This window comes from Podarcis bocagei (assembly GCF_964188305.1).
Source record: "Podarcis bocagei genome assembly, chromosome: 18".
NCBI classification, from domain to species: domain Eukaryota; kingdom Metazoa; phylum Chordata; class Lepidosauria; order Squamata; family Lacertidae; genus Podarcis; species Podarcis bocagei.
Window position 1 is genome coordinate 11,886,615 of NC_138144.1, and position 69,649 is coordinate 11,956,263.

The following is a 69,649-nucleotide window of genomic DNA, read 5'->3' on the forward strand; positions in this document are numbered from 1 at the left end:
TTTCGGCAGCTGACTGATTACAGCCCATTAGCATATGTCAGCCCAGGAGCACCTCTTTATTAAGATCAATTGTCCAAATTATGGAGGAACCAACCACAAATTATGTTGGATATGGAGGGACACACTCCCAGGTCACACCCGCTGTGCATTTCAAGTTGGCAGACACGGGCTTGAGCAGCACAGCGGGATGCAGTGAGCTCCTCAGAACCCACTAGGGAACACTGCCAGGATTTTTGCCTCATAAATCCTGGCTTTCCCCTGCCTGAACGGAGGGCAGCGAGGAGCCACCACCATTGAGTTCATGACATGACCGGAAAGCATCATTGATTTATATTTATTTATTGCATGCATATGTCTATTATTATTGCATTTGCCTTTATAGCGCACCTTTCCTTCTCTAAGGAGCTCAAGGGTGACCCACATGGTTCTCTCCCTCCTCATTTAATCACCACAACAACCCAGTGAGGTTGGTTGGGCTGAAAGGCAGTGATCGGTCCCCAAGATCACATCCATCAGGAAGGATTCTGTCCTCTTGGGGAAAGTCACGTTATTCTTTTCTTAATTTTATTAAGTATTATGCCCCTAAATGCATCTCTAGAAAGCAGCTATGGACAAAACTGGCTGCTACAAAGATCGATCGTCGTCTCCTTCATCTGATTATCAGCCTCCATACAAACACCTTCCTGAGAATCAGGCTAGACAATAAAGGCCTAGTCTCCAACCGTGTTACCACCAATAGAGGGGTAAGACATGGTTGTCTATTGGCCCCAGCATTGTTTAATTTTTACATTAACTCACTGGTGACTCACATGGCCAATGATGCTTTCCACCACCCACCCCCCCAAATTAGCAGGCCGATCTCTGAATGTTCTTCTGTATGCGGATGACGCCGCACTTCTTGCCAGATCCCCTATTGGACTGAGGAGAATGTTGCAAGCTCTACATGAATACTGTGATCAGCATGAGCTCCAACCCAACTATGCTAAGACCAAGATCATGGTCTTCTCTGCCCGACCGAGACTCCATCGATGGTCGATGAACGGGATCCCCTTAGAGCAGGTCAACTGCTTTAAATATCTGGGACAAGTAATACGGTCAAATAGGTCTTTTCTGGCCCATAGAGACTATATAACAACTAACGCATCTAAAGCAGCCATCCAGATTAGATCCCTATATGCTAAGAATCAGGCTCAATCAGTGAAGATAGCGTTGAGACTCTTTCAAATGAAAGTCCTCCCCCTTCTTTTGGTGGGCAGCTCTTTAGGCTCCCATAGGGATTTTTTGAAATTGGATTCTATCCAAACGCGATTCCTTAGAGCCATCCTTAGGATTCCCCCCTCGGTAGCGGGTGCGGTTATGAGATTAGAGGTTGGCTGGCAAGCTCTACGGCATGTGGCCTTGAAGACGAAGCTCTGGCTATGGCTCAAGCTTTGTTTTAAACCAGTGGGTATTGCCCCCTTGATATTGAGGGACGATTTCCAATCATCGTGGGAAAGGGAGGTCACTAACGAGGTTCAATCGTGCGGATTGTCTCACCTTTACTTTGAGTCTATGACGTACAATCAAGCTAGAGCTGTGATCTCCCGGAGACTGAGTGACATTGCCAGACAAGAGGACATAGCCCAGGTAAAACCAGGGATGTTCCTAGGGGACCAGATTTATCGGACCATACCAGCCCCCTACCTTGCAGAAATTCACTATGTGGAATACCGTAGACTTCTTACAGCGGCTAGATTAAATGTCCTTGACTCTGCGATATTGTGGGGAAGGTACAGGGGAGTACCATACGCCCAGAGAACCTGTCATTGTGCCATGGGTGTGGTTGAGTCCACCGAACACATTCTCTTGACTTGCCCTTCTTATGCAGAGCTTAGACATAATTTTATAGACCCTCTTCTATGTCAAACTAGCTTCCTATCCGGAGAAAACCAGGTTTTACACTTGCTGAATAACGGCACTAGAGCTATACCTTCCTTGGTGGCCAAATTTCTTTTTTTAGCTTTTAAGCGTCGCAAGACTATAATTGACTGTATTGACATGGGGCTATCTGTTTAGCCCATTTTAGTGTTGGCTAAGTTCTAAAAATTTTCCTGGAGCTTTTAACTGAGTATTGACAAATGTACTTTTTTTTCTGACTGACGGTAGAATTAAAGGTTGATGATGATGATGATGATGATGATGCCCCTAAATGCCTCTGGCTTAATGTAAGATCCACCACATGTGATAAAATGACCCCTCACTGGCCTTACATTTCCAATACTTATTTGATACATTTTTGTAAATTTGAGCCAGCTTCTTTGGGGGTAAATGCCATCTATAAAGGGACACGGATGGTGCTGTCAGTTAAACCGCAGAGCCTAGGACTTGCCGATCAGAAGGTCGGCGGTTTGAATCCCCGCGAAGGGGTGAGCTCCCGTTGCTCGGTCCCTGCTCCTGCCAACCTAGCAGTTTGAAAGCACGTCAAAGTGCAAGTAGATAAATAGGTACTGCTCCGGCGGGAAGGTAAACGCCGTTTCTGTGCACTGCTCTGGTTCACCAGAAGCGGCTTAGTCATGCTGGCCACATGACCCGGAAGCTGTACGCCAGCTCCCTCGGCCAATAAAGCGAAATGAGCGCTGCAACCCCAGAGTTGGTCACAACTGGACCTAATGGTCAGGGGTCCCTTTACCTTTACCATCTATAAAGCATCTTGTAATAGTTTTTTTTAAGCCATGACACGCTATAAATTTCCTTCCTATTTTCCCAAGCTTTTCCTAGGCAGCCATATCTGTATTATATACTTAGCTAACTTAACCATTGTTATTTTAAAATTTTCATCCTTCATTTCCCATGCTAGCAGCAACTTTTACATTTCAGAAATTCATTTCTCATCCTTTTCACCTAAACCTGTCTCAAAGTTGGAACTTTGCTCAGCAAATCCATTCTTTAAATCCCTTTTATTGATTTCATTTAACTGAGGATATTGGAACCACCAGGTTTTGCACTTCATCAAACTTTTTAAGCTTATGTTCATTCCTCCCTTCCAAACTGACTCCGAAAATCACCCTTCAAAGGCTACGACTGAAAACATTTGTGCTAATCTGGGCAAACTCATTCTTGTGTGACCCACTTCTATTATTCATCAGCCACCCAGAAATAATAATAATAATAATAATATTAATAATAATAATAATAATAATAATAATAATAATAATTTTATTTTCACCCGCCTATCTGACTGGGTGGAAACCAAATGCTGGATTGTTCCAGCTTAATGGAGTCAGTTTGGGGAAAGTTTTACAAAAAAATAATCCAAAAAAGCAAAAGAAAACCCCAAAATGATTTCTCGCCCACGTATCTCTTCCCATATGTTTTCAGTGTGGGATTAAGCGCTCTTCCCCATAGGATTTTTCCAGGGGAGTCCCCAGGACAGTTTTCTGCATGTTCCTTCCTTCTTCAGTCTTCAGATTGGCACCTCAGGAGGTGGAGACAACTCTCACCTCACCTTGATGTCTCTCCAAGTAAAGGCCTCCTTCTTATCCTTTTTCACACACTCTCTCTTTGTTTCCACAAAGCTAAGGATGCAAAAGCAAACAGGGACTTTTGTCTGGAGATGTTGGCTTTCGCAGCCAACGCCCAAACGCCACCCCAGGGCGAAACCTGCAGGCAAAATGGGTAACTGGGTCAGGGCAAAGGGGTTCTTGCACCTGTGGAGCAGCTGGCAAGAGCCTCATCCTGCTTCATCCTGAGGCCACAGCAACCAATACGCTGACAGCAAGCGGGCAACTCTCCAGAAGAAAATACCGCCCCCCCAAAAAAAACCCCAGCGAGAAATTCAGTGTCTATTTTCCGGCTTTGCTGCATATGTTCATCTGGAAGGCAAATGAGCTTCTGCTCCCACAAGGAGAGTATGGCGTCTGGGCAGTGGCATAGCAGGGGTTGCCAGAACCTGGAGAAAGGAAATTATTCATAGAATCCTAGAATGGTGGATCTGGAAGGGACCCCGAGGGTCATCTAGTCCAAGCCCTGCAATGCAGGAATCCTGTCCACAGCCATCCCTGAGGTGGGCTTGAATCACCAAGCTTTTAATTAACAGCTAGATGCCCTTTCCGCCAGCTCTGATGTGTGTTTCATTCCAAAATGCAGAGAGAGAGTCCCAGCTGTCAGGAGACTGTCTTCTAAGCAGCCCTTTGATTTTTATTTATTAGATTTATTAGATTCCAATTGAGTGGCATACAAAGGGCGAAAAGGTTAAGTCGGTAATGATATAATGGGCAAAGGACTTTGGACATAAAATACAGGTGGTAGATTGGGAAAGGTTATGGAAATCAGATTCGGCTTGCAGTGTGAAGCTGCACAATCTTTATACCCAATTACTTGGTCGTAAGCTCCATTGACTACAGTGGGACTGAAAAATGGGATAGATATAAGATATATGTTCAAAAATATAGTAAAGGTTTGCTATCTATGCTAGCATTCAATTGACATTGGAGAGAAATTGAGTTGAGAAACAAGATTAAGGTTACATATAGATATAGGAATGTATTAGATAAAATGTAAAGAAATATACAATAATAAGAGTACATTCATTTGTAAAAAAAAGAATATACAACGAGACTGACAGGAAGTTCGTAGTGCTGGTACAAATGTTATTTTGAAATGGCTTTATGTCTTTTCTTTTTTTCTTTTTCTTTTTTCTTTCTTTAGGTACATAAATTTGGTATATAAACTTTGTATACATGTTGGAAATTATATTATAATATGCCCTGTAATGTAATATGCTAATGTATACATATGTGACATAAGAACGTTAATTTTTTTAAAAAGAAACCTGGGTGGGTGAACAGGGTGGAGTGGGTCTCACCCAGCTGTGCCCACCTGGGTACTCAGTGCAGCCACAGACCAGATTCGAGGGTCAGGGAGGGGGAGTTGCTGTGGTCTATGAGATTCTCTCTCTGTCTCCAGGCTCTGTCCAGTTGGGGCTCCCTGTCCGTGGGAATGCTCTCCCCAGGAAAGTTCACCTGGTGCCTTCATTACAGGTAAAAAAAAAGGTAAAGGACCCCTGGACGGTTACGTCCAGTCAAAGGTGACTATGGGGTTGTGGCGCCCATCTCACTTTCAGGCCAAGGGAGCCGGAGTTTGTCCACAGACAGTTTTCCGCGTCATGTGGCCGGCAGGACTAAACCGCTTCTGGCACAACAGGACACTGATGGAAACCAGAGAGCACGGAAACGCCATTTACCTTCCCATCGCAGCGGTTCCTATTTATCTACTTGCACTGGCATGCTTTCAAACTGCTAGGTTGGCAGGAGCAGGGACCGAGCAACGGGAGCTCACTCCATCGTGAGGATTCGAACAGCCAACCTTCCAATCAGCAAGCCCAAGAGGCTCAGTGGTTTAGACGACAGGGCCACCCGCATCCCTGTCTTCATTATACACCTTTAGGCGCCAGGCAAAACTGTTTTGTTTTAACCAGGCCTTTGGTTGATCTGATTGACATCCTCTGCCCTGTTTAAAATGTGGCTCTTTTGGGGGGGGTTGCTGGGTTGTTTTTATTTTGATATACCTCTGGGTATAGGGCAGTATATAATTCAATCAATCAATCAATAATAAAATAAAATAAAAATATAAAATAAAATAAAATAAAATAAATCCATCTGCTCCTCCCCTCGCCCTCCCCTGCCTCGACTGTGGTCCTCAGCATCTTCTCCGGCAGCAGCGGCAGGAAATGGCTCACAGGCCTCTGAAATTCTCTGAAAACAGGAAATGGGGTCAGGTGCTTTTTGACGTACCAGCAAATCTCATCTCTGCAACCAGACGTTGGGAGGTAGCCCTGCGCCATCTCTGAGCTCCCTCGAATTAAGCTCTGCACCCAACCGGCCGCCCAGCGCTGGCCCCAGACTCTCCTGGGATCCTGGAAGGACTTTCCTATGAGGACTCCCAGAAAGGTAAGAGGAAGAGACACCAGCCAAAGAGAGGTGGCTTATGCAATGAATGGATTGTGCTGAAATGGCGAAACAGGCTGCAAAACAAATGGAAAACCACAGAATGGTAGAGTTGGAAGGGACCCCGAGGGTCATCTAGCCCAACCCCCTGCAGTGCAGGAATTGCAGCCAAATCCTGGGAACTGTCGTTTGTACAGGGTGCTGAGAGTTGCCAGGAGACCCCATTCCTCCTCACAGAGCTAGAAGAGTGGCTGAGCAGTCAAACCTCGCAGCTAACACAACTCTCAGCGCCCTGAACAAACTACTCTTCCCATGATTCTCTGGAGGGAAGCCATGGAGGTCCTAAAGGATCTTCCCTCCGGTCCTAAAGGATCTTCACTGGCTCCCAGTACATTTCTGAGCTCAATTCAAAGTGTTGGTGCTGGCCCTAAATAAACTTGGCCCTGGATCCCTGAAGGAGCGTCTCCACCTCCATCGTTCTGCCTGGACACTGAGGTCCAGCTCCGAGGGTCTTCTGGGGCTTCCCTCCCTGCAAGAAGTGAGGTTACAGGGATCCAGGCAGAGGGCCTTCTCGGTGGTGGCGCCCACCCTGTGGAATGCCCTCCCGTCACATGCCAAGGAGATAAAGAACTACATAACTTTTAGAAGACATCTGAAGGCAGCCCTATAGGGAAGTTTTTAATGTTCGATGTCTTACTGTGTTTTTATTATGTCAGAGTGGCTGGAGCAACCCATTCAGATGAAAAGCTCATCTCACACAGATATGTAGTGGAAAATGGGAGCAATGTCAAAATAGCTTTGTTTGCCAGAAGGGGGAACTCCTTGGCAATATCCAACCAAAAACTGTCCAAAGGTAGATCAGCAAATCTTAGCTTGAAACCACGATTTTGTCTCAGTTCAGTTAGTTCGTCCTGCTCCTGTAAAGTCGTGTCCTTTCCACCAACTGATACTGAGCTATAAGGGTCCCTAACCCAGTCAAGGCATTCAGTGGAGACTGAAGAGAAATAAAATGACAACTTCTCCGGTCCTCCTGGTGACTTGAGTCGCGATGTCTTCTTCTCTCCACTGCTGCGCACACTCTGCTCGGGCGGGAAGGAAGTCGGAAGATGATGTCCTACTGTGATAGGTCCAGGCTGGAGTCTGGACCAATCACAGCCCGGACATCAGAAGTGGAGGGTGTCCCCCTGAGGAGCGCCAATCGGCGCCCCTGCTGGCCGAGGGTGGGGTCAAAAACCCCACCCCATACCCAGGACACAGTCCGTCACCCACCTAGTGGGCGAAAATTTGATTTTTTTTTAAAAAAAATCTTTCCAATTTTTCCCACGGCACACCAGGCAACATCTCGCGGCACACTAGTGTGCCGCGGAACAGTGGTTGAAAAACACTGATCTATGATCTCATTTTGCGATTTTATGAACCACTCTGTGATCTTCGGATGCCTGGTGGTATTCAAATTTACAATAACAAACAAGGATAATCGGGTTCCCTTTCTCAGTATATTTAGCCTTCTTCCAAGTCAAGCATCTGCTTCCAGTCTTAGCCCTTGGACAAAGGGAGATGTCCCTTTGTCCAAGAGATTTTATTATTATTTTTTCATTAATATTCACTTATTTACTGCTTAATGACAGAAAGGGCTTGTAAGTGATTTACAATGATAAAATAAAATCACAAATGTTGACACATAAATATCCTGAACTAAAATACACAACAGAACAATCCTATAAGAAGGCCAAGATAAATCCATAGTTTTAAAAATGCAAGGAACGCCCCACCCCATAAAAACCGCACAGGAAGTAAAACAGAGACACTTTTCAAGAGGCGAAGGGAATGCCTGGGGGCTGCCAAGACAGAGGACCCTGCAGGCATTTCAGATCCAGGAAGGGAGGGTGTTGTGCTGCCCATTCCTTATTACAAGTGAGTAAAATCTTAGGGAGCCTGTTGGTTCTTGCCAAGCTGCATCGTTTCACGCTGGGATCCTGACGAAGTCATTGCATGTATTTGAAAAGCTGGCATTAATGACTGAAGTTCGTCCGTTTCCCCAAATTAAGAGCTTGAAAGTGATTTTGAATAAATTGACTGCAAAAGTTTTGGGTTTTATTGTACTATCCTCCTCAGTGGGTCGTACAGACGGCTGTTCTGAATCATGCTTTCCATAGGGAAGAGTTTATGGGAGCCGAAGAAAGTTTGGCGAAACACTGATTTCACAGGATCTGAGCTTGAATTGTGACTGAGAGCTGGGGGGGGGGTGTCTGTCACCTCCAACAGGCCTCAGCAATGCCTCCCGTTAAGGAAGAAGAAACCCCCTTGATCAGCAAGAGAAGCAGCAACCTCTCCTTCTCCAAGACAGACGGCCTCCAGGTATATCTCTACCACCAGCTGAACGCGGCACATTCGGCCTCGGATTCAGCTGGCACCCTAACCTTCCCCTTAGGGGGGGAGTACACAGCGGAGGAGCTCTGCATCGCAGCGGCCAAAGCATGCGGTGAGTTTGAACACTTCTCAGCTGGAGCGTCACTTTCCGCCAGCTCTGATGGGTGTCTCATTCCAAAAGGCAGAGAGAGTCTCTCGGCCATCAGGAGACTATCTCCTAAGAAGCCCTTTTATTATTATTTTTTTGACTTATTAGATTCCTAGTGAGCAACAGTAACATTACTCTCCCACTTTTAACATTTCCACATGCAGCAGTATCGAAATCCGAGGGGAAACACAGATTGGGAAACCCAGCCTTGCTAACACCTGCCTTCTTCTTTGCCAGGAATCCTCCCCGTCTGCCATTCCCTCTTTGCGCTGGCCAGAGAGGACCTCTCGGGGTGGTATGCGCCCAGTCATGTCTTCACTGTGGACGAGTCCTTCAGCCAAGTGCTCCTCTACCGGATCAGGTAGGGCACAGCTGTCGAAACTCAGCTATGACCCACCAGCGCTGGTGCCCTCCTGATGTTTCGGACTACAACTCCCATCAGCCACCAACCCGCATTAAACTACAACTCCCATCAGCCACCAACCCGCATTAAACTACAACTCCCATCAGCCACCAACCCGCATTAAACTACAACTCCCATCAGCCACCAACCCGCATTAAACTACAACTCCCATCAGCCACCAACCCGCATTAAACTACAACTCCCATCATCTACCAACCTGTATTAAACTACAACTTCCAACAGCCCCCAACCAATATGGCCGCCTGAACTACAACTCCCATCAGCCCTGGTGAAACACCTTCCCAACCTCCCCACAAAAGAGTCTTGTTTTCTCCACGCAGGTTTTTCTTCCCCAACTGGTTCGGGTCCCAGAAATCGTTCCGGTGTGGGCTGGCCAGCGACCAAGTCAGTCCGGTGCTGGATTACCCAACCATAGACTACCTCTTCGCCCAGGTGAGTACAACTCCTCCTCCGAGATTCGGGGCGGGAGCAACAACTTGTAGGGTCTGGAGATGACAAATTTGCAGCAACCCCTTTCCCCAAAGGCAAGGCAACTGGGAGTCCTGGGAAAGGGGCATGGAATTTAGGGGGACCCTGGGAACGTTACTTTCCCATGGACCCCTTGCTCCTCACAGTCCCGCAGCGATTTCCTCAGCGGCCGGGAGGAGATATCCCTGAGCATGGAGAACCAGGAGACCTGCCTGGGCCTTGCTGTGCTGGACATGTTGCGGATCTCCAAGGAGAGGAAGCAGAGCCTGGAGGAGACCTTCCGAAGTATCAGGTAAGGAGGAGAGGAAGCTCTCCCAGCAAGCAGGTCAGGGGAGGAGGGATCCAGAAAAAGCGGAGGACTCTTTGGCCCGTTGTGGCCAAACCTGGAAGAGGCAAGAAGCTGCCTCACTCGGAGCCAGACCATTAGAGCCGTGGAGTTGTAGGGTCATAGAATCATAGAATCATAGAGTTGGAAGAGACCACAAGGGCCATCGAGTCCAACCTCCTGCCAACCCCCTGCCAAGCAGGAAACACCATCAGAGCACTCCTGACATATGGTTGTCAAGCCTCTGCTTAAAGACCTCCAAAGTAGGAGACTCCACCACACTCCTTGGCAGCAAATTCCACTGTCAAACAGCTCTTACTGCCAGGAAGTTCTTCCTAATGTTTAGGTGGAATCTTCTTTCTTGTAGTTTGGATCCATTGCTCCGTGTCCGCTTCTCTGGAGCAGCAGAAAACAACCTTTCTCCCTCCTCTATGTGACATCCTTTTATATATTTGAACATGGCTATCATATCACCCCTTCACCTCCTCTTCTCCAGGCTAAACATGCCCAGCTCCCTTAGCCGTTCCTCATAAGGCATCGTTTCCAGGCCTTTGACCATTTTGGTTGCCCTCCTCTGGACACGTTCCAGTTTGTCAGTGTCCTTCTTGAATTGTGGTGCCCAGAACTGGACACAGTACTCCAGGTGAGGTCTGACCAGAGCAGAATACAGTGGCACTATTACTTCCCTTGATCTAGATGCTATACTCCTATTGATGCAGCCCAGAATTGCATTGGCTTTTTTAGCTGCCGCGTCACACTGTTGGCTCATGTCAAGTTTGTGGTCAACCAAGACTCCTAGATCCTTTTCACATCTACTGCTCTCAAGCCAGGTGTCACCCATCTTGTATTTGTGCCTCTCATTTCTTTTGCCCAAGTGCAATACTTTACATTTCTCCCTGTTAAAATTCATCTTGTTTGTTTTTGCCCAGTTCTCTAATCTGTCAAGATCGTTTTGAAGTGTGATCCTGTCCTCTGGGGTGTTAGCCACCCCTCCCAGTTTGGTGTCATCTGCAAATTTGATCAGGATGCCCTTGGTGTCTTTGTTTTTGTCCAAGGGAGCCCTCGGATTTTCCCGTTAACAATATAAATGCATAGCCAACTGAGGTTCTGCCCCCCCCCCCATGAATCAGACAAGGGAGATATCGGGACTCCAGGCTTCGCATCCTTGGCAGAAGGGAAATCTCTCTTAATTACTCCGCCAACATTTTTAAGAAACCGCACCAGAGTTTCTGAACTCCTCTTGGCAGCTTCCAAATGCAAGAATTATCAGATTAAAGGCGTCTCTATTCATGTCTGTGAATGTGGGTTCCGGCTGACACAAGTGGGAATAGTTCCTGTCATTTCAAAAAATGAAATTCAATTAAATGAATAAAATAATAATAATAGTTCCTGCCTCCTTTGCCTCAGCCTCCAGGCCGCCATTTCCCTGCCAGATTCTGGCCTCTCTTTGCACCATCTTGGCCCTCAGATCCCTCAATCCCCTCAGCCCCTCCTGGGCTGCCATTATTATTATTAATTATTATTATTATTAATTGCATTTATAGTCCTCCCCATAACTCTCTCCCCGGCCAGCTCTGCTCCGCTTGACCAGCGTCTCTGAAGCGATTTCCGTTTTCTCCCCTTTGGGGCAACCGAGTCCTTTCCAAGCCGAGCAGAAAGGCGCCTTCTTCTTCTTCTTCTTCTTCTTCTTCTTCTTCTTCTTCTTCTTCTTCTTCTTCTTCTTCTCTGCCTTTTCCCGCCTGGTCTCTGGGAATTTCCCCTTTTTCCCCCTGAGGGAATCCATTTCTCCCTTCTCTGCCTTCATCTCCAGGCGGAGGGACATTTCTTTCGGGGCCTCTTTCTGCATCTTCCGCCTGAATTTTGGCTCACAATATTTGACGTTTTCTCTTCAGCGCAGCCTCTTTTTCCTGGTCCCCCTTTTTCCCACCAACTGAATCTGTTTCCTTCAAAGCCTGAGCTTCTCTGTCAGGTTTGGCTTTCCTCCATTTTGTCTCCTGACTGAAATTCCCTCAGAGGTTTCTCCCTCCGTTTCTGCTTCCCTTCAGGAGTCCTGGGTCACGGTGGGGCCTTCTCCTCACAGAACTCTCTTTCCCTCACAAAAAATAGACAACTTTCTGCAGTAATTCATTCTCCTCCTGAGTTATACCTCCTGTCATGACTCTTCCACCATTTGAGGCAAACCCTCCAACTCTCTATGACTCATAGAGTCATCGAATCCTAGAGTTGGAAGAGACCACAAGGGCCATCGAGTCCAACCCCCTGCCAAGCAGGAAACACCACCAGAGCACTCCTGACATATGGTTGTCAAGCCTCTGCTTAAAGACCTCCAAAGTAGGAGACTCCACCACACTCCTTGGCAGCAAATTCCACTGTCGAACAGCTCTTACTGTCAGGAAGTTCTTCCTAATGTTTAGGTGGAATCTTCTTTCTTGTAATTTGGCTCCATTGCTCCGTGTCCGCTTCTCTGGAGCAGCAGAAAACAACCTTTCTCCCTCCTCTATGTGACATCCTTTTCTATATTTGAACATGGCTATCATATCACCCCTTAACCTCCTCTTCTCCAGGCTAAACATGCCCAGCTCCCTTAGCCGTTCCTCATAAGGCATCGTTTCCAGGCCTTTGACCATTTTGGTTGCCCTCCTCTGGACACGTTCCAGTTTGTCAGTGTCCTTCTTGAACTGTGGTGCCCAGAACTGGACACAGTACTCCAGGTGAGGTCTGACCAGAGCAGAATACAGTGGCACTATTACTTCCCTTGATCTAGATGCTATACTCCTATTGATGCAGCCCAGAATTGCATTGGCTTTCTTAGCTGCCGCGTCACACTGTTGGCTCATGTCAAGTTTGTGGTCAACCAAGACTCCTAGATCCTTTTCACATGTACTGCTCTCAAGCCACGTGTCACCCAAGTCCAACTAGGTCATCTAGTCGAAGCCCGGCAAAGCCAAGCTCTGCTTCAAGACCTCCATGAAGGTCCACCACCTCCTGAGGGCGACCCTTCCCCTGCTGAGCAGCTCTAAATGAAGGAAAGTTCTTCTTGATGTTGAGCTGGAATCCCCTTGGAACTTGAACCCATAGATTCAGGTCCTTCCCGCCAGAGTAGATATTTGGAGATGGCTCTCTCCTCTCAGTCTCCTCTTTCCCAGGCTAAACATCCCCAATCCCTTCAACCGTTCCTCATCAGGCTTCGTTTCCAGGCCCTTGATCATCTTGGTCGCTCTCCTCTGCACACCTTCCCACTTGCCAATCCCCTTCTTAAACTGAGGTGCCCAGAACGGTACTCCAGGTGTGGCCTGACCAAGGCAGCAGAGAGTAATATGACTCCATAGGATCTGGACACTGGACTTCGAGAAAGACGAACCCCTTGAGCTGAAGCTGTGGCTTTGGGTGTGTGCTGCAAGAGCTGAGCTGCCCGTTAAGCTGAGCTGTGCAAGAGCTCAGCTGCCCACCCAGCTCCTTCAGCCCTTCCTGGAGCATCTCCTCCAGTCAGCCCACGCGCAGCTGCCCCTCCCGTCTTCCGTTGCAGCTACAAGTTGTGCCTCCCAGAGCAGATGCGGCTCCAGCTCCAGGCGCAGAACTTTGTCACCCGGAAGCGGATCCGGCGCCAGTTTGGGCAGTCGCTGCACAAGGTCAGCAGCCTGCAGACCGAAGTCCGCTTCCTCAAGCTGAAGTACCTCATGGAGCTGAAGGGTCTGCAGGGGGCCACCACTGAGGAGACCTTCCAGGCCTGGGTCCCTGCACAGGCAGCGACAGGATCTGCCTGGACCATCCACGTCTCCAGCGAAAAGGGAATCTTGACAAGTCACAGCGGCGCCAAGGTGAGGTCAGGCTGCGTTGGGCACCCTCAGAGGACATCTAGTCTGACCCCAGACTCCGAACAGGGTTCTCACAGCAACACCTTTCAAGACCCTGCCCCAACCCCCTTCCTAGGGCCTCCAGCGCTAGGCGCACTCTACCTCCCAGTCCAATCCAAAGCAATAACTCCACTGACTGCAAAGATTTCCCACACTTACTGCCGGGCAAAGGGAGGCCCAGCTTGTAGCCTGTATGACATAGTGGTTAGAGCGCTGCACTAGGACCCGGGAGAGCAGGGTTCAAATTCCTACTCAGTCATCCGGGGGACCTCTGGCCATTCGCTGGCTATCGGCCCTCCCTACCTCGCAGGGGCATCATGGGGGCTCAATGAGGACTAGGCTCCCCCCCCCCAACTCATTCAGTCCCCACATCAGCCCTGCGAGGTGGGATAAGACCAGCCCTCAAACAAGCTTCAGGGATGAGTTGGGGGATTCGAACCCTGGGCTGCCCCAGATTGTAGTCCAGTGCTCTAACCACTACACCATACTGCCTCTCATATGCAGAGCCCACCTGTCTCCTCAAGGTGAGCGTAACCAGATATATCTCTCCTTTTTGGCGCATGTGCCAAATCCTTGCAATCCTTCAGGGAACCCACCTTTTCTGCGACTTCCCTGAAATTGCCGACATCACCATCAAGCAACCCGTCCGCGATGGTCAACCTGTGAAGAGCCGTCTGGTCAGCGTGACGAAGACAGACAGCTGGGTGCTGGTAGGTGAACCACCATGTTGCTTTTACTCATCATGGAATTAGAATCGTGACATTGGAAGGGACCCCCAAAGGTCATCCAGCCCAACCCCCTGCACCATGTTCATCGTGGGCTCATTTGTGACAGAGAGGGGTGAGCTTCCCTAGCATGTAGAAGGTCCTGGCATCTCTGGATAGGAGCAGGAATACTGCTGCCAGTCAGTGCAGACAATATTGAATTAGATGAACTCTGTACAAGGAAGCTTCATTTAGCCTTATATTCATATCATGAGGACTGCAGTCTTGCTTCCTTGTTAAGGGAAGGACCATGGCTGAATGCCAGAGCACTCGCTTGGCATGCAGAAGGTTCACCATTCCTTATTCCTAACTTATTCCTCCAAAAACATATTTTTAAGACCCCTCCCCTCATTTGCAAAAAATACATTTAATCCACAAAATGGTAACGCCATACTGTCTGGTGTCAACAGACAGAGAATTCCCAAGGCTCACGCTGCCGTTCTACCCCTGGTCAGTGCCTTTTGGAATGGCTTGCGTAGCCAAAGAAATGGCAAAATCGCAAATTTTATCCTGAAAAATTCAGCTGTGTGGCATTTCAGGAAGCATGAAAAATCCATCTTGGAAATGCCAACGTGGCTGAACTTTCCTGTTGTCTGTCCATCCATTGAAAGGTGGGCATGGTGGTTTTGCCTCTTTTCGCGCAGGAGATGGAGTTTGGCAGCCTGGCAGATGCCTTGTCGTTTGTCTCCCTGGTTGACGGATACTTCCGCCTGACAGTCGATGCTCAACACTATTTCTGCAGGGAGGTGGCCCCCAAGAGGCTTCTAGAAGACCTGGAAAACCAGTGCCACGGACCCATCACGTGAGCCCCAGACAAGCCCCAGAGTGGGGGGTGGCCATAGAGTCATGGAATTGAACCCCCGGCAGTGCAGGAACCTTTCACCCAACGTGGGGCTGGAACCCACGACCCTGAGAGGAGGAGCTTTGTGCTGTAACAACTGAGCCAGCCCCGCTTAGGCGGAAGAGATTCCAAGCCCCACTAGCAGGTGGGACTCTGCACCAGCAGAAGGAGGAAGGACGAGACGTCAGGCAGGGCTGGGCTGGCGATGTCTTCAGATCGTCTCTGAGCCGCAGCCTGCAAACCACATGACGCTCTTCCTTCCTCTAAGGGCAACGTGAAAAAGCCTGTGGGCCTCGCCCGGAATTATAAAGTCTTCCAAAAGGCACCTCAAGACTCGGGGCCAAAATTGGGCAGGATCTGCTTTCGAATTAACTAGCAGGGCTATTGAAAGAATTGTAGAATGCTAGGAGTGGGAAGGGGTCCCCACGGTCATCTAGTCCAACCCCCTGCCCTGCCTTCTGAAACACCCTCTCCAGGCAATTTATTGCACTCATCATTTTATTTCTACGCTGCCTTTCTGCAGTTCAAACTGTGCTCAAGGGGCCTTACGAAATTGAAGTTATTCTTTCTTAAATTTGCTAGCCGCTCCTTCTTGCCCAGGGCGATCCAAAGCAAACCCCACATACAGACATTAAAACTAAGGAGGGGGGAAATGCATTTTAAAAATCCCTCCCACCTCTCAAAAGCCACAGATAGTTAAAGGTTTTTACTCATGAGAATGTCGGAAGAGCCTGCAGGATCAGGCCACTTGCACCCTATTGCCCCAGTGGACAAATGCCCCATGCAACCTCAGGATCCAGGAAGTCTGCTTCTGGGCCTAGAAGCTCCCTAAGAACCCCAGAAGAGCCAAAGGAATTATAGAATTAGAATTATAGAATTGGGCTTGACGATCAGAAGGTCGGCGACAGGGTGAGCTCCCGTTGCTCGGTCCCTGCTCCTGCTAACCTAGCAGTTTGAAAGCACGTCAAAGTGCAAGTAGATAAATAGGTACCGCTCCAGCGGGAAGGTAAACAATGTTTCCGTGTGCTGCTCTGGTTCGCCAGAAGCGGCTTAGTCATGCTGGCCACATGACCCAGAAGCTGTATGCTGGCTCCCTCGACCAGTAAAGCGAGATGAGCGCTGCAACCCCAGAGTCAGTCACGACTGGACCTAATGGTCAGGGGTCCCTTTACCTTTAGAGTTGGAAGGGACACTGAAGATCCGCTAGTCCAGCCTCCTGCAGTCCAGAAAGAGGCAGCTGTCCCTTTCGGGGATTAACCCTGCAGTCCTGGCTCTCACCAAGGGAGACCAGCACCCTCTTCTCACAGGGAGCAACCCTGCACTCCCAAGGGAATCCTGCCCCCAAAGGAAACCTGTTATTGGGGGGGGGGGCGCATTGCACCCAAGGGCAGCTCTGCATTTGCCGCATTGAAAAGGAAACACACACTCAATAAATGAATAGATAAAAACCATGAATTTTGTGTCAAATGTGGGGAGGAGGTTTCGCCGCCCGGCTTTCAAACGGGCGAACCAACGGAATTTCCTGCCACTAGATCCCAGCTTCAAATGATGCAGATTATCATCATTTGATGATGATAAGGGTTGGACTCGATGGCCCTTGTGGTCTCTTCCAACTCTATGATTCTATGATCTATTTATTTTTAATTTATGCCTACGTCGAATTTTAAATTGCAGGTCAGAATTCGCCCAAAACAGACTGACAGCGTCTCAGAACGAAGGCGTAGCGCATGTCCTTCGACGAAGCCCAGAAGATTTCGACAGTTACCTGCTCACCATCTGCATCAAGGTGGGAGCCCCCCTTGCTTAGCCTGGTCCCACAGGTGAGGTTTGGGGTGCAAATATTGTTTGGCCCTTAGCGGCACCCATAGAGGAGGCAAGGAGGATGACGAATGAGGAAGTGGGAGAGATGGGGGGGTGGGGTGGAGATTCACTTGGGACACCATTAGCCAAGAGGCTCGGTTCTAGAGCCGCTCTGTAAAGTTCGAAATAAAAAAGGACTGGAGGAAACTTTTCCTTGTCTTTATACTTTCCTGGGCAACCAGCTGGGAGCCGCTGGCAACACCCTAACACATTCACACATTACACTGACCTGCATGTGCAAGCTGCCTTTACACATCCACTTGTGTGAATTCAGGCATGCCAGTTGAGACATACAGGTTAGAATTGTGGCATCGGAAGGACCCCAAGGGTCATCTAGTCCAACCCACTGCACTGCAGGTAGGAATCTTTCGCCCAATGTGGAGCTCGAACCCACAACTCTGAGATTAAGAATCTCATATTGTGTGCACTGACCGTATACTACTTGAGCATTACTTGCGCATAGCCATACGAGTGTGCACAGATCCAACTGCCTGTGTGCACTTGTTGGATATAACATGAGACCACCCCATGAGAGCAAAGGGAAGGGCACTCTGCATATGCTCCATTGCAGCCCATCTGCAGAGGTGGGGGGCCCCCACTCTGCTCTGTCCTGAATGCACAACTCCAGAATGGAGTCTGGGTCTGCTTCAGAGTACCGACTGAAATACGAGGGTTATCTGTCCCCCTGCCCCCTCCTCAAAGGACAGGTCCCTTCCTCGTATTTTACAGGATTCTGCCTCCAGTCAGAATCCCCCATCATTGGAGGCAGAATCTGAAAACTTTGGGAAGTCAACAGATGCATGCTTTCTAAAAGCCTGCATCATTTGGCGCTTGGATCTAGTGGCAGAGAGTTCTGCTGGTTCACCCATCTGAAAGCTGAGTGACTTGGGTCACTTGCCATCACTTGCCATTAAAACTCATTCCAAAAAGTGAGCCAAAGCAACAGAAAACATTGCAAACCCTTTTGCAACTTCCATTGTACACTAATTTTGGAAGCAATTGCCGTTTTTACAAAGACCTTCTCCCTGCCCCGCCCTGCCCCACTGCCTGGGGTCACCCCGCTTCCCCAAACCCCACAGACGGACATCGGCAAGGACTTCAAAAGCCTCTTGATCCAGAAGGGCAGCGATGGCACCTTCTCCACTGCTGGGGTGGCCAAGAAATTCTGCAGCCTCCGGGAGATGCTGGGTGTCTGCCAGCGCTTTAGCCTCCAGGCCGACGGGGTCGCCATCCAGCTGGGCCCACAGCGCCCCCCACAGCCCAAAGGTAGGCTCTGCAAAGGAAAATCATGGCATTGTACAGCCAGCAGCCCCACAGATCCCATCCTTGGGGATCCTGCCCTCTTCCATTCTGCCCTGGGGTGCCCCAAATCTTCCTGGTCCCATAAACTCCTTCTGCCTCTGTTTCTCTGTAGAAAAATCCAACCTCTTGATCGTCCGGGGGGGCACCTGCCACCAGCTGCCCAGCTCACCATCCGCCTCACGGAGGGCCGTCAACCAGATGATGTTCCCGAAAATCCAGGCAGAGAATCTGGTGCAGGTAAGAGGGAGAATGATGGACTTACATGACATGTGTCTAAAACACATAAATCTGCCTGCACAAAAAATTAATAATCCTGGGAACTTCAAAGTTGGGAGGAACCCCAGGGGTCATCCAGCCCAACCCCCTGCAATGCAGGAACACACAGGCGGCTCCAGAATCTCTGGCAGGGGCCAACCGACCTCAAACCTCTATTTTTTCAGGCTGGCAGGAACCTGTCTGCCTGCTTTGTGATGGATCATTTCTCCCTCCATTAAGTCACAAGCGCAGTCTAGGATAAGCTGTTCCTGGTCAGTTGGCAACCCCCAGCGGCCCTCTTTCTGCACCCTGGCAGTGCCCAATCTTCTTTCCCCCTCGGCAGTGTGAGAATCTGGGGCAAGGGACCTTCACCAGGATCTACCGGGGCTTCAAGCGAGATCCCAAGGAAAGCAGAGAAGAGGAGGAAGAGGAAGACGACGACTCGAGGAGTCGCCAGGTGGAAGTGGCCCTGAAAGTCCTGGACGTGGCCCACTGCAGCTGGGCTGAGGTGAGGCCCAGGGGGCGGAAGGGGGGAGTCCGGGAAATGGGGACGGGGAGAAGCTGAGCCAGACGGACGAAGCTGCAGAGTCAGGGCCCCGGCTCCATCTAGTTCAGTATTCTCTGCACTGGCCGGCAGCAGCAGGGCATCCGGCAGGGCTCCATCCTAGACGCCAGTGCGAAATATCAGAAGGAGAGGGGAACTGAGGTTTCTTGGGAGGTCATATCCTGCACCTTCCATACGTCTGTCCAGAAGGGCAGAACAACTCCCAAACAAATGTGTTAAATCTGTAGCAATTCTGTCGCATCTCCAACAATTCATTTTTCTCTTTTGGGAGGTAAAACACTTTTACTGAAAGTTGTTTTGTTTTAACATATTAAACACTGAAACAATCCTTACAATTGTGCGGGGGGGGGGAGGGGAAAGGAATAGAGGAAGTGTAACTGAAAAGACCCTTTATCCCAATTAGATCATGCATCTCTCGTCATTTATCTGCACATAGAAAGGCAGGCTCCCGTATTTTCTCTACCTCTCTTCCCAATCTCTCATCCTGAGAAAACCTTCTTGCAGGTACCTCCCACCTCTACCTGTGCCCTTCCTGTGCGAGTCCTCCTTAATTCAAAATAAAGGAATCTTAATTAAAAAATACAAAAATTAGTACCCCCAGGGTCATCTAGTCTGACCCCCTGCAAGGCGGGAATCACAGCTGGAGAATCCCTGCCAGGTGGCCATCCAACCTCTGCTTAAAACCCTCCAAGGAAGGAGAGCCAAGGGCACCCCAAGGGTCATCTAGCTCAACCCCCTGCAATGCAGCAATCTCAACTAAATTATCCATGATGGGTAGCCATCTCAGGCTGGCCCTGGGGCCTTCTGCATGCACAGCAGCTGCTCTGTCCCGGAGCCGCCCTCTCTTCTGCTCTCCTCACCAGCAGAGCCACTCTGGCAAATCACATTCAGTTGGGAGCAGGTGTCATTTCGCAAGCGTCCACCAGGTGGCGCTGCCGCTGCGAAAAAACCCTCCAGGTGCGCAAGGATCACAGAGAGGCGCCAAGGGAGGATATTATTATTATTATTATTATTATTATTATTATTATTATTATTATTACTATTATTATTATTATTTATACCCCGCCCATCTGGCTGAGTTTCCCCAGCCACTCTGGGCTGAATGATGGGGATGGAGGCGCTCTTTCAGATGGTCGAGGCCATTTAGGGCTTTCAAGGTCACAACCAACACTTTGAATTGTGCCCGGAAATGTCCTGGGAGCCAATGCAGGTCTTTCTAGACCGGTGTTATGGGGTCTCGGCGGCCGCTCCCAGTCCCCAGTCTGGCTGCCACATTCTGGATTAATTGCTGTTTCCGGGTCGCCTTCCAAGGCAGCCCCACGCAGAGCGCGTTGCAGTAGTCCAAGCGGGAGATAACCAGAGCAGCGTCTGCTCTCCTCTCCGCAGCCCTTCCTCGAAGCGGCCAGCATGCTGGGCCAACTCTCGCACAAGCACCTGGTCCTGCTCCATGGAGTCTGCGTGGGAGAAGAAAGTGAGTCTCCTGCCCCCCCGACCCCATATCCCCCCCCCAAGTCTGCACACGGGACTCCTCAACTTGCTTTGCTCGTCTGTATGTGCGCCCCAGTCTGTGTCACCAACCTCCACTTTTCCCCAAAGGTACAAAAGCTATGCAATTCGGGGGGGGGGGGTTGATTTGCATGCAGGGTGGAAAGAATTAAAGGGGGGGGAGGCTAGGATGGGCCTAGAGAGAGCCTGGCGCCTGGATCAGGCCCGGGGGGGGCATCTAGCCCAGCCTCCTCACAGCAGTAAAATGCCCCATAGAACCTAGGAATGGAGATAGACTGCCTCTGGCCCTGGAGGTTCCATAAGAGCCTAAGAAGAGACTGCTAGAGGAGGCCAGCAGAGGCCCCCCTAGGGAGCCAGGAGCCGACTGGGGCCCCCGCAAAGGGACGGAGCCCACAAGGAGGGCCTGAGCAAAACCCTCCTCGCTTGGGAGCCCAGGAGCTGGTGCACAGAAGTCGCAAGGGACCACGAGGGCCATGGAGAGCCCGTTTGTCATCCCTAGATCTTCAGGAGGGGGAGGGGGAGGGGGAGTCAGCCTTCCCAGGCAGGCACCCTCAAGCTGATTTGCGCTACAACTCCCATCATCAGAACATTCAGAGAGCATTCACCCAGCTGGTCAGCACTGACTGGCAGCCGCTCTCTGGAGCTTTGGGGCAGGAGGCATTCCCAAGGGGACTGAAGCTGGGACATTCTTCCATGAGCCTCAGCCATTCCTTTAAAAATAAAGGTTCTAGTCCTCATGGGTTGTAAGAAGGCTGCTGGAGTAAGGAAGCAGCCTTTTTCAAACTCAGGCACCTCAGGTGCAGTATAGTCCATACTGACTGACAGACGCTGGGACCTCCTGAATACAGAGCAGGTGCTCTACCCACTAGGCTACAATGTCCCTCCATAAACCAGGAGACCTCTAATGGGAGTTGTAGCATCCAAAGGGTGCCTAGCTTGGGGAGGCGGCTGGGGAATGGTTTGGGAAGCGGAGAGGGAAGGAGGGGGTGCTTAGGACGCGGTCTGATCTGGCCGCTTTCCTTCCCGGCAGGTGTCATGGTGCAGGAGTACGTCAGGTGCGGCGCGTTAGACAGCTACCTGCGCAGGAACCAGGCAAGTGGCAAAGTGACGGCCACCTGGAAGCTGCACGTCGCCAGGCAACTGGCTTATGCCCTCAACTTCCTGGTAGGTCCCTCAGCAGAGGAGAGGTGGCTCAGTGAGTAGAGAACAGGGCTCTGAATCTCGGGGTTGTGGGTTCAAATCCCACGTCGGGCAGAAGATTCCTGCCTTGCAGGGGGTTGGTCTAGATGTTCCCTGGGGTACCTCTCAACTCTACAAGTCTAGGATTCTAGGGGCTTTCCCCCTCCTGTGTCATTAAGAAGGCAGCAGTGGAGCACTCTGTTAATCAGAGTGTGGCAACGCATGACGCCAGGGTTGCAGGTTCAAATGGTCAGAGTGGGCGCTGAAAAGAGGTGCTTTGAAGATGTCAAGAGGCAGGGAGTTCCACTGTTTGGGTGGTGGCTGCAGGCACATCCTTGCTTTTTCTCTCCCGGCCACAGGAGGACAAGGCTATGGTGCACGGGAATGTCTCTGCCAAAAAGGTCCTGCTGGCGAGGGAGGGGGATGCTGCCAGCGGCTGCCTCCCCTTTATCAAACTCAGCGACCCGGGAGTCAGCGCCGCCGTCCTCCCCACAGACTGTGAGTGGCTGAGTCTCCTTCCTCCTCTCCGTCCTTCTCCCACTGCGCTCACAGGAGACGTTGGGACTCCCAAAAGAATGGGGGGAGCTGTCTCCTTGGCCCCCTAACCCGCCCCTACTGGGCGCACCCCTGCCCTAGAAAAAACATTACTCTGATTTAAAAACACATTTATTCCAAATAATATTTAAACACTTTATTTACTTCTCTCACAAGGTTTGCTTTTGCTTTAGTTTTGGTTTTTCTTTTAATTAAATAACAATAATTTTAAGATGCTGCTGGGTTGCAGGGGAACCTCAAGGCTGTTGTAGAAAAAAGACGAAAGGAAATTTATGGTGATTTCAAACATGCAGAAAGTTTAAAGAGCACTAGACTGTAGGCTGAAACAAATGCCCGTTTCTGCTTGCCAAGGCTGACCAAGCACTTGCATGCGAGGAGACACCCCGAGATCTCTGAGGATCCTGCTCACTTCTCTCTTTCTCTGTCTCGCATCCCAGTGCTGATCGACCGGATCCCGTGGGTGGCACCCGAATGCCTGGAGGATCCCAAGAACCTGGCGCCCGAGTCGGACAAGTGGGGCTTTGGCGCCACCTTGTGGGAGATCTTCAATGGCGGGATCATGGCCCTGAGGCTGATGGAACCCAAAAGGGTAAATTCCCCAGGTGACACCCCCGACTTTTGGGGTTTGGGAGGGGGGTCTACACCAGCAGACACCCTTTGCAAAGCCTCTGCAGTGTTAGAAACTCAGATATATAATCTAATTGCCAAATGGCACCTTAAACCGAGGTTGTAGTCACCACAATGTAGTAGCAGCAGCAGCAGCATACCACTTTATATTTATATAATATCTCAAAGCGGTTTTCAAAACATTAAAACACCAAGTAAAACAATCCAGAATAAAGCAAATTTAAGGAAAATATTTCAGATTCTTCTCTAAGTGACATTTGGCTTTCCTCAGTCTCCAATCCAGCGTCCAGAGATCTCCACATGGTTGCATACATTGCAGGGGGTTGAACTAAATGACCCGTGGGACCCCCTTCCAATTCTACAATTCTATGGTAAATCGCTTCAGGGTTCAGCAAACCAACCAATATTTCGGCTCCTGCAGGAGGGGTTGAATATGTCGTCTTTTCGCCCTGCTCTGCAGCTGAGCTCTTGCAAAGCTCAGCCTAATGGGCAGCTGAGCTCTTGCAAAGCTCATCCCAAGCAACCATTCTGGCTCAAAGGGGTCCATCTTCCTTGCCACAGTAAGGAAGAAGGAACAGCACGGCAGCAGCAGATTTAGCTGAATAAAATAGTTGTGCTTCCTGCAGTAATTTATACCCCACCCACCTGGCTGGATTTTCCCGATCACTCTGGGCAGCTCCCAACAGACTAGTAAAAACACGATAAAACACCAAACATAAAAATGTGGGGGGTAGGACTAGATGACCCTTGGGGGCCCTCCCAGCTCTGTGAACTCCTCTTTCTTTTTGCAGAAGCTCAAGTTCTACCAGGACCGGCAGCAGCTCCCCGCTCTCAAGTGGGCAGAGCTGGCCAACCTGGTGGCTCCCTGCCTGGATTACGACCCTGGGAGGCGCCCCGCTTTCCGCAGCATCCTTCGCGACCTCAATGAGATCATCACTTCCGGTGAGTCCCAGCGGCTGAGAAGCGCTGTGCAAGGTGCAAAAGTATGAAATGTTTTGTCATAAAGTAGAAGCAGAATTTACTTACCGTCGTCTGGGTCTCAAAGCGAGAGTTGCAGCAGCAAAATGGAGTCGGGTCCAGAGCTGCAATCTCAGTTACCAAAGTACAGAATCTAAGTTCAAAAATGGCGTCTGTGTGGTCAACTTGGAAGCGCAGCAACGACAGAGAGAGATGGCCAGGCAGGAAGGAAGGATGTAGCCCTGCAGCTTCCTGCCAAGGCAGACAAAGGAAGTGATCTCACAGAGTTGTCTCTCTAGCAATTTTGACTCTGTGAGCCTAGGCTCATCTAGCAAAACATGAATTGTTGGTTTGGCAGCAAGTACAGTCATACCTCATGTTACGTCCGCTTCATGTTACGTCCTTTCAGGTTACGTCCTGCGGCACCCAGAAGTACTGGAAAGGGTTACTTCCGGGTTTCACCGCTCGCGCATGCGCAGAAGCGCAAAATGACATCATGCGCAGAAGCGGTGAATTGCAACCTGCACGTGCGCAGATGCGCCGCTGTGGGTTGCGCTCTTTTATGTTGTGAACAGGCCTCCGGAACGGATCCCATTCGCAACCAGAGGTACCACTGTAGTGATGTACCAAGCTGCCTTTGGCCCCCTGTATCACCCACACTGACTGGCAGCAGCAGCAGCTCCTTGCTGCTTCCTGCCCCACCTGGAGCTGCTGCCAGGGGTTGAGGCCAAGCAGGTGTCCTCCGCGGAGCAGTGGTCCTCAACTTCTCCTTCCCCCAGATTACGAGCTCCTTTCGGACCTCCCGACCAGCGACACCCCCGGAGGCTACCTGGATGTCTCGCTGTGGCAGGATCCCACCCTCTTTGAGGAGCGCCACCTGAAATACATCTCCGTGCTTGGCAAGGTAGGCGGGGTGCGGAGGGCGGGGTCTGCAGTGCAGTGGCCTTTGGAGAGGACCAGGAATTGAATCCCAAAATCATTGGGTTGGAAGGGAGCCCCCCCCCAAAGATCATCTAGCCCAACCCCCGAAACGCAGGAATCCCAACCCACAGCCATCCATCCTATTTGAAACTACACCAGACCCCTAATTAGCTGTGCAAATGGGTGAGCAGTTTCATTGCTGCATGAATGGATTTGGGCAAAGACTCCGGGGGAATGGATTTGTGAGTGAGTTGGAAGGGGACCCCCAGCGGTCATCCAGCCCAACTGTTGTAAACAAAAGCTGCCCTTTCCCCCTTCTGGGGTATCCAAGAGCCCATATAGAGTCCTTACGTAGGTTCCCTATTGGTAGGAGAAAATAACAGAGGCCAACCAGAGAATATTGAGAAGCAAAGCAGCTCGTAAGCCTGATCTTTATTGATCTGTTGCAACAGGGTCCTCATTCACCACACGAAGGAGGGAGGAGGAACCCCGAAAAACGGTGTGCAAGGCCTTATAAAGACTTTTGAAATTGCCACCCTGTAGATCAAGACCACCCCCAGAAACATCATACATACATCACAGAAAAGGCGGTCTAAAACAGAAATTTGAATGTTGTTTATCTCCTGTCTGGCAGGTTACCTGTTAATGCTCACTTGATTGGATACCCTGGGGAGCCTGGCCAGTCTTTTGTAATGATAAATACTTAGTTCCTGAGTCAGGTCACAGGCTCACCCTATTCATACACAGACATGCCCTTAAGACAGGATTTGTGAAGGAAAAAACAATGGGGAGGCTTTTCCATTTTCCTTTGACCTTGCAGAGAAAACGTTTGGTCAGTTTGGGACAGTTTGGGAATAAAAAATGGTTCCAGGTTGGTCTTCTTGTGCTGATCTATGTACGTGCTTGGTTAGTACACTTATGAACATTGAACATACCGTATATCTAAAACCTCAAAATTCCTATCACACGACCCACTGCAGTGCAGGAATCGCAGCATCAGTTTGGGGAGAATTGTGTGTCAGAGAAGTGTATTGATTCATTCCTTTTAATGAAGAGCATTTGCACCCCGAAATGGCTCCTAAAGAGGCTTACATCCAATCCCAGTTAAGGCGAGGCAGTCCCTGCCATCGAAAAACTGCACTGCAGGCAGGGAAAAAGGGAGGAGGAGGGAAGAGGGGGTGAATGAAACTCCAGTCTCAGGCAGTGTGATGGGAGCCTCTAAAACTAGGCATGGCCTGGAGACAGTGGCCAGAGAAAAGTTTTTCTCCCTCTCTCACAAGACTGGAACTCGTGCACATCCAACACAGCTGAATGTCAGAAGATTGTCACTGGTTTGAAGTGATTTGGACACGGCTGGAATTGGGGGTGTTATCTACAAACTCCACATTTGATGTATCGGTTCCTTGGTTTGTGGGGCGCTGCAAAGCTAGCAGTATATCTGAAGCAGCGTCTCCACCCCCATCTTGCTGCCCGAACACTGAGGTCCAGCGCCGAGGGCCTTCTGGCAGTTCCCTCATTGTGAGAAGCTAAGTTACAGGGAACCAGGCAGAGGGCCTTCTCGGTAGTGGCGCCCGCCCTGTGGAACGCCCTCCCACCAGATGTCAAAGAGATAAACAACTACCAGACTTTTAGAAGACATCTGAAGGCAGCCCTCTTTAGGGAAGCTTTTAATGTTTGATGCATTACGGTATTTTAATATTTTGTTGGAAGCCGCCCAGAGTGGCTTGGGAAGCCCAGCCAGATGGGCGGGATATAAATAAATTATTATTATTATTATTATTATTATTATTATTATTATTATTATTATTATTATTATTGCAAAACCACTGCAAAACTTTGGCACACTTTTGGAGGGGATCACAAATTTGGGGGTTCGGAGTTGGTTCTCCAGTTCTCGTGTCCTTAAATCTGCGCATTGCTGTGGGCAGGGCAATTTTGGGAGCGTGGAGCTGTGCCAGTATGACCCGCTGGGCGACAGCACTGGGGAGCTGGTGGCTGTCAAGCGGCTGCAGCAAAGCTCATCGGAGCACCGGGCCGACTTTGAGCGGGAGATCGCCATCCTGCGCTCGCTGCATCACGACTTCGTGGTCGCCTACCGGGGCGTCTGCTGCAACCGAGGTGACCCCGAGGGGGGGCGGTGGGGGGGGCAGCCGATTGCTTGGGGAAGGTTCAGCAGAGGGCGATGCAGAGACTGCCCTGCGAGGAAGTTGGCAGCGCTTGGGGCTTTTGAGTTTGGAGGGAAGGTGGGGGAGAGATGGCACGGTCACAGAGGTATAATAGAATCATAGAACTGGAAGGGACCCCTGAGGGTCATCCAGTCTGTCCCCCTGCAATGCAGGAATCTTTTGCCCAACACGGGGCTGAGTCCCATGACCCTGAGATTAAGAGTCTCATACTCTACCGACTGAGCTGTCATGAAATCATAGAATAAATCACAGACTTGTAAACTTGGGAGGAACCCCGAGAGTCATCTAGTCCAGCCCACTGCAATGCAAGAATCTTTTGCCCAACGTGGAACTCGAACCCACAGCCCTTAGATTAAGATTAAGCCCCATGTTGGGCAAAAGGTTCCTGAATTGCAGGGGGCTGGACTAGATTTCAAACTCTCCCATTCTGTGATTCTGTGATTAAGGGTCTTGTGCTCTCCTGGCTGAGCTATCATGAAATCATAGAATTAATGGGGCTTGAAGCCATGACCCTGACATTCAGAGTCTCCTCCCACTGAGCCATAAGGCTTTATCAAATGATGCCTGGCCTGCCTCTTGTAACCCTGGGTCCTGTCTATTCCCCCCTTTTCTTTCAAGGCCACAACTGACATTGTTTGTCTCCCCCCAAATTAGCACAAACCTTTTGTGTCTCCGCCCAACTTCAGGCCGAAATTCTCTCCGGCTGGTCATGGAGTACCTGCCCAATGGGTGCCTGCGGAACTACCTGCAGAAGAACAGAGAGAGGCTGGACCTCAGGAAACTCCTCCTCTACGCTTGGCAGGTCTGCAAGGTGAGGCCTCCTCTGCAATGTCGCCTTTGACGCCTTTGAGATAACATCCTCGTTTCCTGTTAATTCTGCTGCTTTGGATGCAAACGGCTTTCTTCATCAATGTGTTTTTCCGAGCTGTTTCATTTGATGTTTTAATGGAGGTTTGAGATTTTGTTCTTAAAATTATAAAGCGGTAGAGAGAGGTGAAATGAATACTAATACTACAAATAATAATAATAATAGTAGTAGTATTAACCTGTAGCCTTCCAAACGTTAAAAAACAATAATCCTGGAGTGGGAAGGGGGCCATAGAGCTCATCTATCCTAACCCCCCTGCTCAACCACAACATCCCTGGCAGGGGGGCTGTCCAAACCACCAGCGGAAGAGCTGCCCCTCCCCCTCCTGACGGTGCTCCTTCCACCACTGCCTTGCCAGGGGTTGGACTAGATGACCCTCAGGGTCCCCTCCAACTCCACAATTCTCTGATTCTGTGAATGACTCTTGATCTCGAGGAGCTTCACAAAATGAAATCCACTCGCTGGACATTTCTGCCTCTTAGCTCTCATCTGGCCTCTGAAGGCAAATTCATATTTATTTATTGTCTTTTGTAGAATCGTAGAGTTGGAAGGGATCCCCAAGGGTCATCCAGCCCAACCCCCTGAAATGCAGGAACCACAGCTAAAGAATGACGGAAATGCAGAGTTGGAAGGGAAATGGAGGCTCATCTAGCCCCCCCCCCCACAGCCCCCCCCACCACAATGCACCTTTTCTCCAAGGAGCAAGCCTGGTTCTCCTACCCCTCCTCATTTCCCCCCTGCGACAACCCTGTGAGGTGGGTCAGGCTGAGAGGCGTGGCGACTGGCTCCCAAGGTGAGCTTGTGGCTGAGTGAGGATTTCAACCCAGGTCTCTCCCAGGTCCAAGTTCAGTACAGACATACCTCGGGTTACAGGCACTTTGGGTTGCACGATTTCGGGTTGCGCACCACGCCATACCCCGAAGTACTGGAACAGGTTACTTCCAGGTTTTGGTGCATGTGCAAAAGCACCAAATCGTGACCCACACGTGCGCAGACGCGGCGCTGTGGGTTGCGAATGCTGCAGGTTGTGAACGTGCTTCCCGCATGGATCACATTCGCAACCCGAGCATCCACTGTACTATATAACCGCTGCACCAGACTTATAGACAAATTTTAAAAATATGTGCACACGCACCGTCCTCTAAGCAGTTGGCAGAAATATCCCTTTTGCCAAAGGAAAATGGTCCTCATTCACTGCAGAGAGGTTTGGGTGAGTGGGATGAATCCTGGGGAGCAGGGCCGAATCCTGACCCTCACCTTTGTCCCTGCAGGGCATGGATTACCTGGGTTCTCAGCGCTATATCCACCGGGATTTGGCCACTCGGAATATCCTCGTGGAGAACGAGAACCACGTCAAGATCGGAGACTTTGGCTTGGCCAAGATCCTCCCGCAGGACAAGGAGTATTACGTTGTGCGGGAGCCGGGCCAAAGCCCCATCTTCTGGTACGGAGGGGCGGGAGATCAATGGGCCGGCGTGTTTCATTCTCCTCCCAACTGGCCAGAGATGTGTTGCAGAGTTGGAAGGGACCTCGAGGGTCATCCAGACCAACCCCCGGCAGTGCAGGAATCGCAGCAAAGTCTTGTCCATGCTTTTCAATGGGTCCACCCTGAATCACGGGCGGAGGAAGAGGCGGGCAGGCGGAGCGCACCGCCCCCGGCAGCGCGATCCCAGTGGGGTGCCATCGTGGCTACACCCCCCGCGCTGGGCGCCACGCCCCAGGACGCGCCCCCCACCGGCTCTCTGCCCCCCAGTGCTGGAGCATGAAGCTCCGCCACTGCCCTGAATAGGTCGGGGGAAATGGGTCTCCAGACGTCCCCTATGGCAATGCCACGTAGGGCTGGGAATGCCCCTCATCGGAAAACCCTGGAGAGCCACTACTGCCAGTCAGTGTAGATGTCAGGAGTGAGGCACAAATCGCGCCAAGCCAGTTGGAGTGAACTGGTTTTTTTAGCAAAAACAGGCTCTTCATGGGTGTTGAGGCCTAAGGAGCAGAGAGCCTCATATCTGGTCGGTCTTGCCCCATGAAATCAGTTGTCGAGTCCAAAAGTTCCCAACTCCCCACAGCCGTCTAAATCCACCCCCCACCTCTGCTCCAGAGTTTTCCCCAAGCAGTTGGAGACTAAGCCAACCTCTGCTCCACCCTTTTCATGCCTCTCCTAATTCTGGGAGACCAGTGGGGAGGGGAGCTGGTTGCAGCAGGAGGGGGAGACAGCCATGACTCTTCCAGCCAGACTCCTCCCTGCCTCTTGGCCTCCTTCCTCTCCTGCTTCAGCTTCTGCCTCCGAGTCTGGACTTCTCTCTGCCACAGACTCTCCCTGCTCACTAAGCCTTGTTGCCACTTCCCTGGCTTCTCCCTCTGACCCCTGATTGTCACCCCCCCCCACTCCCTGGGCTCTGTGCCTTCTTTCCCTGGGGGTTCCCTTGGGGTTTCCTCAGCCAGTTCCTCTCACCATTCCTCTACAAACTGCCTACATCTCCTCCTCTCCCAGGTATTTCCCCAGCGATCTGAGGCTGTGCCTGAGGGCAGCCAACCTCTTCTCTGCCCTCTTCATGCCTCTCCTAATTCTGGGAGACCAACGATCTGCAGCTTCCTGGGTGTAGATGAGTCCCTTGTCTATAATCAGGAGGACCAGCATCTAAGGCCCATGAATGGGCGTCTCCCCTTGTTTCCCCAGGTACGCACCAGAATCACTGTCCGACAACGTCTTCTCCCAGGAGTCGGACGTCTGGAGTTTTGGGGTTGTCCTTTATGAGCTTTTCACCTACGGGAGCAAAAGCTGCAGCCCCTCAGAGGTGAGAGAGAGAGTGTGTGTGTTTGTGTGTGCAACCCTTTAAGAACTCAAAAAGAGGTTGCTGGATTGGACCAGTGGCTCACCCAGCCCAGTCTCCCGTCCTCACAATGGTCAGATACATCTAAGAACCTGGCAATCCAGACAGACTGCACCTGGTCCTGGAGGCTCCACCAGAATGTTCCAGATCATCGTTTTATCATATGTGGTGGACAAGCCAATTGGCCAAGGGAAATGGGGGTGGGGGTGGGTTTAAAGGTCTTTTGTAAAAAGACTGGAACCTTTCTTTTAAGTCCCCAGAGATTTTATTTTTATTTTTTTAAATCTGTTTCTTCATGCAACAAAACTGACGGGATATGCAGAAACGGCAAGTTTAACTAGTAAAATAAGAGATCAGGAAAATATTTGCAGGTTATTTGAAGAAACTTTGCAAGCAAATTGAAGGCTAGCAGGATTAGAGTAAATTCATCAGCATATGGAGTAATTAGAATATGCAGCAGCTGAGCATAACTAGAATGAACCATGGAAGGGGGCAAGGAAAGCCCATATATATATATATATATATATATATATATATATATATATATTCCGGATCAGGTCCAGCCCGTTCCTGCCAAATCCTCTTTTGTGGCGACCATCTCTGCCTCCTGTGGCAATGAGTTCCATAGTTTAACGGAGAAGGGCTTTCTTTTAGCTGCCCTGAATCTCCCACTACTTCTAAATTTAGCATAACATGCCCCACGTGACCCTGGCCTTGTCCTCTGCCTTCTCCCACACCCTCCCACCTAGGAGTTTCTCCGAATGTTGGGGCACAGTAAACCCCCCATGATCGTTTGCCAACTCTTGGAGCTCCTGAAGCAGAGCCAGAGGCTCCCGTCACCCGCCAACTGCCCGGCTGAGGTGAGTCCACAAGCAGAGGGCAATGGATCCGTTCTTGTGCCTGAGGTTTGAGGAGGGGTTGGTCTAGATGTCCTCATGGTGTCCCTCCTTCAGGCCTGTGCCTGTGGGATTTAGACCAAGCAGGGGCAGGCACTGAGTCCTTCAGTCTCCTTGAGTTAAGGGCTCTAAGTGAGGTCTCCCCTCCCCAAGAAGCATGGGAACCATAGTTTACCCCCAACAGAGCTACAATTCCCAGCACCCTTAAACTGAAATGTACAGAATGGACCCAGCCGTGGTGACCTTCCTCTTCAGAAACTCAGCTGAGGTCTGCTCAGAGACATCGCTAATGCCTTGGAGATTGGGGCACGTGTAAAGCTAGAGATCACTGAGAGGCAGCATGGCAGAGTGGTTAGAATGCTGGACTGGGGCCTGGAAGAGGCCGGGTTCAAATCCCCCCGATGTCGCCATGAAGCTTGCCAGGTGTGGCCTTGGGAGCCAGTCGCCGCCTTTTCTCAGCCTGGTCTACCTCGCAGGGTCATTGTGAGAATCAGGATGGGGAGAAAGAGTAAAAGGCAAACAATTTAGACAATCTGAAGTGAAATCCGAGCAAGACACTGATGGAGTATGCAGAATTAGCAAGTTCAGCTAGTAGAGTTCAGCCCCCAAGGAGGATTGGAAATGTTAAAATTGGAAAAATTAAATTTTAAAAAAATTGAAAACACGTTAATATGCTAGCAGGTTTGGAGTAAGTTCTGCAGCAAAAGTTACTTTGAGAATAAAGTTGAGAAAAGAAGGTATAGAATAATTATAATATGCAGCAACAAAAGATAACCATGAGAACATCACGGAAGGGTGGGAGAGAAGTCAATTTCTTAAGTGAATGTATATTGTAAAGTGTTTGTTAAATTGTATTTTATTTGTGGGAAATTTATAAATAATCTTTTTTAAAAGAATGTGGGGACAGAGAACCATGGACACATCATTGAGCTCCTCAGATAATGCAATTAATAGATAAATAAAGGATTTACGGAGGGGGGAGGAAAGCCAACCGTTGGCACAAAGTGGAATCGCACCCGGATCTGACCTCCGCCCTCCTCTCCCTCTTCCTGGAGGTTTATACTCTGATGCAGTCCTGCTGGTCCTTCTCCCCGGCCCAGAGGCCTCCGTTCTGCAAGCTGGCGCCCCAAATTGAAGCCCTGAGAAGCAGCCGCTGCAAAGTGCGGGGCTAGCAGGTGAGGAAGACAGGCCGGAAAACTGAATCTCTTAAAATCCAATTTCTGATGCGCAAGCAAAACCACACGCCTACAAGCCAAATGAAACTAAGGAGACCCTTCCCTTCTTCCGAGGGGCTGGCAGCTCTTGGCCCTGGAGTTCTTCCCCATGTTGAGTCGGGATCTCTCTCGTTTGAACCCAGGGATCCTGTGTCCCAGGACTGACGGCAGCAGAGTTGCTGACCTTCTCTTCTGCAGAGCCTGGACCTTGAACCCAGGACTTCATTCCACCCTGCTTCCCATGCTGGGCGCTTTGGGGGTAGCAAAAAGGGGGGCTTTCCTCCGCCTCTCCCTCTCGTTGCTAAAGGATCTTTTTCTTTCCTTCTTTATGGTCGCACAAATTAATAAAATTCTTTAAAAGTTAAAAATAAACAAACCCAAGTCTGTTGCATTTCTCTTTCCTCGCCCTCTCCAGGACCGAAGAGCAGGCAGAACTGAGCAGCTGTGAGATTTTGTTGCAAAGAATAAATGAAAAAAATTGAGGACAGACGCTGTTATCTCTTCAGTTGAAATGGAGACAGATTAAAGATATTGCAGTCTTTTTGTTCCAGGGTGAGCAGGTGGATGTGGCCCTCCAAATCTCACCAGGCGGCCCTCAAAATGATCCCCAGCCCCCCTCCACCCCCACCCCCCTTTTCTTCCTAATGTCTCAACAAAGAAACTAAATTGTAATAATGTTACATGGGGGGGGGGGAATACGAAAGAGAGACATTACACACACTTTTGTAAATCAAGAAAATATTTAATAAAAAAAAAGAATGTTCCCCAGGCCACGCCCCTCTCCCTGGGCCACGCCCCTTCTCCATGGCCACACCTCTCTCCAGGGAAGTGAGGGGCGGGTCGTCCATCTGGGAAAGGAGCCCATCTGGGAGAAGGAAAAGCCTGACCCTAAACCTGCACTGCCTTGTGGGATATTTTGGGAGAATAAATGTGTAAACCCTGCAGAAATCTGGAGAGGAGTCCCTAAGGCAGTTGGATGGTGCCTTGTCTGCCTCCTTCCAGCAACTCCTGCAGCCCGGCTGCTGCCCAACGTCTTGCTCTGCTTTCCTTTTTTACCCCGTCAGTGAGGCCAAGGGGGGGAGGTCTCATTGTCTGGGCCATGGGTAGGCAAACTAAGGCCCGGGGGCCGGATCCAGCCCAATCATAGCTGTCAACCTTCCCTTTTTTTGCTGGAAATTCCCTTATTCCAGCGCGGTTTCCCACTGCATCCGGCTACTATCCCGGATTGTTAGAGATCCCGTAGACTGTCCCCAGGACAGGTGAGGCTGCTGATCCCTTATTTTCGAAGCTGCTGATCTCTTATTTTCAAATCTGAAAGTGAAAGCTATGGGCCCAATCTCCTCCTCAATCCGGCCAACGGACGGTCCGGGAATCAGCATGTTTTTACAGGAGTAGAATGTGTCCTTTTATTTAAAATGCATCTCTGGGTTATTTGTGGGGCATAGGAATTCGTTCATTTCCCCCAAAAAAATATAGTTCGGCCCCCTGCTGAAAAAGCTTGCTGACCCCTGGTCTGGACAGCCCAGGACACCCAGACACAAGACCCAGGCCTGTGCCAAGGGGGGGTCACTTCGGTGCTGTTAGTGCAGCAGTTTGACTCCACGCCCCAAAGACACACTCCATTGCGCCTCAGGAGCAAGGGCCAAGATCAAAGAATTGCGGGCCTGTGGTACAAATTGAGCAACAGGTGAAGGAAACTTTGTGATGGATTGCTTGTCATTATGGTGATCATTCCTGGCTCTGGAACAATGGCAGTCCCTGTAAGGCACCACACACCCTGTTTATCTGGCCTTTACGAAGAACATCCTGCTTTAGCGTCTGTCAATCAAGGCCAAAGGAAGCAATTATGTAAGCAAGGGTGAGCACAGCACCTGAATGCAAATCCAGTCAGGAGCCACTGCAAATCATAGCATCCCAGAGTTGGAAGGGGTCCCCCCCCCCCCACGAGGAAGGCTAGGCTGAGAGAGAGAAGAGAGAGACTCCAACCACCTCGAAGGTCCACACTGAGTGTCACAGCTGAGTGGTGGGATTCAAACCCTCGTCCCTCCTGGGTCCTGGTCCAACACACTAACCACTGCACCACCACTCCCTTTCTTCGTTTGCTGACATGGGAACGAAATATCACCCACACCAGCCTTATGGCTGCTCCCCAAGCAGGAACTCCAGGCTGCCCTTTGCCCAAACCACAGCTGCCTCTTTTCCACAAGGAGGGCAGAATCATAGAACCTTGGAGTTGGAAGATAAAGGAGTTTTGGGGTTCCTGGGCGTAGCACGTCCTACCAGGAAGACCCCAGAGGAGTGTTGCATTGTGGGTCAGGATTGTCAAAGCTGCTACAGTTTCAATGTTCAATTCTTTATTGCCATCCCTTTTGCAAAGGCTTTCCCCTTTGAAGAAGTCAAACCAGTCCAAGAGAAGCCAGCTGCACCCGAGCCATCTGCTCGGCTTACACTGAAGGGCTAAAGGCGAAGAATAAATTACCCCAACAAGCCCCACCCCACCCATAGCTGCCGCAGCCCCTCAAATACAGAGACACACACCTTCCCTGCAGTTCTCTGTCCAGGGGAAAAGAGTTCGAGAGAGTGGGAAATCCCTCAAGGAAACATTGCCCTCTGCTGCAGGAGACGAGTTCGAGAGAGGAGCAAATCCTGCAAGGAAAGGGCATCCTCCATCGCAGTTTCCCCCATTCACACACACATCCAAAATCCCCCCCCCCCAGCCTCAGAGGTTTCGGAAAACGACCTTCTTCCCGCAGACCAAGTCTGGTTGGTGGATGGCATCCCACATCACCAGCATCTCGTAAGGAACGAATCGGTGCACCAGGAGCAGCTCCTTGTAATAGCAGGGGTCGAAGGACTCGAGCTTGGACGAGGGCACGCGCACCCCCACCGTGCGGATGCCCATGTGCGAGGCGGGCGCCAGTCCCGCCCTCTCCAAGCACATGCCCAGGTAGACGTCGTCGATGGGGAACAGCTCAATGCCCAGGGACTTTTGGTAGATGGTCCGCGAAGTGAAGCCGGACATGAGGAGCCCTCCGCCGCCGCAATAGGGCGGGTACGACTTGGAGGTGGTCACCTGCTCGGGGACGTAATACTTGCTCCACTTCTCACGGATGGGGCCCACATTGGTGATCAGCTGCCCCACAAAGAGATGCTCATCTCCCGCACCCGGGATGCCGAGAAGGTAGCGCACCATGTTGTCCGTGTTGGCGAAGACGTCGTCGTCCCCGTTGAAGACGAACCGCACGCCGGGGCAGTGAGACTCCATCCAGGCATGGAAGAGGACCTGCTTGAGCGTCAGGTTGAAGAAGCTGTCCTGGAAGCCCCACTGCAGGATGTCCCCGTGCTCCTCCGTCTCCAGCCGCAGCAGCCGGCCAAGCTTGCGGGCATCGCGGGCATTCCCCGGGACCCCCGCCAGGAAGACCCTGCGGATGTGGACGCCCTCAAAGGTCCGCTCGCGGCCCCAGGTCTTGCGGATGATCTCCCGGCGCTCGTAGTTCCCCGGAGAGGACTTGATGGCCAGCAGGAGGAAGACCTCGTGCGAGGACTCGGGCCGCCCGCATTTCTCCGGCAAGTCCAGGAGCAGCGGGAACACCTTGCAGTGCTTGTAGCGCAAAAAGTCCTGGATGTGGCCCGGCAGCTCGGCAAAGCCAGGGACGCTGGCCACGGAGACGTTCTCGTGGCACTCGGCAGCGGGGCTGCGCCAGGGCTGGGTGGCGGCAGCAGGCGTGGATGGACTTGGGGTGGCAGCTCTGGGCTCCATCGAGACAGCAGGGTCCTCGTCCGTCTGGAGGAGAAAGCAGAGCCCCATGAAGCCCACCACACCCAAGACGGCAGCTTCCACCTTGTAGGACCAACGTCGCGACATTTCCACCTGGGAGAGAAGGGAAGAACAGAGGGGGTGAGAGGCACACGAGGGATTCCTGTGTTGCAGGGGTTGGGCTGGATGACCCTTGGGGTCCCTTCCAACCCTACAGCTCAGGGAATGAGGTAGATTCTCTCTCACACACATACGCTCACCGAGGACTGATCCAGGCGGAAACCAGGAGTAAATCACACCATGCAAATAGGAGTGGACTCTTTTCTGTTGGCAAGCTCTCCTGGGGGGGGGGACGGCAGACCCCCAGTACCTCCCAGCGTCTCCCAGTGGGCACGTCTCTGGAATGGCATGTCCCTTCACTCCCGAGTGCCCCTCTGCAACACTTCTCATACGAAAAGTGCACACCAGTCTTTCGGCATCACGCAGCAAGAAGATAGAGACATCCGAAGATCTAAACTACGTTTTATTCACAATATATACAGAGAATCCATAATCACGTCTGTGCCTTCCAAACTCTGGCAGAAAACCAGAAAGCATACAGCAAAATGAAAGTACAATCCAATAACACTCTCCGACGGAAGAGATAAGACGGTCTTCCGTTCCCACACTCTTCTCGGACATCTCATGTGATTTATACTAATCACACTAACCAGCATCAGTTACGTAAAATCCTAACATTTTCTAGCAAAAACAGTATCTGCACAGGCTGTCAAGCCTAGTGAGCACAGCAACTATTCCCCAGTAGGACATGACAAGAGACAGCAAAGGTTTAAGTCTCTTGAGAGCCAGTGTGGTATAGTGGTTAAGAGCAGTAGACTCGTAATCTGGGGAACCGGGTTCGCGTCTCCGCTCCTCCACATGCAGCTGCTGGGTGACCTTGCGCCAATCACACTTCTCTGAAGTCTCTCAGCCCCACTCACCTCACAGAGTGTTTGTTGTGGGGCAGGAAGGGAAAGGAGAATGTCAGCCGCTTTGGGACTCCTTCAGGTAGTGATAAAGCGGGATATCAAATCCAAACCCCTCTTCTTCCCTTAGTTTCCTTTTCTCTGACCTGCAGTTATAATTACAGTGGTACCTCAGGTTACATACGCTTCAGGTTACAGACTCCGCTAACCCAGAAATAGTGCTTCAGGTTAAGAACTTTGCTTCAGGATGAGAACAGAAATCGTGCTCTGGCGGTGTGGCGGCAGCAGGAGGTCCCATTAGCTAAAGTGGTGCTTCAGGTTAAGAACAGTTTCAGGTTAAGTACGGACCTCCAGAATGAATTAAGTACTTAACCCGAGGTACCATTGTATTCCTAGATCCTCTTCCTCCTTCCCAGCCAAGACTTGGTCTCTCTCTGTGTGTGTTGTGGCAACAAGTCCCGCAGAGCCCCTGGTGCCAAGCGCTTGTTATTTCCCTGTTTGCTTTCTCCAAGCCACAGGCTCCAATTAAAGGAGTCCTTATCTGGCAATATCTCCCAGCAAACAATCTGCACAGCCAGCCCAGAGACCTTTCAAAGTGCAAAGGCAGCAAGGAACAAATTCCCAAAATGCAAAAAAGAAAAGAAAAGAAACTTTAAAAATCCTTTCAAGAAGGTGAAATGGAGTCATAGAATTGGAGGGGACCCCGAGGGTCATCCAGTCCAACCCCCTGCCATGCAGGAAGCACAGGAATCCCTGGCAGGTGGCCCCCCAACCTCTGCTTAGCAACCTCCCAACCCCTTCTTTCATGGGAGTCCACTCTGCCATCGAAGGACTCTTACCCTCAGAAACTTGTTCCTGATAAGCCAGAATCTCCTTCCTCACCCTTTGGATCCTGCACTCTGCCAGTTGCATCTTCGACTTGAGCAGTTCTTTGGTCTGTTTCGGAGAAAGGAACTCCCTGCACCCCGCGGCACTTGGCCTCTGCTTGCACCTGAAGCCATTGCTTCCGCTCTTGCTTCCCTTTCTAGCTATTTTGGGGTCTGTTTTGCAACCTCCGACAATTACCGGAAGGCATTAATAACTCAGTTTCCTGCAATGACTTTGCTAAGGCACAAACTCACTCCAGACCAGTTGAGAAATGCTCTCTTTGATATATTTATCTCAGGGTGCATCACTCATCAAAACACAGGGAGCCGCGTCATTTACCAGTCGGGGGGGGGGGTTGTGGACTAGATGACCCTGCAGTGGCTTTCCGGCAGATTTCAGGATTGAACCTGAGGACTTCTGCAGGAGCTAAGTTTCTAGACCTCATGCTTTTGGAAAAAAGGATGGGTTTGAATGGAACGCCAGAAGTTGCTTTGCACTGAGGCCTAATGAGCAACTCTCCCCAGTAGGCCTTGCCCCAATGAGGCAGTTGCAGACCCTCCAGGGTCCCAGTTTCCCAGGGACAGTTCCGGAACTACAAATGCTGTCCTGGTTTCCCTCTTGACCCCAGAATGTCCCGCTTTCCCTTTTTCTCCATGTCTCAGAGAACAATGAAAAGTGGTCTGCATGTAGGTGCAAAAACAGAGCCCTGTTTATCCGGAAAATAAAATCCCTGCACCAAATGAAGGACACAATGAAGCTGGCAGACGGAGCCCTGCCTATCATTTTGAAGGCAACGGTCACCACTCTGCTTCAAAGTCTTTCACTGCAATGCTTCCACAGCCAGCCATGTCTCTGCCTTATTTGCAACAGCAAGAACTGATCGGCAGTGGAACAGACTCCCATGAGAAGTGGTGGACTCTCCTTTCTTGGAGGTTGGGTGGCCCTCTGTCTGGAATGCTTCAGCTGAGATTGAGCCTTGCAGGGGGTTGGGCTGGATGACCCTCAGGGCCCCTTCCAACTCCACATTTCTATGATTCTCCCTGCTAACCATTCCTGCCTTGCAGGGGGTTGGATGAGATGATCCTCAGAGTTCCTTCCAACTCTGCACTTCTATGATTCAATACGCCTGTCTTCTCAGGGGCTGGAGATCCCTAAGAGCTGAGGAATCCAGATAGACTGTCCCTGGACCTGGAGGTTCCAAAAGAAGAGCTGGATTGCTAGATCAGACCCAAAATGGGCCCGTCTGTCCAGCATCCTGTTCTCACAGAAGCCCTGCAAGCAGGATTCCAGCAAAAGTGCCCTCTCCCCTCCTGGGGCTGCCAGGCACGGGGATTCAGGAGTGCACATTGCCTCTGACTGTGGAGCACAGCCACCCTGGCTAGGAGCCATCAATAGCCCTCTCCTCCTCCATGGATTTGGCCAATCCTCTTTGAAAGCCATGTTAAGTTGGTGGCCACTCCTGTGGCAGGGAGTTCCACAGCTTAACTCTGAGCACCTGTGAGAGCAGGAGCTGGCCTGATCTCATCAGGTGGTTCTTCTGTCACCGGTGGAATGTTGCAGGGCTGCAACCAAACCAGAGGCCGCATCAAAAAGGGGACCCCTCCCTCATCGGGCAGACCCCACCTCAAGTCACATTCCAAGCACACCCGCCCCATGGCATTCGCCTCTGCATTGCACACAAAACTGGCCCCAAGAGAAATCCAGACCAGGACATTCTGCTAGCTCAGAATGCAGCTAAGCTGGTTTCTTTGCGGGTGGAAATTGCCACCAGCCTCTTTGGACTCAATCCAAGGTGGCCAAAAATGAGGAGGGGTCCAGCCAGGGCAGTGCTGTGTGGTGAGGAGGTCAGCCGTTTCACACAGAATCATCAAAATGGAAGGGTCCCCGAGGGTCATCTAGCCCAACCCCCTGTAATGCAGAAATCTATCACCCAACGTGGGACTCAAACCCATGACTCTGAGATTCCAGTTGTATAGTTCTGATAACCTAGCTGCGATTCCTTGTTGTGAACAGGTTCTCAAAGTCAGGCTGAGAGTGAGCGACTGGCCCCCAAGGCATCACCGCCCAATGAGCACTGAGCAGGGAGATTGGGACCCTGGTTCCTCGCTGGTCCAGCACTCTAACCACTGCGCCACCGCTGCCTCCACAAATCTCAGCTAGATAGGAACCAGGGCAGGGGGTTGGGCTGGATGACCCCTGGGGTCCCTTCCACCTCTAATTTTCCACGAATGGTCTAGCTCAGCAGAAGGCAGCTTTGGCTACATCAACCTGTCCTGTTTCAATCTTTTTGGGAGCCAAATTCAGGGTGACCTCTACTCAGAGTAGACTCACCGAAACCAGAGCAAGCTCAGTGAGCCACACCAGCTGATTTGGACAGGTTCTGCTCCGAGTGAGATGCCACCTCCGTAAGAAGAAGTGGCTTTTTTTTATTTTGCAAACGGGACCAAAAAACAATTTCCAGAGAAAAAAGGAATAAATCTGCCCTCTGGGGAGGTTGCCTAATCATCGCGGAGCCCCGGCTGGTTCTGCCACCCAGACAGTCCCCGGGAGTCAACGGTTTCTTAATGGGGACCAGAAATGCCTGTTGGGCGAGTCGCTCTTTTGCAAGAGGCCCCAGGGCACGATAGGCAGTAGTAATTTGGCAAAATCTGCCCCAAGTTGACAGTGAGTCACCAGAGGCAGCCTGGGGAGCAGGGCTGAGCTTGGCTGCTGGATCTCCGGTGAACTTGGAGATCTCACGGGACCTGGAATCCAGGGGTTGGGGGGACCCCAAGTGTAGCAGGAGCCAAAAAGGGGGCGAAGCAGCCCACCCAGCCCAGCACCCTGTCCTCCCAGTGGCCAAATGTCCCCAAGGACTGGGGAATGGAGATAGACTGCTTCTGGCCCTGGAGGTTCTACAAGAGTACAAGGACCCGGCTGGATCAGGGAAATGGCCCTTCTGGGCCAGCATTCTGTTCTCACAGCAGCCGACCTCTTGCCACTTTTGGGAAACCCCATAAGCAGGATTTGAGTGCTACAGGCAACTCTCCCCTCCTGGTTTCCAGGAGCACTGAGACCTCAGACTCCGGAGGGCAGAGCATGAAAAATAAAAAACACCAATGCTATTCTAGGCTGTTGCAGCTTATAAATTTGATTTATTCACATATTTAGGCCTGGATTTAGATGGAGAGAGTGCAGACCTGACATCCTGGTCGTCTCATGAGGGGTTTGTTCCCCACTAGAGACCAAAGCATCTCCAGAGGGAAAATGTCAGGTTCTGCACTTAGGCAGGAAGAACGAGATGCACAAATATAAGATGGGGGACACCTGCCTTGCCAGTAGAATCATAGAATGGTAGAGTTGGGAGGGACCCCAAAGGTCATCTACTCCAACCCCCTGCAATGCAGGAATCTCAGCTCAAGCATCCATGACAGATGGCCCCCCAACCTGTGCTTAAAAGCCTCCAAGGAAGGAGAGTCCATGTGAAAAGGACTGAGGGGTCTTGGTGGACCACAAGCTGAACATGAGTCAACAGTGTGATGCAGCAGCAAAAAAAGCTAATGCCATCCTAGGCCTCATCCACAAGTCTAGTTTCCTGATCAAGAGAAGTCACAGTGCCACTCTATTCTGCCTTGGTCAGACCACGCCTTGGTCAGTCCTGTGTCCAGTTCTGGGCACCACAATTTAAGAAGGATGTTGACAAGCAGGAAGGTGTGCAGAGGAGGGAGACCAAGATGATCAAGGGACCGGAAACCAAGCCTGATGAGGGACGCTTGAAGGAGCTGGGTATGTTTAGCCTGGAAAGAGGAGACGGAGAGGAGACAGGAGAGCCACCTTCCAACATCTCAAGGGCTGCCTCAAGGAAGGTGGATCAAGCTTGGTTTCTCCTGCTCCAGAGAGTAGGACGTGAACCCATGTCTTCAAGTGACAAGAAAGGAGCAGCTCTCCATGGTTTTAGTCTAACCTGCAGATGCCCTCAAGGGCTTGAGCTCAGGTACCTGCATGCGGAGTGAATGTTCTGCTGAGCTACAGTCCTCCCTAGAAATGAAGGAAGAGTCTAGTCTCTTGGTTCCCAACAAAAGGATGGCATAAGTAGGAACACTGGATGCTGCTGAGTCTTCCAGCTCAGCCGGCAGCAGATCTCCGGGACTGGGGTCAGGGTGCCTCTTCCAGCCCTACCTGGAGACATGGTGGGGTTCAAATCCCCCCACCTGGCCATGAAAGGTCTGACCTGGGGAGCCAGCTGTGTGCCCTCTCAGTCTAGCCTTCCTTGAAGGATTGTTGTACAGCTCACATGGAGAGAGCGAGAGAGAGCCACATTCCCCCTTCTCGCTGGCTGGGATCTTTGGAACTCCCTTCCTCAGGAAAGCAGCCCAGATCCTTCGTGGCTGAAGATTTCCTTGCTCCAACAGTCTTTGGGGAGCTGACTGCTTTAATGAAAAGTTGCTGCTGTTTCTATTTAAAACAGATTTTATAGATATAGATAGTCTTATGTCTATCAATGTTTAACTGCTTTTTAATGACACCCCCCCCCGAAAAAATGTGGTTCTTGCTTTTATATGTCAGCTGCCTTGAGTCCCTTTCACGTGGCGTATAAATAAATACATAAGAATAAATGAAAGCATCTTCTGGAGCAGCCTGCAGGGCGCCAGTCTCTTCTAGCTCTTCCAAACTACAACTCCCAGAGGCCCCAAACCAGCGCCACCCGGAGGACATCAATCCCTGCAGGGCTGATCACCGCTGCGCCTGTTTACTGCTCAGTATGGCTCTTCATTTTTTGGATTATTTACTTTTTATACCGTTTAACTCTTGCCAGTTTTTAAAAAAGAAATCTTCATCCAAATAGTGTTTAACAGCTGCAAAGATTTATAATAGCTAAAAAGCAAACACTAAGATTATAAAGCAATAGCTAAAAGGTAAATACTAAGGTTATAATAGCTTTAAAGTGTTTTAAGATTATAACAGCTAAAAACTGGAAGGGAAAAAAGCACACGTCCCACTACACCTGAATGGGTTGAGAAAAATCTGGAAACTCTGAGTAAGATAATAATTACAACCCGCCCTGCGTGTTAATGGGGAGGAAATAGATTTATTTAATTTTTTTGGCAATGTTTTGGATCAACAAGTTCAGAGACAAAGTCCAGCCTAATGCTGCTTTGAACCTGCTGTGACAATATTTCTTTATCATGGGTTTATTGTGCTTATCTGGAGAATAATAATAATCATAATAATTTATTATTTATACCCCGCCCATCTGGGTGGGTTTTCCCAGCCACTCTGGGCGGCTTCCAACAGAATATTAAAATACAATAGTCTACAGACACACATCCTAATTCTAATTGGGGTTTTTTGTGTCCCCCCCCCCCAAAGCACCAAGGCTTCTGAATGGACTCACCCAGAGACTGAGCCTCCTCTCCGCCTTGCAGGACTCCGGCAAAGAGTCCGTCTGCCTCGCGCACCTGGTAGCCTGACTCACCTGGGCAGGTAAGGGGGCGGGGCCAGGCACGGCCAAGGGGCGGGGCTTGAAGGTACCCCCACGCCCAGAGCAAGGTCGGCTCCAAGCACCCCAAAAAGGAAGGGGGGAAGCAGAGCGAGGTGCTGCCTGGCTTTGTGGAAGGAGAGCCTGATAAGATTACAGGTGTGTGTTTGAGCGAGAGAGAGAAAAAAGAGGAATAATCTCAAGGGCGTGGAGGAAGGGAACCAGATCTCCCAGGCAACACCTGGGCGGCTTAATTTCCCCTCGCTGGACCCACAGGGTCCAATTTTGTCTTCTCCCCACCCTGTTTTGGAAAAATAATAGTAGTAGTAAATAAATGAATAAATGCACTCTACAGTTCTACGATTCTCAGACAGTATTCGTGTTTATCATGCTTTTTATCATGTTTTTATGACTGGTGCAATATTACCCTGGGATCTTTTGATAAAAGGTTATATAAATGGAATAAATAATAATAATGTTGCAACAATATGTAGCAAAAAGGGGGGGAATAAAGGGGGGGGAGAAAACAGACTTTATAAATTGTTATTTCATACAATTAATCTGCCAGTTGGTTGTAAAGGGAAAGCGGTTTGCAAGGAAGATGAAATGATAATGTTACCACTAAAATTTTAATTTGGCTAATTAAACCATCTGTTGCCTTTTAAACAGGGTGGGGTAGCGTGCTGTTTTCATTTGTTACTTTGCTATGTAATTTTCTGTTTTTATATTGTACGCCGCCCTGTGATCCTCAGGTGAACAACAGTATATAAATGTCATAAATAATAATAATTTAAAACCTGCAGAAAGTGTGCAAACCACAATAGATTAAAACTTTAGAAAGAACACATCTTTTAACTGCTGCGAGAGTACAATTGGCAGGACGGGGGGGTGGGTGGGTCAGAATCATGACAAGGACTAACCATAGAACGATGCAGTTTGGCAAACAGCATTATTGGGGAAAGTGACTCAAAAATCAGCAGCAGCAAGGAATTAAGATTAAATTGTGAGTGGTTAACTTCTACTCGGGAACAGAAGTCTGTAATTAAGTCTCTGTTGGCGATTCATGGAGGCTTTGTAAAGAATCACAGAATCATAGAATTGCAGAGATGGTGGGACCCCGGGGGTCATCCAGTCCAACCCCCTGCAATGCAGGAATCTTTTGCCCAAAGCAGGGCTCAAACCCACGACCCTGAGATTGAGTCTCCTGCTCTGCCAGTTGAGCCATCTCAGACTCTGTTCCACTTGCCTGCGCAGTGACTGAGCTCAGGTAACCACAGTTACAAAATGTATTATTTGAGCGACCTGCATAGACAAAGGCGGAGAAAGCCAAAGAGATGGCTATTCTTTGAAACTGATTCATGACTCTTGGCTCATCTGAGAATAAAACTGTATATGTTTAAAATGTTGAAACTTGATAAAAATTAAATTGGAAAAAAATGAATTGAGGGGACACCAAACTAGGAGGGGTCACAGGAGATTCAAAATGATCATAACACATTGCAGACCTGGGCGCAAACTAACAAATGAATTTCAGTCGGGACAGATGCCAGGTTTGGCACTTGGGCAGGAAGAACCAGACACCTGGCTTACTAGCAGGGCCTGTGAAGAGGCTCTCTAGGGGTCTTGGTGGACCACAAGCTGAACATGAGTCCACAGGGTGATGCAGCAGCAGAAAAAGTGAGTGCTCTTCTAGGTTGTATAAAGAGAAGCATAGTGTTCAGATCAAGGGACGTGGGTGGCGCTCTGGTCTAAACCACAGAGCCTAGGGCTTGCCGATCAGAAGGTCGGCGGTTCGAATCCCCGCGACGGGGTGAGCTCCCGTTGCTCGGTCCCTGCTCCTGCCAATCTAGCAGTTCGAAAGCACGTCCAAGTGCAAGTAGATAAATAGGTACCGCTCTGGCGGGAAGGTGAACGGCATTTCCGTGTGCTGCTCTGGTTCGCCAGAAGCGGCTTAGTCCTGCTGGCCACATGACTCGGAAGCTGTATGCCGGCTCCCTCGGCCAATAAAGCAAGGTGAGCGCTGCAACCCCAGAGTCGTCCGCGACTGGACCTAACGGTCAGGGGTCCCTTTACCTTTAGTGTTCAGATTAAGGGAAGAAACAGAACTGCTCTCTTCTGCCTTGGTGAGACCACACCTGGAGTCCTGTGTCCAATTCTGGGTGCCACAATTTAAGAAGGGTACTGGCAAACTGGAATGTATGCAGAGGTTGTCTGTATGCCAACAAGAGCTTTTCTACCATGGAAAGGAGGTTGCGTACTCCTTCCTTGGAGGTTCATAAGTGGAGGTTGTTTGACCATCTGCCAGGGTGCTTTAGCAGATTCCTGCTTTGCAGGGGGTTGGAATGGATGACCTTTGGGGTCTCTTCCTACCCTTTAATCCTGAGATTCTTTGACCTCAGAAGATGTTGGAGAGTTAATTGGAGAGTTCTGAAACTGGTAGGGTGACCATGGGGGGTATAGTTGTGATTCTGACCCTGCAGTAAATAACTACACCAGGGGTCAGCAAACACCAGGGGTCATTTTCAGCAGAGGGCCGGTCCACTGGCCCTCAGACCTTGTGGTGGGCCGGACTATATTTTGGAGAGAGAGAAAAAAACAAATTCCTATGCCCCACAAATAACCCAGAGATGCATTTTAGAAGACATCTGAAGGCAGCTCTGTTTAGGGAAGCTTTTAATGTTTAACAGACTATTGTATTTTAATAATTTGTTGGAAGCCGCACAGAGTGGTTGGGGAAACCCAGCCAGATGGTCGGGGTATAAATAATAATATATTATTATTATTTTAATTATTGCAGTGGGTTGGGCTGGATGACTCCTGGGTGCCCCTTCCAACGCTGTTTCTAGAAGAACAGCACCTGCAGCTATGCCCAGTTTGTTGTTCCCCAGGCATGATGAACGCCTGTTGCAGCGGCCATGTCACCATCCCTGAGCAAACAGTCAGGAGCTCTGACCAGACTTTCCTGTTCTACCTGCAGGCTTACTTGCAGGCACCCTGTTTGCACTGGATGTTCTCTCTCTCTCACACACACATTTTCTTCCTTCTCCCCTTCCACCATCGTCTTGCACAGCCTGCGGACGTGCAATGAAGCTGAGTGTTGTGAAATTCAGGACAGATAAAAGGAAGCAGCGGAGCTGAACCGTGGTACTCCAAATGGCTAGTACAACCTTTAAAAGAAGTCTGTAACGAAATAATGGGAGGAAAAAGGGCACCAGAGTCGTGGAAAGAAGTGTATATTACACTTGTACAGAAAACAGAGACTGAAAAGACTCAGCTGAAGAACTACCGCAGGGCTGTCTAGGCTGCGGATAGCAGCCTGCTTCCCGGAGCACCGAGTGCGCTGAAAGCAGAGCACCCGGCGCTTCAGGAACACATCCGCAGCCTAGGCAGCCCTGCGGGAGGTCCCGCAGGGATGTCTAGGCTGCGGATAGCAGCCTGCTTCCCGGAGCGCCAGGCGCCCTGAAAGCAGAGCGCCCGGCGCTTCGGGAACACATCCGCAGCGTGGGCAGCCCTGCAGGAGTTCCCCGCAGGGCTCCCCACGCTGCGGATAGCAGCCTGCCGCCCGGCAGGCAGGGCGCCCTGAAGCAGAGCGCCCCTCGCGCCGGGCAGACATGGGCCAGCCCCACAAGCTCGGAGGACAGCAGGGAGGCGCAGCGCCGCCATCCCGCTGTTCCTCGACCTGGTTCGGTTTCCCCGACCTGCTTTTGGGGGGGGGGAAATAAAGGGGAATTTTTTTTCCTTTATTTCCCCCCCAAAAAACTAGGTGCGTCCTATGGGACGGAGCGTCCTATGGGACAAAAAATACGGTACATAAAGACCAAGCAGGCTTTCTCCTGGATAGACATCTATCTAATAATGTGAGAAACATAATCAATATTTTAGAAAAAATACAAGTGAACATAAATACTAAGGCAGTTTTGATATTTGTGGATGCGGAGAAAGCTTTTGACAACATTTCTTGGAGTTTTATGAAGAAGAACCTACAGGGGATGGGGGGTAGGGCCAAGGTTTTGAAAACGGTATAAGTGCAATTTATTCAGAACAAAAGGCTAAATTAATTGTAAATAACGTGGTGACGGAAGAATTTAAGATAGAAAAAGGGACACGACAAGGTTGCCCAATCTCCCCATTGCTTTTTATATTGGTCCTGGAGGTTCTGCTGAATATGATTAGAAGGGACCGGTTGGTTAAAGGTATACAAGTCGGAGCTAAACAGTACAAGTTGAGAGCATTTGCAGATGACTTAGTATTGACATTACAGGAGCCAGAATCTAGTACCAAAAGGGTTTTGGAACTGATTCAAGAATTTGGTCAGGTTGCAGGATTTATTTATTTTTTTATAATAATCTTTATTAAATTTTCAAAAGGTTACAAACAGCAAAACAAAAGAGAAAAAAGAGAAAAAGAGAAGAAAGAAAACCAAAAGAAAACACACACACACACACACAAAATATCCCACCTTTTAACACTCATTTTCAATAACTTCTTTTCATGACTTCCCCACGTCTCCCCTTATTGTATTCCAACTCCAATTGTTTGTTCAAACAAGTTTTTCCCTTAATGTCCTAAGCATAGTTTATTAAATTCACTTGACCCTAATTTATTAAAATAATTCTTTGTAGTAGATTTAAACCTTAATTCGTTGTTATACCTTAATTTAGTTTAATTAGCAATTTTTGAAATATATACCTTAACCCTATATAAAGAGAGAAAACAGAGATGTAGAAATAAAGTTTAAAAAGATACCTTTCCTAAGGTTGCCACTATTTCCCATCCACGTATTCCCCATTCTTATAATAATAAAGAGCATGTGGTTTTTACACTGCAAAAACAAAAATCAGACCCCCTTTGGACTTCTAAACCCCACCCTTCTCTCCCCGGTTTCAATCCCAAACCAAAATCCAATTAATCCATCTTTTCAGCCTGGTGACCTTACGTCCGAGGCTCTCAAATCTCTCTCAGTCCCTTTCAGCCGGTTTCTTCGAAAGTCTCTCAAACTAAACACCCAAGATCGAAGAAGTATTTTCCCAATGCTGACCATGATTCTTCCAACGAGGCCTACTTGTTTAAAGGTGGAGCTCCAGCTCTGTTTCTTAAGTCTGTATATCCCAAATAGTCCAACTTTCAACTTGGTCAAATTAGAATTCTTCTTGGCAGGTCTCCGGCTCTCTTTTATCTTCTGTAACGTTTCATCCATCCCTTCTTTCTGCTCCTCCTGTTTGGCAGATGTCTTTTCCTCCTCAATCTTTGGTTCCTTTTCTTGTCCAACTGCCTGTGTTTTGAACGTTGAGTCCCTTTCCAATTCAGTAGGTATGTTTTCTATTAACTTCGGGTTTGAAGGGCTCGTAGACAAAACATGGCCTTTCTCGTTCATCTCTCGCAGCTTTCCCACAAGAAAGATCAGCTCTTTCAAGCCAGCTCGTATTTCCTGTATTCCCTGTTTTAGTTCCATTCTTGTAATGTCCAAGAATCCCCTCTAGAGGGATTCTGGTTACTTAATGTTCTTTTCCCTTCCGATCCAAAAGTCAGAGTTATTTGTATCAGTCTTTCTTTACTTTCAATATTTTGTAACAATATAACCGGTTAGAGTTTAAGCTTTCGGTTTTTCCAACTTTGACAGCTAATTTGACAGCTGTCAAATGTTTTCTGTAAATCCTCAGCAGGCTCTTTTCACGGGTTACTCCCGGGCTTGAGAAAAGTGGTACTTAATCCAAACAAAGTAAACTCTAGTCCTCCAGCACATTAACTTAGTCCTTTAAATCCGTGGAATTTATATCCTTATCCAATCACAACAATTCTTCCCGCAACCTTAGTTGACAGATCCTTGCTTTAAACTATTTACAATAGGGGGGAGACGGACTTCCTTTTTTTTTCCACCTCCCCCGCTCGTGCCAAATCCAAAACCGAAATATTTGTAATCCAATTTCCAAATTACTCACGGGTTGTTATTCTTGATTTTAAGTCCAAATTTTAATAGGAAGAAGTCAGCGCTGTCCGACAAATGGCATGCGGCTTCGCTCGGCAGGGGAAGCGGAGGACTCACAGCACCACGCCGCTCCCCGGCACCCGTTCCGTAGCCTTTGAAAAGGCTCCTTCACGAGTCAGGAGGGCGCTTACGGTGCCCGCCGAGTCACCATGTCCACGGGCTCCGTGCCCGTGGTTTTTAAGGGTCCCCGTGTCGCCGGCACGGCAAGACCCAGCCCCCTGTCAAGCCGATTCCCTCCGGAGCTCGGAGGGAATCCGCCATTAGCCGGTCGCGCCAACCCGGAAGTCCCCCAAAACTAAGATTTTGTCAAAGATGTATAACTTGCTGTTGAAATGGAATACACAGGATGAAACGGTGAAATCTGCTATGATTAAATGGGCACAAGATGTTGGACATAACATAATGATGGCTGACTGGGAACAGTTATGGACCACAGGTATGAAGTTTACGGCATGCAATGCCTTAAAAGAGAATATTATGAAAATGATATTGTCAGGGAACTGCCATCAGAGGGCAGAGGAGAGGTAAGATGCTCCAGTGATGCAGGGGAGGGAACTAGCAAGGAGAGAGAGAGAGAGCTTCCACGGGGGAAGGAAATCCAAGGGACACCAGGGAGAAAGGGGAAGCTGAGAGTACAGCGGAGGGGAGGCTCCAAGAATCTTCCAGTGAAATCAGCGGAGAGAGCACAGGACCTCCGCTTGGGACGCCCACACTGCGCAGAAGGCTTCCACGCAGAGAATCTAGGAGGAGACTTGGAGTCAAGCAACTTTTATGTTGGAAGAAATTTAGGTCACGCCCACTGACAGAATCTGCCAGTGACTAAGACAGTCGCGTTTCAAGGGCTGTCAAACCAGGGAAAGTTTTAGCTATACGACTAGCTTGGAGCAGTTTGCAGTTTACGCACAAGCAACCCCAATTCCCGTTACAGCAATCCGTCAGTCTCTTGTTGCTTGTGCGGAGAGCAGCAGAGGCAGCGTCATGAGTCAAGCTGGAGGAGCAGGCGCCGGAGAGGGGGCCAGGAAGGAACCAACGCTCGAAGAGAGAAACAGAGTTGGAGCAGCAACTGGCTATACTAGCGGCGCGGCTGGATGAAAGGCGGACTCAGGATGCCCAGGGGAAGCCCACCCCCATCGCAAGGAAGGTACCGGGACTAGTGCAGAAGTTTTCAGGCAACCCCAGAGACTATAATGCATTTAAGACAGAAGTGCAATATGCGCTGGACCTGCAGTATGAGGACTTTGTAGACGATGGGGGGAGGGTCGCTTTTGTGATAGGGCACCTGGAAGGCGGGGCCAGAGAATGGATTAGGCCCTTAATGGCATCGGAGAATGCCGTCTTAAAGGACTTGAGGAAATTTTTTAGCGCCATGGACCATATGTTCTCAAGTGATGTGGAGCAAAGCGTGACACGCCAGGAGCTGATGGCGTGCAAACAAGGGAACCAATCAGTGAGAGAGTACTGGTCACGATTTGCAATGCTAATCCACAAACTCGGGTGGGAACTGGGTTCAGAACCAGTGCAAATGCTATTTGAGGAAGGCTTATCCTCTTGGGTAAAAGATGAACTTTCCCGCTCGCCCCGCCCGCAATTGATGGACCAGCTGACTAAAATGGCGCTTGCTGTGGGAGTACGCCAAGAGGCGCGCGCTCTGGAAAGGCGGGAAGGGAAAGTGGAGCGTTGGCATGACAATCGCATTCCAGACGTGCCTGGGCCACCTGCACCGCCCGTACCGCCCGCAAAACCAATGGAAATTGGAGGAGCGCGCGCGCGTGGGGTTTCAAACTCCGGCAAGGTTCGCAAGAAAGAGGGGAAACGACCAGGAAGTGTTTTCTCTGCCTACAGCCGGGACATTTTACCAGAGTCTGCCCTCAGAGAAAGGCGTGGCAAGGAATGGTGGGCCGCTGGGGGAGAGCAGGAGCAGGGAAACGGCAAGGCTTGGCTGCAGGAGAGCGGGCACAGCAGCCAGGCGAGCAACCAGTGAAGGTGCCCAAACCAGACCCCCCCCCGGGCAGCCATAGCCATAGAGGTAGTGTTAGAACTCCCCAATGGACACCCTATTAAGGTGAAGGCATTGCTGGATTCTGGCAGCTCTTGCAATTTCTTTAGCAGGGATTTTGCACTAGAACACCAACTCCAGGTGGTGCCTCTCGAACACCCCCTGCAAGTAACAACCATTGATGGGAGAGAACTCTGGGGGGGGGGGAGTGACCCACCAGACCCCTCCCATGAAAATGAGGGTCTCCAGACACACTGAGACAATTGCCTTTCACGTTGCCACATTAGCAGGGCCACCAATCATACTGGGAATGAGCTGGCTAGCCCTGCACGATCCAGTAGTGAGGTGGCACCAGCGAACAGTCACCTTTGGGTCAGCTCACTGCGTAGAGCACTGCCACGAAGGGGAAACCCCAAGGATGGCAGTAGCCAGGGTGGCAGGGATGGCGGTGGGAGAAAAGGTGAGAGTACCACCTCAGTATGCAGACCTGGAAGAAGTCTTCAGTGAGAAAGAGGCGGATAGACTACCCCCTCACCGGCCCTTTGACTGTCAGATCAACCTACTCCTAGGGGCTCAGTTACCAGTGGGTAAGCTGTACGCCATGTCGGACAGGGAGATGCAGGAGTTGCGGAAGTTCATTGACAAGAATCTGAAGAGGAGCTTTATACGTGAATCAAGGGCGGTGGGGGGCAGTCCAGTGTTCTTTGTGGACAAAAGAGACTCCAAGGAGCCCCGCTTGGTCGTAGATTATAGGTTGGTCAACCGGGTATCGGAACCAGTGACCTTCCCAATGCCCAGAATTGATGACATTTTGGCCAGGGTAAGGAAAGGGAAGGTTTTTACCAAGTTGGACCTTCGAGGGGCGTACAATTTGATAAGGATGAGGGAGGGGGATGAATGGAAAACCACGATGTTCACCCCTCTGGGGGCCTTTGAGTACCTCGTGATGCCCTTCGGATTACAATTGGGCTCCAGCACATTTCAAGCATTCATGCACCACGTGCCGGGGTCCCTGCTGTACAAGAATTGCGTGGCCTTCCTGGACGACGTGCTTATCTACTCAGAGAACGAGGAGCAGCATGTAAAAGATGTCAGGGAAGTGCTGAAAAGGCTGCAGGAGCACCAGCTGTGGGTCAAACTGGAGAAATGCCAATTCCACGCCCGAGAGGTGGAGTTCCTGGGTTACAGGTTGTCGGACAAAGGCTTGGCAATGGACCCAGGCAAGGTGCAGGCGGTACTAGAATGGAAGGCTCCCAAGACCCGGAAGGACGTGCAGAGGTTCCTGGGGTTTGGAAACTTCTATAGAAAGTTCATCAAGAACTTCGCCCACCTAACGGCACCCATAACTGATTGTCTCAGCAGCAAGAAGAAGTTTGAATGGACAGCAGCAGCTCAAGAGTCTTTTGAAAAGCTAAAGAGGGTGTTTGCTTCAGAGGAGCAACTCTTACACGTGGATCTGCAGAAGCCTATGAGGGTGGAAACAGATGCGTCAGACAGAGCGGTGGGAGCTGTGCTGCTCCAGCCAGGAAATCGATCAGAGTGGAAGCCGTGTGCCTTTTTTTCTAGGAAGCTGAACAAGTCAGAGCAGAACTACACAGTGTATGACCGGGAATTACTGGCAATTCATGAAGCCTTTCGACGTTGGAGACATTTTCTGATAGGCGCAAAGCACAAGATCCAGGTGTGCACGGACCACAAAAACCTGGAATATTGGAGGACTGCTCGAGTTCTCAACCAAAGACAGGTGCGGTGGGCACAGGAGTTTTCCAAGTTCTTCTTTGAAATTCAGTATGTGCCCGGAAAAGAAAACGTCAGGGCAGACGCCCTCTCCCGTAAACCAGAGTACGTGGAAGGAGAGGGAGAGCCAGAAGCACGACATGTGATACCCGAGGACCAATGGGTGTGTGTGGGAGTGTTGATAGGGAGACAAGAACTAACTGGGTTGACGAGGAATGACGAGTACGCACAAACTAAAATCAGGGAGATACGGGACGCAGAAGAAAATCAGGGGGTGTTTGAGGAAAAGGAGGGGGCGCTGTACTATAAGGGAGCATTGTACATACCAGAAGGGGACTTGAGGAGAAAAGTACTCAAACAACTACATGATAACCCCACAGCGGGACATTTTGGTCAACACAAAACCATGTTGCTTGTCACCAGGCAGTTCTGGTGGCCAAGAGTGAGGGAAGATGTGAGAGAATATGTAAGGGGGTGCGAGCGCTGCCAGAGGGCTAAAGGGGAGAGGGCACCACCCGCGGGGTTACTGGAGCCCTTACCGACCCCGGAAAGGCCATGGGAGGTGGAATCTATAGATTTTATGACCGATTTACCCAAGTCCAGGGGGAAAACAGCAGTCATGGTGGTAGTGGACTTTATGACCAAAATGTGCCATTTTATTGCTTGCTCGCATGCAGTGACAGCAGAGGAGACAGCTAGGCTGTTTATAGATCACATTTTCAGGTTGCATGGCGCCCCCTTGAGGGTTTTGTCCGACAGAGGCAGACAATTTACTTCCAGATTCTGGAAGAAGCTCATGGGCCTGCTGGACATCAAAGTGAGCTTCTCGACGGCCAGACACCCGGAGACCAACAGACAAGCAGAAAGAGCTAATAGCGTACTTCAGCAGTACCTACGCTGCTACGTCAACGAAAGGGGGAACGATTGGGTGGAAAAGCTAGCGCTGACCGAATTTGCATACAATAACGCTGAACATGTGTCCACGGGGATGAGTCCCTTCATGGCCAATTACGGGTGTCACCCCAGGGCCTTCCCAGGGGAGGGGGAGGGGAGGGGGAGTGTGCCGGCGGCCGAACAATTTGTGGAAGAAATGGAAGCTTTACACCAACAACTTAAGGTTAACCTGGAGAGGGCTAAGGAAGTGTACAAGAGGCAGGCAGACAAGCGCCGAAGAGAAGGGGAGACTATAAGGGTTGGAGATCAGGTGTGGTTGTCAACCCAAGGTTTACCGTTCAAAGGGGGGTGTAAGAAATTACAGCCGAGACGACTGGGACCCTTTGAAGTAACTCAACAGGTAAATCCGGTGACCTTTAGACTAAAATTGCCCACCAACATGAAGCTACACCCGGTGTTCCACAGGTCCTTGCTCTCACCGTACCGGGAAGGGTGGGAATTTCAGGGGGAAGAAAGAGAGATCCTCAGGCATCCACGGGTGGAGGAAAGGGAACTCAGTGGTCACGCAGCGGAAATCCTCGATTCAAGGTGGAGAGGGAGAAGGGTGGAATATTTGGTGGCCTGGGAAAAATCTATCATTTGCCCGATAATAAATGCTGGAAATGTAAAGAAACTAAAGGTACATTATTTCACCTTTGGTGGACGTACCCAAGGATTAAGGCTTTCTGGGAGATGATCTATAATGAAATGAAAAAGGTATTTAAATATACCTTCCTGAAGAAACCAGAGGCCTTTCTCCTGGGCATTGTCGGCCAATTGGTGCCAAAGAAGGATAGAACTCTCTTTATGTATGCTACAACAGCAGCAAGAATTCTCATTGCAAAGTACTGGAAGACACAAGATCTACCCACTCTGGAAGAATGGTAGATGAAGGTGATTGACTACATGGAACTGGCAGAAATGACTGGCAGAATCCGAGATCAAGGAGAAGAGTCGGTGAAAGAAGACTGGAAGAAATTTAAAGACTAATTACAGAAACATTGTAAAATTAATGAATGTTAGAATGATGTTAGAATGAAATTAAGTGGTTCTAGCAGCAATGTCATAAAGGTGTATGAAAAAATGGCCGGTTAATAGGTGAGAATCTAAAGCTATAAAATATTAAGTTAAAGGACTAAGACAAAAACAAAGAGGGAAAGGAGTTGCTGAATTAACCAATTGAACTGGAATACAAAAAAGGGAGGTGAGAGGAGGTCAGGGAAGCAAGGAAATGAAATGTAAGATACGGAAGGATTAATTTGTTTTTAAGTGTTTTTTCTAACTTTTTTCCTATATTTTGTATTTTGTATGTTTTTTCCCCTCTATATTTTCCCTTGTCTCTTTTATTTTTAACTACGTAATTTTTTGTTTCTGAAATTTTAATAAATATCTTTAAAAAAAAAAAAAAGAACCGTGGTACTCCCTGCCACAGGATGCAGCGATGCTTCTGGGTGGCAGTTACAGGAAATGCTTCTGGGTGGCAGTTACAGGAAACCACGAGAGGATGGTCTTGTGTTCAAATCCTGTTTGCGGGTTTCCCGTAATGGGCATCTGCTTGGCCACTGTGAGAACAGGATATTGGATGATGATGATGATGATTTGCTAGGCATGATTCAGTAGCCCCTTCTTATGTTCCAATAATTTTAAAAAATGAAAAAATACTGTTATATTACCAAGCATTAATATATAGTGGTGTATATTTTTATTATCCTAATGTGCATATAATTGTCAATAACCTATTTTTCTTTCTTTTCCATCCTCATTTGCTCTTTTCTTTTTCTTCTCTTTTTAGAAATGAAATTCTTCTAATAAAATATTAATAATAAAACATTCCAACTGTCTATTATTATTATTATTATTATTATTATTATTATTATTATTATTATTATTATTATTTACTATGCCTGATCCACTGCCTCTTGTGGCAAAGAGTCCACTTTATCTAAGCAGCCCTTCCTCTCCTCTCTCAAATCTCCCAACGTTCAGCTTCACCTGATTGTCTGAGAGTTCTAATGAGAAAAGGAGGAAAACTTCCAGTGGGAGGGAGTTCCGCAGTCCAGCTAAGCGCCGGGTGACACAGGTGCTTCATTTTCTGCGTCCTGAATCTGCCAGCGTGGAATCTGCTTATGCTGTAAATGTGTTTCGAAGAAAGATTTTAGGAAACTTTAAAAACCAGCGCACACAAAGTCGTTTTTTAGAAAAACAAGTGGTTTTTATTATTAAAAGAGCAACTTTTCCAACAGCAATTCTCCCCCCTCCCCCCCCCACCCTTAGCAGCTTGGAAAATGGGAGAGTGCCTCCTCCCGACTTCTGGGCATCTGACGCAGCTTAGGAATGAAAGATGGAGAATACAAAATAACAATAAAAATAATATGGAGCGATTTGTGGTAAGGGAGGAACGTCTCGCTCTTCGGTGCAAAATCCCTTCCGCCTCGAACTGCGCACGGATCCGCCTCCTCCTCCATTCCTCCATTCCTGGGTGGCTGCTTCTCTCTCCCCAACTCCAGTGTTTTAAAATCCAGGCGAAAAATAATTAAAAAACACGCAAACATCTCCCTGTCGCAAGACACACTTTTGGAACAAACCGGAGGCGACTGCTGGGACGGGGTCTGATCAGGAGCCAGCAAGGTAAATCCCTGGAAAAGGAGAGCAAGGGGGGAACTTTGGGATTCCTGCCTTGCAGCAGGTCAGACTAGATGACCGCTAGTGCCCCTCCCGACTCTGCCAGCCCCAATTCCTACTACCTGTGGCGAACCTCTTCTTGACCAGCGACATGCGGTACCCGCTGCCCACCAGCTCCACATCTGCCCCGGAAAGGGTGCTCCCCTCGCTGGTGAACTGGGCTGCCACAGGGCTGGGCTTGCTGGGACCAGTCAGGGGTTCCCAGCTGGCCAGGAGGCGGCCGGATCCTGCAGAAAAAAGAGCAGAGAAGAGATGGACCCAAGCGAAGGAGATGGGGCCCCCCAGGTTCCAGAGAGCCGCTGCTTCCCTGCGCAGGCGGCGGGCAAGAGGAAGAAGACTGGAGCCTGGCATCCACGCCACCCCTTGGCCAGCTCACCTGGGTGCCCGTGGGTGCCAGGGAGGTCCAGGAGCCGCCACAGCAATCGCTTCTCCTCCAGGTTCCTGCAAGAGGGGAGAGAAAGAGACAAGCTGGTTGGGCCATTTGGACATTTTGCTGCAGAGCCCGGTTGGTGAGAGCCTGGTGCTGATGACGCCAAGGTTGCAGGTTCGATCCCCGTAAGGGACAACTGCCAATCCTGCCTTGCAGGGGGTTGGACTGGATGACCCTCAGGGCCCCTTCCAACTCTACCATTCTAGGATTCCAGGATATATATATATATATATATATATATATATATATATATATATATATGCAGGTTTTGGTATCTTCGGGTGTCTTCCCGTGTAAGAGTTGGGGTGTCTAGGCGACGTTTCGACGAGGTCTCACTCGTCATCTTCAGGCTGGTGCTTTCGGCTTCTTGTTACTAGAACAGAGCAGGATCTCAGTGTTTGAGTTCCTATAAATACTGTTGAGGGGGTGTGGTGTATAGCCTCCAACGTTCTGGGCAGAGAGGAAGTTCCCAGGTTAGTGTGCCTTTTCTTCTTTTGTTCCTTAATTACTTGAGGGATATCTTGAGTGATTTCTTGAGTGATATTCTGAGTACCACTTAGGAGGGTCATTAGGTGTGGATTAGTTGCTAAAGCTTTCGTGTCTTGACCTCTTGAGCTTGTGAAGAGTTTTTCTGAGAAGATGGCTGTACTGCACTTAGTTGTGCTCTGGCTTGGCTTCGTGTATATGGGCGAGCTGTGGTTTTGTGCCCTGTGCCAGCCAGATCTGTGTAGGGATTGCAGGGGGGTGCAGCATCCGGAGGTGCCACTATGGTTTGGCTACTGGATGGTGTCTGTAATTTATCTGTGGAGAGGGTCTGGGTTTGGGTCTGGTGTGGTTGATTGGAGATGGCGTTCTGTGTGCCTCTGGTTCTGGTGTCGGTTTTTGTGGGGAGGGCTAATTTCCAGATGTCTGGCAGGCGGGACGTGTCGTCACGCTTGTTCATGTTGTGAGGGTGTTTCTCTATCTCGATGGCTTCCATGATTATTCTCTTGTGGTGATGTTCCATGTTAAAGAGCAATTTGGCAGATTCCAAATTGCTCTTTAACATGGAACATCACCACAAGAGAATAATCATGGAAGCCATCGAGATAGAGAAACACCCTCACAACATGAACAAGCGTGACGACACGTCCCGCCTGCCAGACATCTGGAAATTAGCCCTCCCCACAAAAACCGACACCAGAACCAGAGGCACACAGAACGCCATCTCCAATCAACCACACCAGACCCAAACCCAGACCCTCTCCACAGATAAATTACAGACACCATCCAGTAGCCAAACCATAGTGGCACCTCCGGATGCTGCACCCCCCTGCAATCCCTACACAGATCTGGCTGGCACAGGGCACAAAACCACAGCTCGCCCATATACACGAAGCCAAGCCAGAGCACAACTAAGTGCAGTACAGCCATCTTCTCAGAAAAACTCTTCACAAGTTCAAGAGGTCAAGACACGAAAGCTTTAGCAACTAATCCACACCTAATGACCCTCCTAAGTGGTACTCAGAATATCACTCAAGAAATCACTCAAGTAATTAAGGAACAAAAGAAGAAAAGGCACACTAACCTGGGAACTTCCTCTCTGCCCAGAACGTTGGAGGCTATACACCACACCCCCTCAACAGTATTTATAGGAACTCAAACACTGAGATCCTGCTCTGTTCTAGTAACAAGAAGCCGAAAGCACCAGCCTGAAGATGACGAGTGAGACCTCGTCGAAACGTCGCCTAGACACCCCAACTCTTACACGGGAAGACACCCGAAGATACCAAAACCTGCATTCCTGTACCCGTGAAAATCTACAAAAGCATATATATATATATATATATATATATAACCAGCAACCAAAACACAGACAGTGAAAACAAACAGTGAAAGCCCCCAGGCGGCTGATACATTGGGTATACATAATCAATAATAACATATTCAAATCAACCATATGTACAATTCTAGATACCTTAACACTCCTCCCTCCACAAGGTTTATTTAACTTTTAACATTTTAATTGCCCCAAATTGTTAAAACCTGCCCAAATAATTCAATATTTTCTCAAGCCAATCCTCCTCCTCCCTGACCTTAAACCCTTTCATTTTATGTATCTTCACAGTTAGATATTCTAATATTCTAATATTTTTCAATTCCCCCCTCCATTGGATCCTAAGATTTCTATCCCTGAGGGACTCCGCTGGGAATGGCTTTGACTGGCGGGTGAAGCAGGTGAGGGCAGCCAAAGGGTCTCAGAGCCCCGGTCAAGAAGGCGGTTTCTGTTTGTGCTGTAGGATCTGTCCACCTGGGAAGGAAGGAAAACTTGGACCCTAAACCTCCGCTGGCTTGTGGGAGAAGAAGGAGCCAATCTGAGTGGAGCCCCTAAAACAGTCTTGTATCTCACCTTCCAGCAATTCCTGCAGCCAGGCTGGGGCCCAATGCCTTGCTCTCACAGAATAAAACAAGAGGAGCGTTGGGACCCCAAGAGTCATCCACCCAACCCCTTGCAATGCAGGAAACCTCTGTCACCCAGGCCGAGGGGGGCTCTTGCCATCTGGGCAGCCCCGGACCCCCAGACACACAGCCCTGGCTTGCGCCCCAAGGAGGTCACTTGGGGGCTGCTGAGGCTTCACCCCCGGAGCCACACTCCATTGCTTCTCGAGACAGACGGACGCCAGCCACAAGACTCCCTTTCCCCTTGGGGAAATGCATCTGCTTGGTTTTGGGGGCCAATGAACTGGGGGGTGCAGAATCCTAGAAGTGCAAGCTTGGGAGGGTCACCCAAGGGTCCTCTAGTCCAACAAGGGAGGAATCTTTTTGCCCAACATGGCTTGAACCCACGACCCTGAGATTAAGTCTCTCGTGCTCAAGCAAAAAAGCAATAAAACAACTTGGTATCTGAAAAACAGTTAAAAGCCTTCTTAAAACAGGGGAGCCTTTTAGCCCTTGTGCAGCTATGATTCCCAGCTCCCTTAGCAAACTACAGTTCCCAGGATTCGGGGGCAGAGACTTCTGGTGGAATTGCATTTGCCTTTTTCGCTGTGAGAACAGAATGCTGGATTGGTGGGCCATTTCCCTGATCCAGCCGGGTCCTTGTACTCTTGTAGAACCTCCAGGGCCAGAAGCAGTCTATCTCCATTCCCCAGTCCTTGGGGACATTTGGCCACTGGGAGGACAGGGTGCTGGGCTGGGTGGGCTGCTTCGCCCCCTTTTTGGCTCCTGCTACACTTGGGGTCCCCCCAACCCCTGGATTCCGGGTCCCGTGAGATCTCCAAGTTCACCGGAGATCCAGCAGCCAAGCTCAGCCCTGCTCCCCAGGCTGCCTCTGGTGACTCACTGTCAACTTGGGGCAGATTTTGCCAAATTACTACTGCCTATCGTGCCCTGGGGCCTCTTGCAAAAGAGCGACTCGCCCAACAGGCATTTCTGGTCCCCATTAAGAAACTGTTGACTCCCGGGGACTGTCTGGGTGGCAGAACCAGCCGGGGCTCCGCGATGATTAGGCAACCTCCCCAGAGGACAGATTTATTCCTTTTTTCTCTGGAAATTGATTTTTGGTCCCGTTTGCAAAATAAAAATTGTTTTTTGGCCCCGTTTGCATCTCACTCGGAGCAGAACCTGCCCAAATCAGCTGGCGTGGCTCGCTGAGCTTGCTCTGGTTTCAGTGAGTCTACTCTGAGTAGAGGTCACCCTGAATTTGGCTCCCAAAAAGATTGAAACAGGACAGGTTGATGTAGCCAAAGCTGCCTGCTGCTGAGCTAGACCATTCGTGGAACATTAGAGGTGGAAGGGACCCCAGGGGTCATCCAACTCAACCCCTGCCCTGGTTCCTATCTAGCTGAGATTTGTGGAGGCAGCGGTGGCGCAGTGGTTAGAGTGCTGGACTAGAACCAGCGAGGGACCAGGGTCCCAATCTCCCTGCTCAGTGCTCATTGGGCGATGATGCCTTGGGGGCCAGTCGCTCACTCTCAGCCTGGAATACCTGGCAGGGGGGTTGCGACCAAGTGAAGATGTTTCTCTCAACTCCTTTACCTCAATATAATTTAACACAAGTATAAAATTTAATATGCATTTAAAAGTTAGCCTGCCTCAAGAAGTGGCAGAGAGACGTTTCCAAATTTGTCTGGCAGGGCAAGAAACCCAGAATAAAATTTAAAATACTAACTGATGCAAAAGAAAGAGGGGGATTTGCCCTGCCAGACATTAAACTCTATTACGAATCAGCAGCTTTCTGCTGGTTGAAGGACTGGCTGCTTCTTGAGAACACACACATTTTGGATTTAGAAGGTTTCAACAATGTTTTTGGGTGGCATGCATATTTATGGTACGACAAGGTTAAAGCACATAAGGCATTTAAAAACCATATTGTCAGGAAAGCACTGTTCAATGTCTGGATACGATACAAAGACTTACTTGAAAATAAAACCCCAAGGTGGTTGTCACCAATGGAGGCAAAAGCTCAAAAAAGGCTCAATATGGAGGCCAAGTGGCCAAAATATTGAGAGATTCTAGAGCAAGAAGGAGACAAATTGAAATTGCAGAGTTTTGAGAAATTAAAAGATAGAGTGCGAGATTGGCTTCATTATTACCAAATAAGAGAGGTATACAATTTAGATAAAAAAATTGGCTTCCAGGTGGAAAAATCAAAGTTGGAAACAGAATTGTTAGCTCCCAATACTAAGATACTTTCAAGAATGTATAACTTGCTGTTAAAATGGAATACTCAGGATGAAACGGTAAAATCTGCTATGATTAAATGGGCACAGGATGTTGGACATAACATAATGATGGCTGACTGGGAACAGTTGTGGACCACAGGTATGAAATTTACGGCATGTAATGCCCTAAGAGAGAATATTAAGAAAATGATATACAGGTGGTACATGACACCAGTCAAGCTTGCAAAAATCTATCATTTGCCCGATAATAAATGTTGGAAATGTAAAGAAACTGAAGGTACATTCTTTCATCTTTGGTGGACGTGCCCAAGGATTAAGGCGTTCTGGGAGATGATCTATAATGAAATGAAAAAACGGCCACAACCCTGTGAAGATGGAAATGAAACAAATATCGACTGGATCCTTCAGATGGAGGATGAATGACACCTTGTTTAGAGATTCAGAAATTATTAAGAAGGCCCAAAAAACAATAAAAGACTACTTTGAGATAAATTTGAAGACTACAGTGGAAAAAAGAACAATTTGGGACGCAAGCAAAGCTGTAATGAGAGGGGTTTTGATACAACAAAATTCAATAAAAAGGAAACTCCAAAATGAGAAAAAAGAGAAGATTTTGGAGAAAATAAAAGGAGAGAAAAAACTTAGGACTAAACCAAAATCTCAAGTGATCCTGAGAGAAATTAAGTTACATCAAGTACAATATATGAAAATGATAAACCAGGACATTGAATGGAAAGTTAAGCAGATGAGACAAAAAACCTTCGAATCAGCTAACAAATGTGGAAAATTGCTAGCATGGCAACTGAAGAAGAGACAAAAATTAAATACCGTAACTAATCTTGAAGTGGATGGAAAAAACATTCAGAAGCCACAGGAGATCAGAAGCTGCTTTCAGAGATATTTCAAAGAGCTTTATACACAAGGGCCGCAGATGGAGTCGAAAATTGATCAATTTTTGAATACCAATGGATTACAAAAAAATTCTCAAGAAAATAAAGACTTTCTGAATCATAAAATATCTGAACAAGAGGTGGAAGGCGCAATTCAAAATATGCAACTGGGTAAATCTCCAGGACCTGATGGACTTACCTCCAAGTACTATAGAACTTTGAAAGACTGGTTAATTCAACATTTGAAGGAGGTTTGTAATGAAATTATGGAAGGGGAAAAGGCACCTGAGACGTGGAAAGAAGCTTACATCACACTTATACCGAAAACTGAGTCTGAGAAGACACAACTTAAGAACTACCGCCCCATATCCCTGCTTAATGTGGATTACAAAATTTTTGCTGATATTTTGGCCAGAAGATTGAAAAAAGTTTTGGCAGAGATAATACATAAAGACCAGGCTGGCTTTCTCCCTGGAAGGTACTTATCGGACAACATGAGGAATATTATTAATATTCTAGAAAAGCTGCAGTTGAACATCAATATAAAGCAGTTTTGATCTTTGTGGATGCGGAGAAAGCCTTTGACATTTCCTGGAGTTTTATGAAGAAAAATCTTCAGGGGATGGGGGTTGGACAGAATTTTGGAAATGGTATAGGTGCGATATACTCTGAACAAAAAGCCAAATTGATAGTTAACAACATGGTTACTGAAGAGTTTAAAATAGAGAAAGGGACACGACAAGGTTGCCCAATTTCCCCACTGCTTTTTATTTCAGTCCTGGAGGTTCTCTTAAACATGATTAGAAGGGACCAGCTGATCCAGGGTATTCAGGTCGGAGTTAAACAATACAAACTTAAAGCCTTTGCAGATGATCTTGTTATGACATTACAGGAGCCGATACCTAGTACTAAGAGGGCCTTAGAAGTAATCCAGGAATTTGGTCAAGTGGCAGGTTTTAAACTGAATAAATTGAAAACTAAGGTTTTGGAGAAAAATTTGACACCGATAGAAAGAGAAAGGTTTCAGAATGAGACAGATTTAACAATAGTAAAGAAGGTAAAATACTTGGGGGTGAATATGACATCTAAGAATGTAAATCTTTTTAAAGATAATTATGAAAAATGCTGGTCAGAGGTGAAAAAAGACTTAGAAATTTGGACGAACTTGAAGCTTTCCTTGCTGGGTCGAATTGCTGTTATTAAGATGAATGTATTGCCCAGAATGTTATTTCTATTCCAATCATTGCAAATCATTGATAAGATGGACTGTTTCAAGAGGTGGCAAAGAGACATATCTAGATTTGTCTGGCAGGGCAAAAAGCCCAGAATAAAATTTAAAATTCTCACTGATGCTAAAGACAGAGGGGGATTTGCCCTGCCAGACTTAAAACTTTATTATGAGGCAGCAGCTTTCTGCTGGCTGAAAGAATGGCTACTTCTGGAAAATACAGATGTTTTGGATCTTGAAGGGAGTGACAATGTATTTGGGTGGCATGCATATCTTTGGTACGACAAGGTAAAAGCGCATAAGGCATTTAAAAACCATATTGTCAGAAAAGCACTGTTTAATGTCTGGATAAGGTATAAAGACTTTTTGGAGAATAAAACTCCAAGGTGGCTATCACCTATGGAGGCGAAAGCCTTGAAAAAACTTAACATGGAAGACAAATGGCCAAAATACTGGGAAATTCTAGAACAGGAGGGTGACAAACTGAAATTGCAGAGTTATGACAAGCTTAAGGAGAAGGTGCGGGACTGGCTACATTATTTTCAAATAAGAGAGGTCTATAACTTGGATAAAAAAATTGGTTTCCAGGTGGAAAAATCAAAGTTGGAAACAGAACTGTTAGAACCCAATGTAAAGATACTTTCGAGAATGTATAATCTGCTGTTGAAATGGAATACTGAGGAAGAAACAGTAAAATCGGCAACGATAAAATGGGCACAAGACATAGGTCATAACATTATGTTTGCTGACTGGGAGAAGTTGTGGACCACCGGGATTAAATATTCGGCATGTAATGCCTTAAGAGAGAATATAATGAAAATGATGTATAGGTGGTACATGACCCCAGTCAAGCTTGCAAAAATATATCATTTGCCCGATAACAAATGTTGGAAATGCAAAGAGATTGAAGGCACATTCTTTCACCTTTGGTGGACGTGCCCAAGGATCAAGGCCTTCTGGGAAATGATATATAATGAACTGAAAAAGGTATTTAAATATACTTTTCCGAAGAAACCAGAGGCCTTCCTCCTGGGCATAGTGGACCAATCGGTGTTAAAGAAGGATAGAACTTTTTTAATGTATGCTACAGCAGCAGCAAGAATTCTCATCGCAAAGCATTGGAAGACACAAGATCTACCCACCTTGGAAGATTGGCAGATGCAACTAATGGACTACATGGAAATGGCGGAAATGACTGGCAGAATCCGAGATCAGGGAGAGGAGACGGTGGAGGAAGATTGGAAGAAATTTAAAATTTATTTGCAGAAATATTGTAAAATTTATGAATGTTAAGGACATTGAAATGAATTGCAGGGGTTTTAGCAACAAAGTAAAATGTAAGATTGGATTAACAACAGATAAATTAATAGGATATGAATTTGCTGAATTAACTTTTAAAAAGGGATACAAGAACGGGAGATGCGAGGAAGTCCGGAAAATAAGCTAATTGAAGATGAGAAATTAAGAAAGAGGGAATTTTTGTTTTTTGTTATTATATGTGTTTTTATCTTTTTCTTTTTCTTCTGACGTGTTAAATGTTTGTATTTTTGTATTGTCTTTTTTGTGATTTTGTATCTTCTTTGTCTTTTATTGTGAAAACTTAATAAAATATTTATTTTATATATATATATATATATATATATATATATATATATATATATATATATGCTTTCGTAGATTTTCACGGGTACAGGAATGCAGGTTTTGTTGTCTTCGGGTGTCTTCCCGTGTAAGAGTTGGGGTGTCTAGGCGACGTTTCGACGAGGTCTCACTCGTCATCTTCAGGCTGGTGCTTTCGGCTTCTTGTTACTGGAACAGAGCAGGATCTCAGTGTTTGAGTTCCTATAAATACTGTTGAGGGGGTGTGGTGTATAGCCTCCAACGTTCTGGGCAGAGAGGAAGTTCCCAGGTTAGTGTGCCTTTTCTTCTTTTGTTCATCCCTCAAGTAATTAATGAACAAAAGAAGAAAAGGCACACTAACCTGGGAACTTCCTCTCTGCCCAGAACGTTGGAGGCTATACACCACACCCCCTCAACAGTATTTATAGGAACTCAAACACTTTATGTATGCAACAACAGCAGCAAGATTACTCATCGCGAAGTATTGGAAGACCCAGGAGCTACCCACACTGGAAGAATGGCAGATGAAAGTGATGGACTACATGGAATTGGCAGAAATGACTGGCAGAATTCGTGACCAGGGAGAAGAGTCGGTGGAGGAAGACTGGAAGAAATTTAAAGACTACTTGCAGAAGCACTGTAAAATTAAGGAATGTTAAAATGATGTCTGATTGAAAATAAGTGGTATTGGTAAAAAGATTTTTAAGAAAATGTAAATGGGGATTGATAAAGGATAAATGCTAGAGGGTAAGGATTTGCTGAATTGAATATCTGAACTGGAATACAAAACGGGAGGTGTGAGGAGGTCAAGAAACTAGTGAATGAAGTATAAGATATGAAAATACTAATCTATTTTCTGTTTTGCTTTTTGGTTTTTCTTTCTTTCCCCTTTTTCCTTCCCTTCTTTTGCTAATTGTTTTTTAATGTGTATTCTTTATCTGCTTTGTTTTTGTATGTTTTCACTTTTGAAGCTTTTCTTATGTTTAAACTTTTTATTGTTTGTGAAACTTTAATAAACATTATTTTTTTAAAAAATAAAAGTTGGCCTGCCAGGCTTCCAGGATGTTTCTCTTTCCTCCCTTCCTCGGTGGTGGCCCCCGCCCTGGGGAACGCCCTCCCGTCAGACGTCAAGGACTTTTAGAAGACACCTGAAGGCAGCCCTGTTTAGGGAAGCTTTTTATGTTAGGTGTTTTATTCTGTTTTTAATATGTTGGGAGCTGCCCAGAGTGACTGGGGAAGCCCAGCCGGATGGGCAGGGTATAAATACATTTATTATTATTATTACTCACTGCTCAATGTAACAATTAAAAAATAATAATGATAAAATGTTAAAATGCATCAAAGTATTTCCTAATTCCATTTCCATACTTAAGATTTCCACAGTTAACATAGGAAATACTTTTCCCAATTCCATTTCAATATATTAACATATTTTAGAATTTTAGCATTTTTTCCCTTTTATCTCCTTCTTTGTTTCCCATTGACTTAGACTTTTATTTAACTACCACGTATTCCCAAATGTTAAGCAGAGTCCCTTTTGACTTGGTCAGCCCACAAAACCACACGTTATAAATCAATATTCCACAAACGCAGCAGGGGCGGAATATTAATTTAATAAACAGTAATCATGACCTTGTCCGTGAAGCTGGAGGTCTCCCCAAGACAACCCCCCACCCCAAAACCAGACCCGGGTCTCACCACGAGGCGCTCGGCTGGGGCTGGACGTTGGCAGCCGGTTCTTCAATGGGCAGGAGAATCTGGACGTTGCCCAGGGCCACGGCCGAGGCCAAAGCCCCCGTGTTGTAGCTGTAGTCAATGCGCACCCGCGTGGCCTCCGACCCACAGGCCCAGTCCACCGAGAGCTGCAGGGGGGCCCAGCGCGGGCCTTGCTTGGAGTACTGGAGTCGAGGGGCAGAGAGAGGGGGGGGGGGAGAAGGGTCATGCATGGCTGGAGCCATGGGAGGGGGAATCATGGAAAGGCTGAAGCAAATGGGACCCCGGGGGTCATCCAGCCCACCCCCGGCCGTGCAGGAGCCACGGCTGGTTCCGGACTCCCGGTGGTCCTGGGCTGCTTAGAGAGGATGGGGGTCTGGAAGCACTGGGGGGGGGGAGATTCCTTGGCTCTTCCTTCCCCCAACCCAGCCACCCGCAGGGCCCGTCTGTTCCACCTGGTATCTGAGGAGGGTGACGTTGTAGTACGGGGCGCCCGGCGCCTGCTCCGCCTGCTTCTGGAGGTGTGCAGTGAGGGCGGCCATGTTGAGCCAGAAGTCCTTGCTGTGGGGGTCGCTCTGCGAGGCGTCACTTGGGGGGGGGGGCGGAAGAGAAATCCATCACCACCCAGGAGGTCAGTCTGGTTCTGTGGGGTGCCCCCCACAATCCGAGAGGAGAAGGACCCCCTCCTCTTTGCTCTCCCTCCCTGCTCCAACAAAGTCCTACTCAGTAGGAACAGCAGGCCAACTTCTCTCTCCCCTGCTTTCAGAGGTCTGTCTCTCTGCCCCACGGGTTGAGCTCCCCTCTCATTCTCCCCCCAACCACGTGCAATTCTTGGGGGTCCACATAGTCCCCCGCAGTGGATTTGGGGGAGCCCCGGGGAGAAAGCAGAACAGGGCAGCTGGATCCGACCTTCTGAGCGGAAGGGAGCAGAACCCTGCCCGGCTTTTCCAGTTTCTCCCACAGGGGCACCTTATGCCCCCCATCTCCCCCCTCCCCCGTGGTACCTGAAGAGGAGTTCGGTGTTGGGCAGGAACTGGTCGATGGCGGCCGTGTGGCGCAGGCGGAAGCTGAGGACGGGGGGCGCAGGGGCGCTGCTGAAGACGCGCAGGATCCCCGCCGGGAAGGACATGGTCAGCTCCCCCGTGACCTTGACCAGGCAGCTGCAGGAGAGGCGAGAGAGAGCCTGGCATTATCACCCCTGGCCCTATTGTCTCCCCCAAATCCAGGCACTCTCCGTCCCCTCACAGGAGCCCCTTCATGCCCCAGGAAGGCCTGCCACTTGCTTCTGCGAAAGAGCGCCAGCAGGAGAGCCCACTGCTCCACACTGCCGCATCTGCTTGCAAGTCATAGAGTTGGAAGGGACCCCCAAGGGTCATCCAGGCCAACCCCCTGCAATACAGGAATCTTTTGCCCGACGTGGGGGTTGAACCCACAACCCTGAGATTCAGAGCCTCATGCTCAACCAACTGAGCAGAGAGATCCGGGCAGAGGCAAAGGGAAGTTCAGCGAAGCTGGTTGAGGTTTCATTGCATTTTAATTTTTTTGTTAGGAGCTGCCCAGAGCGGCTGCGGCAACCCAGTCGGATGGGCGGCATGAAAATAATAAAATTGTTGTTGTTCCACAAAACAGGAAAAGTGTATAGATCTGAAGCCGTGGCTGTGAGAGAGAGAGACCACCCATATTCCCAGAGCCCGCGTGCAAAGTAAGACGGAGACCTTAAAAGCCTTGTTTCGCATCAGGTACCCAAGCTGACCTGTCATGAACAAGCAAGCTCTCCACCTGCCTTGGGCATCAAGGCCAGGATTGGCTCTGGGAGCCGAGGGGCGACTGCACAGGATCTTGCGGGGACGACTGGGACGACTCCACAAGACGTCACATGGGGT

General features: G+C 49.1%; 3 protein-coding genes across 13 annotated transcripts in view; 1 reads left to right on the forward strand and 2 right to left on the reverse strand.

Moving 5' to 3' along the window:
- Positions 1-5,668: 5,668 nt before the first annotated feature.
- JAK3 (Janus kinase 3) lies at positions 5,669-33,323 on the forward strand. Of its 5 annotated transcripts, XM_081177506.1 has the most exons (25): positions 5,672-5,927; positions 8,081-8,406; positions 8,680-8,803; positions 9,187-9,298; positions 9,481-9,626; positions 13,186-13,477; positions 14,101-14,223; positions 14,922-15,079; positions 16,793-16,904; positions 18,058-18,244; positions 18,393-18,517; positions 18,879-19,043; positions 20,487-20,571; positions 21,637-21,770; positions 22,145-22,283; positions 22,778-22,929; positions 23,759-23,909; positions 24,704-24,828; positions 26,774-26,963; positions 27,718-27,842; positions 29,171-29,343; positions 30,577-30,694; positions 31,480-31,590; positions 32,682-32,801; positions 32,984-33,323. In XM_081177506.1, exons 2-24 carry the CDS (start codon positions 8,199-8,201, stop codon positions 32,796-32,798), a joined length of 3,372 nt encoding a protein of 1,123 aa, XP_081033632.1. In that variant the 5' UTR covers positions 5,672-5,927; positions 8,081-8,198; the 3' UTR covers positions 32,799-32,801; positions 32,984-33,323. The 5 variants fall into 5 exon arrangements, 4 of the variants coding, with proteins under 4 accessions (XP_081033632.1, XP_081033630.1, XP_081033631.1 ...); XM_081177504.1 differs by having other exon boundaries at positions 32,682-33,323; XM_081177505.1 differs by having other exon boundaries at positions 8,132-8,406; positions 32,682-33,323.
- A 1,854-nt stretch (positions 33,324-35,177) lies between these two features.
- On the reverse strand, positions 35,178-43,898 carry B3GNT3 (UDP-GlcNAc:betaGal beta-1,3-N-acetylglucosaminyltransferase 3). 3 transcript variants are annotated; one of them, XM_081177944.1, is made up of 2 exons: positions 43,804-43,898; positions 35,178-36,711 (listed from the first exon to the last, which is right to left on the reverse strand). In XM_081177944.1, exon 2 carries the CDS (start codon positions 36,703-36,705, stop codon positions 35,560-35,562), a length of 1,146 nt encoding a protein of 381 aa, XP_081034070.1. In that variant the 5' UTR covers positions 36,706-36,711; positions 43,804-43,898; the 3' UTR covers positions 35,178-35,559. The 3 variants fall into 3 exon arrangements, with proteins under 3 accessions (XP_081034070.1, XP_081034069.1, XP_081034071.1); XM_081177943.1 differs by lacking the exon at positions 43,804-43,898 and adding an exon at positions 38,445-38,540; XM_081177945.1 differs by lacking the exon at positions 43,804-43,898 and adding an exon at positions 36,852-37,386.
- A 12,906-nt stretch (positions 43,899-56,804) lies between these two features.
- The window catches only part of FCHO1 (FCH and mu domain containing endocytic adaptor 1), a 53,063-nt gene continuing 40,218 nt past the window's right edge, over positions 56,805-69,649 (reverse strand). For 4 of the 5 annotated variants that reach the window (XM_081177642.1, XM_081177643.1, XM_081177644.1 and 1 more), the window contains 6 exons: positions 68,771-68,926; positions 68,222-68,354; positions 67,752-67,951; positions 57,598-57,662; positions 57,284-57,448; positions 56,805-57,175 (listed from right to left, as the gene is read on the reverse strand). In XM_081177642.1, the coding sequence (XP_081033768.1) occupies positions 57,153-57,175; positions 57,284-57,448; positions 57,598-57,662; positions 67,752-67,951; positions 68,222-68,354; positions 68,771-68,926 (742 nt within the window). In that variant the 3' untranslated portion in view covers positions 56,805-57,152. The remainder of the gene's footprint in view (positions 57,176-57,283; positions 57,449-57,597; positions 57,663-67,751; positions 67,952-68,221; positions 68,355-68,770; positions 68,927-69,649) is intronic. The other variant, XM_081177646.1, reaches the window with a different exon arrangement.

Excerpts from the sequence above, each read along its gene's own strand:
- JAK3 (XM_081177504.1), top strand. The coding sequence starts at position 8,199 with ATGCCTCCCGTTAAGGAAGAAGAAACCCCCTTGATCAGCAAGAGAAGC. Across the intron at positions 22,930-23,758 it reads GGCTGATGGAACCCAAAAGG|AAGCTCAAGTTCTACCAGGA; the intron begins GTAAATTCCCCA and ends TTCTTTTTGCAG. Across the intron at positions 31,591-32,681 it reads CCGCCAACTGCCCGGCTGAG|GTTTATACTCTGATGCAGTC; the intron begins GTGAGTCCACAA and ends CTCTTCCTGGAG.
- B3GNT3 (XM_081177943.1), bottom strand. The coding sequence starts at position 38,474 with ATGCAACTGGCAGAGTGCAGGATCCAAAGG. Across the intron at positions 36,712-38,444 it reads CAGAGTGCAGGATCCAAAGG|GTGGAAATGTCGCGACGTTG; the intron begins GTGAGGAAGGAG and ends CTTCTCTCCCAG.